Raw genomic sequence first — 71109 nt, 5'->3', positions numbered from 1 at the left:
CATCATCAAATGCCCAAATGTAAGACGATAGCCTGTGTGCAGCTTTTTATCGGTTTATGGGTCTCAGTGGGATTCCTGAGCCTTCCTATCAAGCCTTGCCTGGGTAAGCTGACATCTGGTGAGCTGACATGAGGCTTATCGGCCCACGCCTCTCAGAACCAGAACTCATGGCTTGAAGGTTGAACCAATCACAATCAGCTCCTGTACACTGCGGCCTGTACTCTGGCTGGGTTGCCTGTACAAATCCAAATTCGTATCTAAGTTGTAAGACCTGAGGGACTTGACTGAACTTTTGACATTTAGGATTATGAAGAACTGGGGTCATGACTGGCTCACTTGGCAGTGAAGGCAGAATCTTTTCCAAATGCAACTTGGGTGACCGGTTCAGGTGAGAACACCAGAAGCTAGCAGCACCACTCAGTGGTGTCGCTCCAGGCTCCAGCAGCTAGCCCAAACTGCCCCAGAGTGAGAGCCAGGGAGACTCCCCCGCCTCCTAGTGTGTCACAAATGCACAAACACAAGGTTCTCGGCCTGCCTGCTCCACATGTAGAGGAGGAGGAGGGGAAAATGTAGCAGCTAATTTCCAGGTGGGCCCTGGAGATCCCAGAATTACAACTATGGAGATAGATCAGGGCAGCCATGCTAATCTGTCTGTAGTCATTGAAATCTTAAAGACTAGCAAAACCTGTGGCAGGCACAGTCTCACGAAAGCTGCCACAGATTTCGTTAAAGGTGTTCCAGGATTGCAACTGACTGCCTGATGCCTGCGGTCCACTTCCCTGGAGAGAACGGCTGCGCTGAAAGATGGGCTCGCTGGCGATTCACCTCACAGGAGTCCCTCCCCTTCCCCAACCCCAGCGCTGCCAGAGTCCACCCACAAGTCTCCGAGCATTTCCCACCCTGGAGCAGGCATTTGCACTTAGATTCAGAACACGGGCAGCCAAACCGAGGGTGGTCACTGGTCCATGTTCTGAGACCCAGCTCTTGGTCTACTGAAATGGACGTCCCTCTTGGCCGGACTTTGCTGTCAGAAAGCTGAATTCTTCCGGCCCCGCCCGTCAAAACAGGTCCTCTTCCTAATAGCTTCCTAATCTCCCATTTATTATATAGGAAATAAGGGGAATGCATTTAGATCAACCTGTCTTTATATTTGCACTCTCAATGATGGTCAAAAGTACAATAAAAGTAATTATTATATGTAAACTGAAAATTCATAAAAATGGCTAATTATGTGCACATGGATTAGACATAGAGTGGCTGCGCATATATTTGTCTAAAACCTGTGGCAGGAGCCTTAGGTTAATATTGACTTAGGAATTCCTAATGTATTTTTACAGCATCTCATTTGGAGAGCAAAGTGTGTGCAGCAGAGAACGTTGGGTAGCAAAATAATTAATCTGATTTCTTTGCAAACAAACAGAACACTAGCCCATCGGTAAACATTTAAACAGCTTACAGCAAACACATTCGACATGTCGCCTAATTTATTATCAAGTGTCCCAGACTCCTAACTATTTAATTAAAACCAAGATCTAGGTTGTTCCTTGCTTCCATGGACACCACTCCATATTTGGGGTTGCTGCTATCAGGTGTGTGCACAGATGCCCGGCACAGAGAACCATTCGCCTTTCATGTATAAGCCTTTCAAATTAAAATGTGAAGAGTGGGCTGGAGGACAAAGTGGGTGACTTGATCCAAGTTACTCAGTCCCAACATAAAAATTTCACAGCAACAATGTTTGTGTACATGTGGGCTTCAGCCTCTAGCCACAGAACTGGCCCTTAAGTCCCACGGAAATCCCAGCCTCTTTGTTGTTAGGTTCCCTCAAGTCATTTCCGACTCATGGTGACTTTCTGAACAAAGTCCCACCATCCCACATCGCCTGAAGTCACTGCTTCAAGTTTGTGTAAGGTCTATCCCAGGGGTAGTCAAACTGCGGCCCTCCAGATGTCCATGGACTACAATTCCCAGGAGCCCCTGCCAGCATTCGCTGGCAGGGGCTCCTGGGAATTGTAGTCCATGGACATCTGGAGGGCCGCAGTTTGACTACCCCTGGTCTATCCATTTATGTCTTTGATTCTATCTACCCATCTTGTTTGTCAGCCTCTTCTGCTCCCTCCATCCTACCAAGCCTCTTTGTTCTTCCTGATACAGCATTGGTACGCATCATGTGATCAAAGTAGGAGAGCTTTTGTTTACAGATCATTGCTTCAAGAGAGCACAATAAAATGTTTATTCAGGGCGTGAGCTTTCGAGTGCAAGCACTCGAAAGCTCACGCCCTGAATAATTTTTTGTTGGTCTTAAAGGTGCTCCTGGACTCTGACTTTATTGTGCTACTTCAGAGAGCAGTTGGGTTGAATTTGGTTCCGAACAGATCAGGTGTAGCAGTAGAAAAGAGCCAGGGTCCAGTAGCGCCTTAAAGGTGAACAGAACTTCTGAAGGAGTGACCAGTGATTCACAGAAGTTCATACCTTGCCACAAATTTTGTTAGTCTTTAGGGCTGTCCCGGGCTCTTGACTTCGGGCTCAGAGTCAGATGCCTTCGGATTGAAAAACCTGAGCAAGGCCGTTGATGGTAGGGCGTTTTGAGGGGCATTAATTCATGGGGTCGCTGTAAGTCAGAAGTTATGAGACAGCACTTGACACCCACTGGCTGACTTCCGAAATCATACAAAGCCATGACTGAAGGGGTTGGTGTGAGTATCTTCATGCAAGCCGCTCTGCTAGTTATACCTAGCCAATGTCCCTCGAACTAGAATCTGAAGTCAGGATTGGTAGTCGGCTTGGTTTTAATTTTGGCTTTACATAATGTATGAACTTCCCAACCATATTCTGCACAGTCATGCCACTTCTGGGGCTTCCCGAGACCTGATGGGAACGGTCCAGATTTCCATCCAGGATTCAGAAGAGAAATCCACGGGAGCCAAAAGGAGGTCATGTCAAAGAGTGAACAAGAGCTCCACCGTCAGGCCTCTGAGGGAACTACCACTCTTCCAGAGCTCTGGGAACCGTTTCAGTGCCGGCAGTAAGAATCAAGCCTCGGAGGTGCCATTTCACTAGACAAATACAATCTAAGTGTTGTCAGGAGTAATTCCCAGCGCAGCAGACGTCGCTTTGGTGGCCAAGAGAATTGCAAGGTGAAAAGAGTCTCAGCGCACCGCTGCAACGTCCGTGGGAAAAATGACCAGCTGCCCCATTACGCTTTGTTCAAGCAGAACATCCACTGTTACTTCAAGGCAATGGCTGGGGGAGAGCTTCTTTTAAATGAAGATCCTAAGATGAGGAGATTTGGTTTGTTACAGCTCTAGGCCAAAGTAGATCTGATGGGAGATTCACGTGTAGTTTTTCTATAAACCCTTTTCTATCTCAAGTCCAAATTCTGCTGGAGAGGCAACCGGAGAAACCCTGGCCCCTGACCTTTCCAAATTACCTCACTCAATGTTTTTTTTTTGTTATGTGCGAAGTCGTGTCCGACCCATCGCGACCCCATGGACAATGATCCTCCAGGCCTTCCTGTCCTCTACAATTCCCCGGAGTCCATTTAAGTTTGCCCCGACTGCTTCAGTGACTCCATCCAGCCACCTCATTCTCTGTCGTCCCCTTCTTCTTTTGCCCTCAGTCGCTCCCAGCATTAGGCTCTTCTCCAGGGAGTCCTTCCTTCTCATGAGGTGGCCAAAGTGTTTGAGTTTCATCTTCAGGATCTGGCCTTCTAAGGAGCAGTCAGGGCTGATCTCCTCTAGGACTGACCGGTTTGTTCGCCTTGCAGTCCAAGGGACTCGCAAGAGTCTTCTCCAGTTCAAAAGCCTCAATTCTTTGACGCTCGGCCTTCCTTATGGTCCAACTTTCGCAGCCATACATTGCAACTGGGAAGACCATAGCCTTGACTAAACGCACTTTTGTTGGCAGGGTGATGTCTCTGCTTTTTAGGATGCTGTCTAGATTTGCCATAGCTTTCCTCCCCAGGAGCAAGCGTCTTTTAATTTATTTGCTGCAGTCCCCATCTGCAATGATCTTGGAGCCCTGGAAAATAAAATCTGTCACTATCTCCATTTCTTCCCCATCTATTTGCCATGAATTGAGAGGGCCGGATGCCATGATCTTTGTTTGTCACTCAATGTATGTGAGTGTAAAGAGCTGTCAAGTCACAGCCCTCTTATGGAGACTCTGTGCAGAAACCCCCGAAATATTCTTCATGCTTCAAGGAAGACATTTTCTGCCAGTGGGTTTCTGAGAAGCAATTCTGAGAGGGGGGGATGGGAGGAGCCAATGGGGGGGTTGCAGCAGGTGACGCTCTTCTCTCCTGTTCCTTTTCCGCTGTGTGTGGCTTCAACGAGGCTACCGCAGACCACACAGAGAAGCAGAAATCCTCTCTGTCCTGATTCCTCCCGGGACTAGTTTATTTTCAAATATATAGATTAAAATATTAAATCCTCCTCCCCACTGGGTCCAGAGTAACTCTGGGGCTACTAGTAACCCTAGTGGAGAATGACTGCCATAAGGCCTTCGAGCTAAAGAAAAAATGGAGGAGATTTCGCCTTGCCTGCCTCTATGTAGCAACCCATGTCTTTCTCTGGGGTCTCCCATCCAAGTACTAACCAGGTACTAACCTCCCATCCAAGTACTAACCTTCTGAGATCTGATGAGATTGAGTTGGCTTGAGCCAGAGGTGGACATCTGGAGAGCCACAGTTTGGCCACCCCTGGCCTAGGCCATCCAGGTTAGGGGTATATAATGTTGCTTCTAGTACTCTTCTAGTGGCTCCGATCCTGGGACTGGCTTGGAGGAAGAAGGTGTGTAGTGAGGTAAGGTAGGGGAGAGGCAAGCTTTAGTGCAGGGGTAGTCAAACTGCGGCCCTCCAGATGTCCATGGACTACAATTCCCAGGAGCCCCTGCCAGCATTCGCTTTAGTGCTTCTTGTTCGGATAGTCTGGATTTGTTAAAATACGGGTCTAGTCCCCTGGTTTAGACACAAACAAATGGATACAGGTAGAAAGAAATACATGAGAATTCCCTAGTCAGACCTAGTTTTGTGTTCCATCTCTTTCTAGACAACTAGCACTGTACTTTTGTTAGCGTGCATGACATGAAGCAGGAAGATCTAGGTTAAAGTCCATGCTCAAGCATGAAAATTACAGGATTGATGCACCATTTTCCCCAGCAAAAGTCACATCACAGGTTTGTTGTGGGATTCAAATGGAGTCCCAATAAGCTCTAAACTCAGTATTTTGCATTTCCCAGAGGAAGGGCAGGGTAAAACCACACGATTGATAATTTCCAGCAGTTATAATCCCACTTGACAAGCCCTTCTCCTTTTGTGTCTGGAGACTCTCTTGTTTCCTGTTAATTTCTCCATAAAGTGAGTACTAGCTGGATCCAAAGGTGCCCTCCCATTCCCAAGGGGGTCATCTGAATGCTGAAGATTCTCTGGGTGGAATCTTGCCTTGAGCATGCATGCATGCATACATACATACATAATACATACATACATCTACAACATGTTTTTAAAATGGAACTTGACCTCTGAAGCTTGACACACAAGTAGGCACAGCACAGAGGGACACCAGCCTCTATGATGACCACGATCCGTCACATTGGCAACACTAATATTTGCACTTCTTGTTTGCTTGGGTGCCAGGTTTGCTGATGATCTCGACGATGTTGGCATTTGGACTTCTCATAATCTCAATGCAGTGAATCAACAGTCCAATTTCCTGGGATCTCCGGAGTGTTAACACGAGGCCACGCCTGCGTTCCCATGATGTCACAGCCACCCGGGCAAAGGAAGAGGAAAATTTCCTGCTGCTGAATGCCAGCTGTGTTGTCAAAAGCCCCTTCGGAAGTGGAATGGTTGATTTCATCATTTTATTGAGAAGAAAACAAGGCCGCCTGGCCAGGAACCCACCTGAGGGCAGGGTTGAGTGGGTTAGGGTAGGGAGAAATAGTGCAGCTGGGTGGGAAATGGGTTAGTTAGTTAGTTAGTTAGTTAGTTAGTTAGCCAGCCAGCCAGCCAGCCAGCCAGCCAGCCAGCCAGCCAGCCAGCCAGCCAGCCAGCCAGCCAGCAAGCCAGCCAGCCAGCCAGCCAGCCAGCCAGCTAGCCAGGTGGCTCGGAGGTGCTTGTTCTTTTGGACCTGTCAGCCGCGTTTGATGTGGTCGACCATAAACTGCTGGCACACCACCCGCTGGGACGGGTATACGGGGCTCAGCTCTTAGCTGGATACACTCCTTCCTCCAGAACCGTATCCAGAGGGTGGGGTGGGGAGGATTTATCAGGCCCTTATCGGCTCCCTTGTGCCATCCCTCAGGGCTCGGTGCTCTTCCCCACATTATTTAACATCTTCATGTGCCCTCTGGCCCAGCTGGTGAGGGGTTTTGGGCTGGGTGGCAGCAGTATGCTGATGGCACCCAGCTCTATCTCCTCATGGACGGCCACCCTGACTCTCCCCTGAATCTGTTTGCCAGATGTTTGGAAGCCGTAGCTGAATGGCTTGAGCAGAGTCACCTGAAACTCAACCCCTTCAAGACTGAGGTCCTGTGGCTGGGATGTAGGGGGCCAGGCAAAGAAGCGCACTTCCCTCCCTGGCAGGGACACAACTTAAGATAGTGCCTCAAGCCAGGATTTTAGGGGTGAGCACTGATGCCTTCTTAACTCTCAAGGCACAGGTCAAGAAGGTAGCCAGCCAGGCTTTTTTCCATCTTCGCCAAGCTCGGCTACTCGGCTACTACCCTACCTGAACGCCTGGCCACAGTGATCCATGTGACAGTCACCTCCAGAATAGATTTCTGTAACTCGCTCTATGCTGGCCTACCCTCGTGCTTGATTCGGAAACTTCAGCTGGTGCAAAATGTGGCTGCGAGGGTCCTCATTGGTACATGGAGGGTCCATATCCAGCCTGTGCTGAGGCAGCTGCACTGGCTAGCAGTTATCTTCTTGATTCAGTTCAAGGTTTTGGTTCTGATCTTTAAGGGTCTGAGCCCAGCATATCTGAGGGACCGCCTGTCACCCTATACGCTTTGTTCTGCGGACACAGATTTATTGGTTGTTCCCAGCCCGAGGGAGGCCGCTTGGCCTCAACTAGGGCCAGGGCCTTTTCAGTCCTGGCCCTGACCTGGTGGAATGAGCTCCCAGAGGAGCTACAGGCCCTGCAGGATCTTCCATCTTTCTGCAGGGCCTGCAAAACGGAGCTCTTCCACTGGGCCGTTGGTTGAGGCCAGGGGACATGGAAAATCAGGGACCCCCATAGGATTGGAGTAGCAGTAGCGAATGTCAATAGTGCCCTCTTTCTCCCTCCCCTCCAGTACATTGGGTATTGTTTTTCTGCCACATCTTTCTTCTGTGTTGTTGTATTATGTATGGGGTTTTATAGGGGTTTTTATTGGGGTTATAGTGTAACTTGCCTCGAGCCTATGGGGAGAGGTGAGTAATAAATACAACAACAACAACAACAATGATAATGTCATCAGTTTTTTAAATCCAGTATTAAAAGCCTAGCGTAAAAACACAGACCATAAAAGCAGGACAATAATAGCTTTTTAAAAAGTTTCCAGACTAAAACCGTATTAAAAGATTGATCTTTTAATTCAAAGTCTGGGTGAACAGAAATATTTGGGTGACATCTAAAAGAAAACAATATAGGCGCCAGGTGGGCCTCAACCAGAAAAGCATTCCACAAGTGAGGTTAAAAGAAAAGAAAAAAACCTGTTTTTTTTTAAAGCTTATATTAAGGAGTGACTGTATCTAATAGATTTTGCCCATTCCACCATGTTTCTGATATACATTTGCCTTGGAAGTACCGTGCAGTATCCCCAATCTTCCAAGTTTCCAAATTAAAGGGAAAATACTGTTCAAAGGGCCTCTTGTGGCGCAGAGTGGTAAGGGAGCCGTCTGAAAGCTCTGCCCATGAGGCTGGGAGTTCAATCCCAGCAGCCGGCTCAAGGTCGACTCAGCCTTCCATCCTTCCCAGGTCGGTAAAATGAGTACCCAGCTTGCTGGGGGGTAAACGGTCATGACTGGGGAAGGCACTGGTATTGAGTCTGCCATGAAAACGCTGGAGGGCGTCACCCCAAGGGTCAAACATGACTCGGTGCTTGCACAGGGGATACCTTTACCTTTTTACTGTTCAAACAAATTACAAAGATGGCCTGATGGCCATGGTAAGAAGATAAAGATTCACGTAGGTACATTTAACTTCTTGTGAACAGATTAACTTCAAAAAAAGGTTAACTTACTACAGCCCCGTTAAGGTAGAGAAGAAGGAAAGTCCTATAAAAGAGGAAACAGAAGACAGCAGAAGACAATCAATGGCCAAAGAGGCTCAACATCTAACCACTGAGGGGGTGGGGCAACTGCCAAGTGTATCCAAGGGCGATAATTCTCTTAACGCTTTCCTTCCCAGATCTTATTGCAAGCAGAGTTATCATATCCGACAGTTTCAGGCTTCCCCTCCTGTTGCAACCCATGAAGCCTCCCCAAATTTTGCTCCTCGGAGTCAGCAGCCCATAAGGAACGCTGTAGAACGCAATGGGAATGGCCACCCAGCCTTCCACAAATGTGTCCCATCTTCAAAACAGAGAAGCCACAAGAACTTTTCAGGGGTTATCATTTCCCTTGTAATGCACACCCAGCTCACAAGCAGTACTGAAGCGCCTGAATTAAGTAATTGTTCCACAAGTAGGGCCAAGAAATACATGTAGAAAAATATCCTCCTCAGGTCTCATTTTTGTTGCTCTCTGATATTTTATTTTGAATCCCAGTTTCAAAAGTTTCCATTTATTGCGGGGAGGGGGGCCTTCCTAAGAACTTGAGTAAGATTATTTTTTCCAGCTCTTCTGAATCATTTACTTCTCTCCTATGGCAAGTGGTCAAAGAGCCTTTTTGAATTGAAGTGCTGAAGCGTCTGCGATGAAAAACGAGTGAAACTTTTCAGGTGATGGAAGATGTTCCACGGCATTCATATTCTTATTTGTACTGATTTCCCCAAATCTATCAAAGTGCAAATAGCAAAAATGGAAAGAATAGTGTCCCAGGACGAGTCAAGATCAAATCTCGAGGGACTTATGCAAGTGAATCAGCGCTTTTCCCAGCAGGGATGTCTTGAAAACACTGAGTTGAAGCTGCATTTGCCTTTGCTAAAAAATAGAGATACATAAAACAATCAATTAATACTCAAGTAAGGACTAAAAAGCACTTGAGTTAACTGCTGTACTTGACAATACCTTTGTTTTATCTGAAACAGCAGTGCTCTCCAGGCGTTAAAGCACAGAGTTTTCTCTTATCTCTGGTGCCTCCAATTTATGTCTTTTGTCGAACCAAATTCTCCAGATCAAGACGAATGCCATCCCTCCTCCTCCTGTGTCTGCCGAAATGCATCTACAGTGAGAGCCAGCTAGTGTAAGGTGACCAGATTTTAACATTGGTAAAGCTGGACACCATTGACCGGGGGGGGGGGTTCTTGATTAAAAATTTGGTCTCTATGGAGCAACAAAAAGTTTCATAGAACACATAGAATGCAAAAATAGTATTGTAATATATATATTTTTAATTTCAACATAAGTACAATTTGCCAGGTGCCCCCAGATGTCCCTCCAAAAGTGGGACAATCTGGTCACCTTAAGCTAGTGGTTAAGAATGGTGGCCTGTGATCTAGAGTAGCGATCCCCAACTTGTGAACTGCGGACCATATGTGGTCCGTCAACTAACTGGAGGTGGGCCGCAGAGGACGCCTTCTCCCCCCCTTTACTTCATCCCCCCCGGTGTCAGGATTGTTAGAAACCCTGCCATAAATTAGCCTGGGTTCCTCCATGACAGTTATATTGCTTGGTGCCTGGTTGCTCCAGGTCCTGTAATCATGCTAACAAGTAGAGAGCTAGAAATATGTTATTGTAGCTATTATCTCTTCCTGGGGCCTCTCGGCTGGTTTCACTATCAACCGTGGACAGTCAAGGCCATGAGAATGTAACACTGTTTTTAATTGCAAGTTTCTCTTCTCTCCCTCTCCCCTCCCTTGGGAACTTTCAAGTTTTGGGCGGGAGAATTGTATTGATAAGAAGAAGCAAATCTGCCTTCAAGTCAGATTTGACTTCGCCAGTCTAGATGTTTGTAGTGCTTCTCAATAAAAGCTTTCTTATTATTAAGAAGCTAGTTGTGAGTTCTTTCAACGTCTGACATTAAGTCAGTATCTGACGGCTTTCAACACCCCCTTGGGCCAATTTGAATACACAGTCATGCCGTTCGGCCTCGCCGGCGCTCCGGGCGTGTTCATGAACGTGATAAATGAAATTATGCATGATCAATTGTATCAGGGGGTGCTGGTCTACATTGATGATATTTTGGTGTATTCTGAAGACCTGGATAAACACACCAAATTGGTCCGCGAGGTGCTCAGCCGGCTGCGGAAGCACCAGCTGTTTGCAAAACTTTCAAAGTGCGAATTCCACCGGGAGGCGGTGGAGTTCCTGGGGTTCCGGGTTTCCAAAGATGGGATTGAAATGGACCCGGGCAAAGTGCGTGATTTGTTGGCCTGGGAGCCCCCCAGGACTAGGAGGCAGCTCCAGAGCTTCTTAGGCTTTGCGAACTTTTACAGAACGTTTATCCCCAGCTTTGCCAAGGTGGCATTGCTGCTGACTGACTTGCTGAAAACAAAAGAGGGGGGGAAGGCGGCAAATCGACCGGGCGCCCCACTTCAGTGGACCCCCCTGTGTCAGAAAGCCTTTGAGAATCTGAAGCTCCTTTTTACATCTGAACTGGTGTTGGCCCATGCTGACCCCACTAAGCAATTTACCGTGCAAGTAGATTCCTCGGATGTGGTAATGGGGGCCGTAATCCTACAAGAGGGGGAGGATGGGAAGCTGCACCCCTTAGCCTACCTGTCAAAGAAATTTTCTGGGGCTGAACGCAACTGGGCGATTTGGGAAAAGGAGGCAGCTGCAGTAAAATTAGCACTTGCCACTTGGAGACATTGGTTGGAAGGGTCTGCCGTCCCGTTTGTAGTTTGGACAGACCATAAAAATCTCCAAGCACTCAAACAGCCCCGCTCACTATCGGCCAAGCAAATGCGGTGGGCGGAGTTTTTCTCTCGTTTCAACTTTACTCTTAAGCATCTGCCAGGCAAAATGAACTTTTTGGCGGACGCCCTCTCCCGCTTGCCCCAGTACAACAGTAAGCACGACCCATTGGTGGATACGGTTTTCACCCCCGCCCAGTTGGGGATGGCAGCAGTGACGCGCAGTCAAACAAAGAAAGGAAACCTGATTCCCGGTGGGTGGGTTCAAAAGGAGGTGTTACATGACTCTGAGTTTGCTTCACTCCGCCCTGCCTTAGTCGACAAGGGGGGTTTGTTTTTCAAGGGGGAGCGCCTTTACGTTCCAGCGGCGGCGCGCGGAGATGTTTTAAAACTTTGTCACGATGCGAAAACCGCAGGACATTTTGGCTTTGTGAAAACTCTGCACCTGGTCAGAAGACATTATTGGTGGCCAACGTTAAGGCTCGATGTAGAGAAATACGTGCAGGGCTGCCCTACCTGCCTGGTTTCCAAACCCCCAGGAGGAAAGAAGCGAGGGCTGCTGCAGCCTCTGCCCACCCCTGCCCACCCCTGGTCCGATGTCACCATGGACTTTATCACAGACCTCCCTCCCAGCCAGGGCAAGACTGTAGTTTGGGTGGTTGTGGATGCGTTTTCAAAGTCAGATTTGACTTCGCCAGTCTAGATGTTTGTAGTGCTTCTCAATAAAAGCTTTCTTATTATTAAGAAGCTAGTTGTGAGTTCTTTCAATGTCTGACACCCGGCCCTTTACAACACACTTTGGGTGTCATTGTCTCCCATCACTCCCAGATGGGACTATCTCGTTGCAGAGAAACAAGCTCAGGGTTCCCATTGATTTGTCATTGTCATTAGTTAAAATTTCCATGAAAATAAAATGTTCCTTATGTTCATTGTTGTGGCGTGTCTGTATCTTATTCTGAATGGATGTTTAAACATTACGAGAGAGGGAGCATTAGGGCAGTGGTTGAGAGTAGAGGAGTAAACTACCCCCCCACACACTGGGCCTCAGTAAAATTGTCAAGCGTTGAGCGGTCCCCGGTAATAAAAAGGTTGGGGACCACTGATCTAGAGAACCAGGTTTGATTCCCCTCTCCTCCTGGGGCCAGCCAGATGACCTTGGGCCAGTCACAGAACTCAGAGCTCTCTCAGTCCCACTTACCTCACAAAATGTCTGTTGTGAGGAAAGGAATGGAAGGCGATTGATAGAATCCTAGACTCAGATAGTCGGAAGTGACTTCCAGGGTCATCTAGTCCAACCTCCTGAAGGAGGCAGGAAATTCACAATTATCCGCTCACTCACAGTGACCCCAATTCCATGCCCAGGTGATGCCCCCCCAACCCAGAATGCCCTACAGAAGAAGGATGGAGGCTGAAAGGACACTAGATGTGATACTTGAACGCTGCCTCGGCCAGCTGCTGCCAGGGAGCCCTCGCTTGATATTTACCTGGGTGCTGCGAAGAGAGATGCCCTGGTGGTTCCTTCTCGCATTATAGCTGGCAGACTGTGTTAGGAACAGGGAGGAAGCTGTAAGCAATCTCAGCATGGGTGTTAGCCAAACTGGCTGAATTATTCATTTGTGAATAAATTAACAGATAAATTTAGCTTCCCCTTCTCCGCACAAAGCATCCAGAAATGGATCTTGTTCCTAAGAATGGATCGATCCTCTAAGCGTTCGACTTTCGTTGCGTGACTGTTGGGATGGGGTGAGGAGTGTCTTGTGTGGTCCTGCCAGATGTCACCTCTTCTTTTGTTAATGTACACTGGAATTTTCAGCTGACTTGAGGCCATACTTCACAGGTTTTCTCATGTTTCAGAGAGGAGAATCTTACTACCTCAAAGGACTACCTACCGAGATAATTCAGACTGGAATACTACAAGGGTTTGGACCCTCGAATCCAAAAGGACTTGCCTCTGCTGGTTTTAGGCACAGAAGTGATGTCACACATAATTTTTCATCTGCTGAAGTCCACCTCTTAAATTCTCCTGTTTTCCAGGAACAGCTTGTTGGCTGTCAGTAGGGCAGGGGTGGCCAAACTGTGGCTCTCCAGACGTCCATAGACTACAATTCCCATAAGTCCCTGGGATATCTGGAGAGCCACAGTTTGGCCACCACTACACTAGGGGTGATTTTGAATGGGGGGAGATAGAATCATAGAATCACAGAATCACTGAGTTGGAAGGGACCTCATGGGTCATCTATGCAGGACACCCACAACCCCATCACTGACACTGTAGCATTTGTTAAAATTAGGTATTAGTGGAGATAGAATGGTATGGGTGAAAACTTGGGGTGTTTCTGCACAAGGACCAAGGTTGCCAATTGGTTCCACAAAGCGGAAACGCTATTTTAAATAGTGGAATCTCGGCGTTCCACATACCTTCATTTGTAGTGGAATCCAGTAGCGTTTCATTCGTTCCCCACAGGTTTCCGGTCTCGCAGGAATCGCTAGAAAGGAAGCAATTTTTTCTGTGCTTGGTCCCGCCCCTGGCCGTCAATCAAACGAACAGCCAATGGGCGGTTGTTATCATGCTCCGGAAAAGCCCCTTTCCCTTTAAGCACAGGTTTAAAAAAAAAAAAAAAAAACGTTGCAACGAATATGTGTTGATTCGTTGCAACGGAGAGACCCATCTAGCTGGCGTGAGAGCTGGCGATTCATCATTACCACACACACCCCCCTGAGTGAAAAAAAAAATGCCCCCGCACGGTGCGATTTTCAGCCGAATACTTGCAAACGGGGCTGTGTTGTGCTTGAGGACTTAGGGGAGCTTTAAAGCACTTCTGTGGAGGGACTGTAGCCGGAGAAGCCTCGCTGGGTGAATCAAGCCTCGCTGGTTCGTTGCTTTCCCCGCTCGCTCCGAGGGAAAAAAATGGTGATCGCTTTGCCGAAAGTTCGGAGGAGAGATCCTGGGAGAGGGAGGGACTTTGTTGGAACCGCAACAACGAGAACGCACAGGTCTTTTTCGCTAGTGTTCCAGATTGTTCGCAAGAGTGTAGCGCTTTTCGGAGGGTGAATCCACTTTTCCTGTTTTCCCTAGAAGCGCTACAACGAATCGCTTATCGCGGAACTGTTGCAGGAGTGTTGCAGATTGTGTGCGACGTCTTGCGGAACTGCAAATTAGTCGCGTTTACAATATGAAAGCCTTCTGCTACATTAAACTTGTGCGGAATGGCCCTTAGTCTGGAGAGATTCCTTTTGCTTTCAGGAAGGACAAAATAATAGCCCCGAAATTTTAGGACTACTAAAATATAATACAACTTTTTAGACACTGTAGCCTGCCACTCCCGTGAACCTTCACAGAATCATCCTCTCCGTCAGATGGCTCTCCAGCCTCTGTTTAAAAATCTCCAAAGCTGGAGAACCCACCACCTCCCGAGGAAGCCTGTTCCACTGAGAAACCACTCTTAACAGTCTGGATCTCAGTTTCATGACATTGTATTACATGACAGCCAGTGTGGTGTAGAGATTTCTGTAGCCAGGCAATCCAGATTTAACCCCCAGCACCATGAAAACCTGCTGGGTGACCTACCTCACAGGGTGTCTGTTGTGGGGAGAGGAAAGGAAAGATGTTTGTAAGCCACTTTGGAACCCCTTTGGGTAGTGGTAAGCGGGGTATAAAATACCAGTTCTTCTCCTCTGAGCCTGACTCACGACACCCTCTTAGGACATCTGCTCAATAGATCGTATAAGAACGCTTATCCAAACTCTTTTGTATTGGACTGTCTGTGCAAGGGGGTTGCTTTCTTTTAAAATATAAAATATCCAATGGATTTTATTTTCATGCATTCAGCTATAGTATCACTTCTAGTAAATACCTGATGAGATGTGTGATACGGGATATATAGACACAATGAACATAACAATATATTAGCAAACAAGATGGGTTATAATAACTGGCCATGAGGAAGAGGAGGAGGATGCTGAGGAGGGCCTCCCCACTCTGGTTTGCTTGTTTTATATATTATTTTACTATAAACTAAAGCAAATTTTGAATAATTATATGTCTAAACCCTTTTTCTTTTCTGCACCTCTTCTATATTTCTATTACAATTTATTTATTTCCTTTTTTAAAGCAAGTTCTTTTTTTAAAGAGGGGATTGGATAAATATATGGAGCACAGGCCCATTGGAAGCTATTAACCACATTATATGTGTTCCTGGTAAGAGCCTCTTGTGGCGCAGGGTGGTAAGGCAGCAGAAATGCAGTCTGAAGCTCTGCCCATGAGGCTGGGAGTTCAATCCCAGCAGCCGGCTCGAGGTTGACTCAGCCTTCCATCCTTCCGAGGTTGGTAAAATGAGTACCCAGCTTGTGTGTGTGTGTGTGTGGGGTAAACGGTAATGACTGGGGAAGGCACTGGCAAACCACCCCGTATTGAGTCTGCCATGAAAACGCTGGAGGGCGTCACCCCAAGGGTCAGACATGACTCGGTGCTTGCACAGGGGATACCTTCAGAGAGCATCTTGTGGCGCAGAGTGGTAAGGCAGCCGTCTGAAAGCTTTGCCCATGAGGCTGGGAGTTTGATTCCAGCAGCCGGCTCAAGGTTGACTCAGCCTTCCATCCTTCCGAGGTCGGTAAAATGAGTACCCAGCTTGCTGGGGGGTAAACGGTAATGACTGGGGAAGGCACTGGCAAACCACCCCGTATTGAGTCTGCCATGAAAACGCTGGAGGGCGTCACTCCAAGGGTCAGACATGACTCAGTGCTTGCACAGGGGATACCTTTACCTTTATGTGTTCCTGGTGCTGAGGGTGGGACAGGGTGTGTGTGTGTGTGTGTGTGTGTGTGTGTGTTGTGTTCAGTTTTGGCCTTGCTGGTAGACCTCCTGATGGCAGCTGGGCTTTGGTGGGACCCTGATCATTTGTCTGGGTGAGCCACTGGATCCAGCATGGCTTCTCTGAAGTTCTTATGAGGTTGAAAACTCTATTTGGGGGCCACTTTAACGGTATCGGTCTGCTTAGAATTGCTCTTGTGAGGCAATGTTACGTCCACATGCCACGTTCCAGTCATTGCCAGCAAGACAGAATAATTTGAGAGTCCCTACGGGGCAGTCGCTGACATTTTGTTTAATGAGCCAGCTTTGTACTCTTCTCCTTCACTTTTGGAGGCCACAGTCTCTGGCTGCTTTATGAGCTTTGTACATTTGGGGCCAAAGCCAAAAATGCCACGATGTGCAGGGGCACACAAAGAATGTTCTGTTCTGTTTCAAGAGGCACATGTGTGGTGAGCAAGGAAAGAATGCCTGGAGACAAGAAGCAGCTGAAGTCCAAAACTGGCCAAGAGGTAGGCTGGCCAAGCAGGGGGCGGGGGCTTGCATGGACTTGGCATGGGGAGGGCTTAGAAGGGGTGGGGTGGGGAGACAGACAAGTCGGAGGCGGCTGGGTCAAGGGCACCCTGGGATCAGAGACTCTGAGGATCTTCTCAGGATCAGGGAAACCAAACTTTCAGCCGTACCATTCCTCACAAAGTAGCTGTTGTGATTTCAGAGGCTGCTGCCATGGAAGTTGGCAGGAACCCACAAACTCAGCACCCTCTTTCCTACACAGCATCCAACAGGAAAAAGGCTGCAATAGCCCCAGTCCTTAGTCCAGCACCAATCTGGGGGGAAGGAAGGAAGGAAGGAAGGAAGGAAGGAAGGAAGGAAGGAAGGAAGGAAGGAAGGAAGGAAGGAAGGAAGACAAACTTTGAGGGGTATTTGACAGGGAAATGAAACTTGTGTGTCAAAAGCATGAACTGTTTATTATTGCCACCAGTTCTCTGTTTGGTATGAGGAGACAGCATCACGTCCAGTAGGAATGCAGTAGCTAGAAGAAGAGTTGGATTTATACCTTGCTTTTCACTACCCGAAGGAGTCTCAAAGTGGCTTGCAAACAACTTTCCCTTCCTCTCTCCACAACAGACTCCCTGTGGGGGAGGTAGTGCTGAAAGATCTCTGCTCTGTGGGTATAGCTCTAACAGGACTGTGACAAGCCCAAGCCCAAGGTCACCCAGCTGGCTACACGTGGAGGAGGAGTGGGGAATCAAATCCAGCTCTTTGGAGGCCCCCTGGTGTAAAGCTGCAACTTAAATTACTTCGTCTCTCCTGCCTCCTCCCTCTAGAGGTAGGGGTAGGGGTTTGGGGTAGGGGGGGGGGGGCTCTGCCATGTTGTTGGGTTGTTGGTGTATTTTTTGTCCATTTTAATAGGGTTTTGATGGGGGATTTAACTGGACATCTGTAACCCACCACGAACCCACCCTTCTTCAATCCAGGAGCACCTTAAAAAAGCGGCATATAAGAACCAACTCTTCTTCTTCTTCTTCGGAGTGGCGGGCAATAAATAAAATTATAATAATAATAATAAATTAAATAATTAGAGGTCACCACTCTTGACCACTACACCAAGCTGGCTAGAACTGGCAACCTTCGGGTGGACCTAAAGCATAGACTGCAGAGGTGAAAGAGGCTGCAAGACGAAGGCCTCATGGAGACCACCTCAAGGCTTGTGCTGCAGCTTGAAGCCGTTCAGCTCAGCTGGTGGTGTGCCAAACCTATCTATCAGTCATGGTACTCATGGTATGTTTGTCTGCCAAACTGATCACCGTGCACTTTACGGTTTTGAAGAGTCCATGTGTTGGTCTGCATGGACGAGTTCGATTTGAATCCAAAAGCACCTTAGGCACCAAGACCTGGGGGGGCTGTGAGCTCAGCTTTTGAAAGTCAAAGTTTCTTTGGTCAGAAATGTGTAGCCTCCCTAGATTACACCAAGGTGCCTGCTTTCAGACATCACAAGTATCCTCAGTAAAGGGTAAACCAAAGCCTGGTGTTAGATCCTGTCTGGAACGACCCTAACCGTAGTTAGCAAAGAACCCTGCATTGAGGCAATCACTCTAGCTCTAGTTAGTTTAAACAAGCTCTGGTTTGACATGTCTGAACTGAGCCATTGCCTAGATGGAGAGCCAGAGTAGTGTCAAGGTTAGAGTGTAAGAGGGGTCTATAGGTCAAGATGGGTCGTTGTGTTAGTCTGCCTGAAGAGCAAGAGTCCAGGAGCACCTCCAAGAATAACAGAACTCGTGGCAGGGGGGGAGCTTTTGAGAGTCACTGCTCCCTTCTTCAATCCGGGAGCACCTTAAAGACTAACAAAGCGATGTGGCGGGGAGGCCACATCAGTCACCGCTCAATTCCTCAGATACTTTAAGGTGCTACTAGACTAGGAAGTAGGAGAACCAGGTTCAGCTCCCCCAGGAAAGCTCACAGAGTGACCCTGGGCAGGGCACACTCTCTCAGTCTAACCTACAGCACAGGGTGGTTGTGAGGATAAAATGTAGGAGACAAGTGTGCTTATTAAATGTGTGCTTATTTTATAGAATTTAACACTGACCACTTGCAGTGGATGCAGAGTAGATAGGCAAGCAGGCCCTGCAGGGATCTCAGATTTTATTGTTCAAGCTACGCCGTCCACACCTGGTGTCAGTTTTGTAGTGCTCCTAAGCATGCCACCATTGGAAAAAAATACTGGAGATGTATTTTTGCTCTCTAAAAGTTGCAAAAAATTCACATCAGACATTTGCAGAAATAAGCATACTTATTCAACACACATGGGGCCTCCAGGGGGGAAATGGTTATTCAATTTAATAGTTTTAATTTACATTGGATATGTACAAGAGCATTTCTGTCAACCTCACGGGTTAGCACGCATGCGCATGCACACATGAACAAAAGCACCGCTAGAGGACCAGGAGAACTTCCAAAGCACTCCAGGGTCTGGATCCGAGCCAAGGCACTCACCTGTAAAACCTGGGATAGTCCTGAACGGAGCCTACAAAACAAGGCATATTTGCACACAGAGGGAAAAGAGTAGAGTCACCTGCTTGACATTTTTTTGCTGTTGAGATTTGTCAGTGATGGTGCTGCATGAATAAATTCAATAATTGAAATGTTGGGAGGGAATTCCATAGGCCACAAGCCAGAAAACCCCATTAACAAATATCTATGGAAGCCTGAAGGCTAAAGATTCCATGAAATCTTAACATGGGTCCTGGAATCCTGGAAGTGCAAGAACATAAGAGAAGACATGTTGGATCATTTTGTCCAATACTCTGTGTTGTGCAGTGGCCAAAACCCAGATGCACGAAGCAAAGTCTTTCAGAGATATTCCCCCCCCCCCAGGATATTTATTTCACAGAACGAGTTATGCCTGAGGGCATAGCGTCTGAACAGGAGGAGAACCCTCATTCTCTCACAAAAATGGTTTCCTTCCACCCCCTTCCAGGTTTTGTCCCCAGTGAAAGAGGACATCTAAACAGATGGATTCAGGTAGGGGAGATATGTTGCAACAGAATAAAGGTGAAGCCCAGAGGCACCTTTAAGGCCAGCAGAGGTTTATTCTCTGCTGCGTGCACATGAAAGCTTATACCCAGTATAAAACTTTTGTTGGTCTTAAAGGTGACTCTGGACTTGGGTTTTATTCTGTATTAATGGATTAATGGTGGTGCCTTTAGCTCATATGTTAAAATATTGGCACACTTCTTTAAATCCTATTGTGTTGGTATATACAATAAGTACAAAAATTCAAATTAAAAAAGGCACAATAAGATCAATGCAAGAAAAAAATTACTTTCTCCTGATATTTAATTATGGTATTATGTTTGCACATAAAGTCAGTACCCCCCAAAAGAGTGGTATTTTTCCTCAAATATTATCTACAAGTACCTGAAAATATTAGTTATAATTATAAGCCTGTTTCCCTGACACTATTAGCAATCTTGACTTTAAAAAAAACACCCCGTAACATGACAAATGACAGAATCCTATTCGACTGCTGGAGAACCAGATAATAGCTTGAGATTGGGCTTATTCTTTTGTAGCTGTTAGGAAGTTCATTTGGCATTTGACTGTATAATTTAATTTCCATATAAACAGCATGGTGGTTTTTGTTTGTTTGTTTAAGGAAAGATAAAACTCCTTGGGTGGTTTAAAGCTAACAAAAGATACAGGGACTTCAGGTTGACATTCAAAAAGTTCTTTTTTTTTTCTTAGCAAAATGACCAATGAAATCTTGACTTAATACAGTGCATATAAATTTTTTTTGTAAAGAACGAAAATATTTAAATATTATTTAAGTTAGCAAAACATGAGCAAGTTATACTTTTTTTAATATCAAAGTGCTAGATTGTACTGCCTTAAAAGTCACTGCAAAAGAAACTGTAAAGATAAAAGTTTGCTTGTGAAAGGACAGGGTCTTTTTTATATACAACTGGTTAATAAAAACACACGTAACGTGTGTGTGTGACAGAGAGCGAGAGAGACTATTCACACCCACACGCCCATTCTCTAACTGAGTCAGTGTGAAGTGAACACACTACCTTGTCACTCGGTGTAACATGGCTCCCAGGAGCTGGCAGTCATTAGCAATAAATACAGGCCAAGCTTTACAATATATCATGCATACAAATATTTATACAAAGTAAGGACACTATGCAACAAACCGTTTCATATTAATATGGCATCAACAGTATAAACATACAAAAGGGGAATAACATACACGGAATGTTTAAAATCCAGCCCACAAAAAAACCCTTTCCTGATTTACATTCAGACTATTTGTTATTCTTTTCTTCTCCTTTTACAAGACGGCTCTTCCCCATGGTCTTGTACCAGTTTACTAACCGATTTGCTAAATTCTAAAACCTGACGCTTACCCTGTCTGCTCCAGTCGCTTTCCTCAGTTGGCCCACAAAGGGTCAGCGGGTGACCCCCCCTGCCCCCCTCCGTTACAAATGGCTCCTGCCCCTCACTTTCCACAAATGGTTGTCAGTAAGTCATGCTACATTGATCCAAAGTTTGGGAAAAAACTTTGTCCTGGAAGTTAGTGCATGTAAAAAAACAACAACAACGTTATTCCCCCCCCTCACTTTTATTTCTTTTTGTTTTCATTTTCATATTAAAATAAATTATAGTTAATAAACGAGACTTCGTAAGACAGCACTTTTTAAAAAAATTGCACTTGACCACCGAGGGGGCTAACAGCCATTGTCGCTTTGCTATAATCTGATCCTGTGTGAAATCATGAACCAATGTTGTTAGAATGTTTTTTTAAAAAGGGGGGAGGGGTCAGAGAGCAAGGGGACGTTTTTAATTTGTGCCAGCATAAAAGTGCCCTTTGCCTGGGAAGTATGTTAAAAGGTATAAACTGTACGACAGACTACCCCTGATGAACAGTTTGTCGTTGTTCCTGGTTTCAAAACACACGGCCTCAACAACTGCAGAGGATGCAATAGATTTTAAACAGTCCTATTAACATATTTATTTATTTATTTTCCCTTGCTGGGGAAAGTGCCATATTAGCCATTAAAAAAAAAATCAGGACCCCACTCAGCTCCCCCTGCCCCAATTCCCTACCTCTGGAACCATAAATGCATTAGCAAAAATCCACTGTTTAGGGCAGGAAATCCTTGTTTTGTTTGTTTTGTTAAGTTCTTTCCTGTTAAGTGGGAGCAGCAGGGCTAGCAAGTCAGCCACCCCTTCTGCCTGCTCTGAGGGGCAGCCCGTTCCCCTCGTGGCCCCGGAAGCCCTCAGAACGGCAAGGTGTCCAGGAACAGCCTGTCGATGATGGACGGGGGCGGCACCAGATCCTCCAGCTTCAGGTAGAAGATCCGCTGCAGTCCTAACGTGCAGAGCGAACGCAGGTCGGCCAGCACCCCCAGGACCCTCGCCTCGTCTGCCGGCTCGAAAGGCGGCCCTTTGCTCCGGCAGCCGAAGGATAAGTGATCTTTCAAGCCACTCATGATCTTGTTGCATAGCTCATGCACTTTCTTTGGTTCTTTTAATCCATGTCGTTCTGCAAGGAAATGGGAGGGGAGAAGGAGAAGGAGGGAGAAGGAGGGAGAGAGAAGTGAGCTGCCGTATTCTAGGCAAACGTTTGCAAGCGATTCAAGAGGAACATCCTTGTGAATACAGAGTGTCAACAGTGTAATCCTAAGCCCTTTTGAACAGACCTGAGTAGGATCTGAGGAAATCTAATACAGATTATTCTCTAAGGTCCTACTCAGTCTTGTAAGAGTCCAGTGGCACCCTAATTATAATTACATTTGTTAACTGCTGTTCTCAGTCCGGCCATCTTGAAACAGTACAGTACCCTCATAGCACCCACAAAACCCCTGAATCTCTAACCATTCTCCCCACCCCCCTGCCAGACTCAAGGGACCCTCCAGCCCAATGCATCAGGGGGTGCTCAGAGGAGGGACCCAACAGACATTCCTTGTCCTGGCCTCAATCAAACGCCTGGCAGGAAAGCTCTGTCCTGCAGGCCCTGCAGAACTGTGATGGCTCCAACAGGGCCCTTAGCTCTTCGGGTAGTTAGGGACCAGGACCAAAAAGGCCCTGGTTGAGGCCAAACGCACTTCCCATGGGCTGGGGATCACGGACCTACTCAGTTTTGCAGTGTGGAGAGCTCTGCATGGAACTTAGACAAGACTCCCAGGGTATTCAGCTTACAAAAGTCAAAGCTCCCTTTGAGAGAAAGCTTATACCCTGGAAATCTTTTTGGGTTTTTTTTTTTGTTTTTGGAGGGGGGATGTCATATTTTGTTCTATTATACAAGCTATAATAATTGTACCAATTGAACAGTTATTCTCTCCCAAATTATATCCAACCAAGAAAAATCTTTGGGGATTTTTGTAATGCAGACAATTTAGCATGTAAATAAAAATATTTCATTTTATCTACCAATACACCAGGTAGGAATCCAGCATTTCTTGAGCGGTTCCACATCTTTCAATAAAAGTAACTCCAAAGAAGGTACAGACATGTACTCAAAGCCCCTTGTTGATAAGTTAGTCACATGTCCATAACTGCTTGTTAGACTTTCAGGTGCACCTGGATTTGAATCTTGCTCTTCTATTGCAGGCCAACACAACTACTTGCCTACTAAGTGGTTTGTGGGTGTGTGTCTTGTATAGAATCATAGAATGATAGAATCATAGAGTTGGAAGGGATCTCCTGGGTCATCTAGTCCAACCCCCTGCACTATGCAGGACACTCACAATCCTATTGCTCATCCACTGTCACCTGGCACCCCTTTCAGCCTTCACAGAATCAGCCTCTTCGTCTGTTTAAAAATTTCCAGAGGTGGAGAACCCACCACCTCCAGAGGAAGCCTGTTTCACTGAGAAACTGCTCTGTCAGGGACTTCTTCCTGATGTTTAGACGGAATTTCTTTTGAATTAATTTCATCCCATTCTTTCTGGTCCATCTCTATATGGACAGACAGGGGACATTCAAGGCCAGCTGACTTGGGTTCTTACAGGACACTGATGTTCCAGAATTGCTTTTTCCAAGCAGAAAGCAAAATGATTATATAACACCAGGTGAACAGAAAGGAACGTACTACTATGCAAACTGCATTTATGCCAATCTTTCATTGGATGATTTGACGACAGAATGGTCACAGAAGGTGCTTTGGAGATCTCCCAGCTTCCCTACCAGTTGTGAACGCTCAATAACTATGGCAACCATTATTTATTCAGTGAATTCAAGTGAAGATCAATATCCACTGATAGCTCCATCAGCACTAGGCCTGGAATTCCACTAGGAATTCATAGACACTCTTCTAAGAAACCAAAAGCACCTCAACCGACCTTTGCTATTTTCATTATCTTCTACTTTTTGCAGCTTATTTACCTCTAAGGGGTTAGGAGGAGATAAAAGTAATCTCAAAGTCAGGCTATTTTGGGCCTGGAAAAACTGATGTGTTATACAAAGTGCTGAAGAAAGATATGCTGCCACTCCAATGCTTTTTCTTTAAAATAACCTCTTTAAATCCCTAAAATAAAGCCTTTATCACATTCCGCTTTTACCATCATTGCAATCAAAGGGGGAAAGCTTATCTCCAGGGTAGGCTACAAACTCCCCTTCAGGGCATGTCAGTGGCAAAGGCCCAATATATATCATCCTCTCTGATATAGATTTTCAGGTTTCTGGTTCGATGAAATATGAAGGAATTGAGATGTGTTGGCGAGGTAAGTGAAAGTAAGTTCTGTGATCATGAACAATGCTGCCAGCTCTGGGTTGGGAAACACCTGGAGACTTTGGGGTGGAGCTGGGAAAGGGCAGGATATAGGGCTGGGAGGGACCTTGGTGGAGTCTAATGCCGGGGAGTCCCCCCTCCCAAGCAGCCTTTTTCTCCAGGGAAATGACCTCTTTAGTCTGGAGATGAGTTATCATTCCAGGGGATCCCCAGGGCCCATCTGAAGACGGGCATCCCTAACAATGAGGCATGTGATGCCAGAGCCATATTACTACTGCCCAGACAACCTGTATGCCAGTGGCAGCCTTTCTCAACCTTTTGACTGTTAAGAAACTCCTGAAACATTCTTCAGCCTTAAAGAAACCCCAGAAGGGGGGCGATGGTGCAGAATAGGATTGGGAAGAAATACCTGTGGACACACCTACCGGGGCCCCTCCCCTTCCCACCCCTGCCAGGCTTGTTATTGGCCATTTTGGGAGGGGGGGGGTCATGTCACCCAAATAACAAATTATATGTGTGTGCGCGTGTGTGCATGTATGTATATGTAGATAAAATTAATTCCATTCATTCAGAAAACCCTTCCAGGACAGTCAAGAAACCCTAAGATTTCATGAAACCTGGTTTATCAAAAGGAGGAAGGATTAACAGAGAATCTTGTCCTAGATTCATGGAAGGGACCTCCAGGGTCATCTAGTTCAACCTCCTGCAGAATGCAGGAAATTCACAACTACCTGTCCACCCACAGTAACCTCAATTCCATGCCCATATGATGCCCCCCCCAAAAAAACCCCCAGAATCTCTGGTCAGTCTGGCCTGGAGGAAATTCACCTCCCGATCCCAAAGTGGTGCTGGGCATTTTTCTGGGCATGCAAGGAAGGGCCACAAGAGCCAAGCACCGGCACCGTCCCTTCTGCCCATCCACTTACAATCTGCTTTGACCGAACTACAATCCCCAGGGTTCTTTTGGGAAGCCCAGTTTAACGGGTATAAAACTAATGAAGCCAAACATGATTGGTTCCTGTTGAAGTATAGGTTTCTAAGATCATTTCCCGCACCTCCTTTGTTGTTCCTGGAGAATGGCTATTATGCCTGGAACTGCATCAGTGTCTTCTGCCTGGTACTGCTACCAGCTGATGACAATCGCTCCCTTTTAGGAAGGCATTTCTGCAAGATCGTTAAGAAGCCGTAAGGTTGGATGTTGGGAAGGGGGGCTTTCTCTGGCAACTTCTCAAGGACCTGGATGGGTTTGGGACCTTGTGTCAGGAAAACATCACTAATTGTTCTTTCTTTTGCAAATCTGCAAATTGCAAATTCAGCCCAAGGAATCTGAGCATCCAAACTGAGAAGTCGATAAGCCCTCAAGGGATGTGCAAATGATACACCTTTAGCATTTCCCACATCCACATCCTCATATTGTGATTTTCTTAATACTTTATCCCTTGTGGGGCTCAACACCAAACTGCATATGCCAGAAGTCCCGAGACTTTTGTTGTGTCTTTTCTAAACGAAGAAGCCTCAGGCTCTATAGTCACTTGGTCCAAGCTTGATGTTCATGAAGCCAAAGCAGCACAGTGGTAGGAATATGAAAATAATACCTGGGAGTTTCAGATCCCAACACTGTCATGCAGCTAGCCTCCGGTAGACATTTCCTACCACCAGGGGTATTTCAAGTCATAGCCCCACCTACTGTGTCTAGTCCTGATCAGGTAGGTTCATTTTACAAAGGAAGTTGTTTAGATTTAGGGGACCAATGGCCTTGAGAAAGGAAGGGTTTCTATCCCACAGGAAGTCAGGGACTTGAGCTACCCGACCTTACAGGCACAAGAGCTTCTTATAGATCAACTACAAGTGAGGCCTGTTGTCTCCTATGGATTGCTAGCAAAAGGGGCAGGATGCAGCCCTAGTCCAAGCCCAATTAATTCCAGTGGGATCAGACTTGCAGGGTTGGCCCACTTCCACTCATTCGGGAAACCCTTCTGTCCATGGATGCTGCTGGGTTTTTTTAAACATACAGCAAAACAGAAACTTCTTGGATGGAAATTTTGAGTGATTAATTAAGCACTGAGAGATAGCATCATCTTTTTGGATTTGGGAGTGTTCAGAATTGCAGCTCTTGATTTTAACCTGACTGTTACAAGAATTAAAGAATGATGTATATTCCTTATGCAATTCAGTAAACACGGCTGGGTATTTGTTACTCAAATGTCTCATTGCACAATGTATTTTGCAAATTTATCACTCACAAAAATATGCATGGGACAGAGAAGGCATAGAAAGAAGTACTTGTCCTCCTTTCTCAGAGTACAAGAACCTGTGGGCACTCGGTGAAATTAATTATCCCAAGAGCAATTGACACATGGAATTCACTGCTGCAGGAAGTGGTGGCAGCAGTTACAAGCATCGACAGCTTCCAGAGGGGACACATGGAGCAGAGATCCATGAGTGGCTCTTAGCCACAAGGTAGAGACGGAACTCTCTGTCAGGGGCAGGGATACTCTGTACTCTTGGAGTTGGAGGCAATGGTGGGAAGGCTCCTGGAGATCTCGCCTGGATGGTGGACCTCCTGATGGCCCCTGGACTATGGCCTCTGTGATGCAGACTGTTGGACTGGAGGGGCCCCTGGCCTGACCCAGCATGGCTTCTCTTATCTTATGTCTGGGGCAGGGATGCTCTGTCTTCTTGCTGCTTGGGAGGCAACAGGGAGGACATCTGGATTTCTGGCCTTGCTGATGGGAGCTCTCCTGATGGCACCTCAGTTATGGTCACTGTGTGACACAGAGTGTTGGACTGGTTGGGCCATTGGCCTGACACAGTATAGGGGACCTTCTCTCATGCTCTTACTGGTAAAATCACACACAAGGCTTACCTGTGATCATACTTAGAGCTGATAAGCACGCTAAGGCTGGGATATCAAGGTTGAGGCTCTGTAAATTTAAGGAAAAGTCTTTAATGGAGTCGAGCCACTCCCCAAATCCACGAAGGCACTGAAGTCTATGAAGCACGAGTCCATTGCAGAAAACAAACTTATCTTCAGCGGTGTCAGACCTGGAATGAATTCAAAAAAGAAAGAAAGGATGCACGTCAGGGAGACATATTAAAGTTCACGTGCACTGACAACTGCTCATGATGTACAATCTAAATTCAAGGATACCCCAGTACACTTGTGCATCTATCTAAGCTCTTTTGAGGAATAACAAAAGCGAGTGTCTTGTGGCTATGGTCAGAGAGGACTTTTTGCATGTGACGAAAGAGAATTATTGAGGCAAGAATTGATCTGCAGCTCCAAGACACCAACAGCACAATCCTAAATAGAGTTATACCCCTCTAAGTACACTGACAAAGAGCCTCTTGTGGCGCAGAGCGGTAAGGCAGCAGACATGCTGTCTGAAGCTCTGCCCATGAGGCTAGGAGTTCAATCCCAGCAGTCGGCTCAAGGTTGACTCAGCCTTCCATCCTTCCGAGGTCGGTAAAATGAGTACCCAGCTTGCTGGGGGTAAAGGGTAATGACTGGGGAAGGCACTGGCAAACCACCCCGAATTGAGTCTGCCATGAAAACGCTGGAGGGCGTCACCCCAAGGGTCAGACATGACCCGGTGCGTGCACAGGGGATGCCTTTAACTTTTAAGTACACTGACATTAATGGAAGTAGAAGGGTGCAGATTTGGTTATAAACACACCACTGATACAGGCCATGGACCTCCATAGGGGATGCAGACGGTGCACTGCCTGTTTGGCAGTGCAGTGCTGTCAAGTGACAGCTGACTTACAGAGACCCTGTAGGACAAACTGTGACCAAACTGTGGCTCTCCAGATGTCCATGGACTACAATGACCATAAGCCCCTGCCAGTGGCAGTGGATCATGGGAAATGTAGTCCATGGACTTCTGGAGAGCCACAGTTTGCCTGCCCCTGCCATAGGGTTTAAAGGGCAAGAGAGGAACAGAGGGTGGCTTGTCATGGCCTGCCTCTGTGCAGTGACCCTGGACCTGGGCCGTTCAGGTCAGAGCCATAGTAGGTTCGGGGTTTGTTGATTGAAGGCTGTGACATCCAATGAGGAAAAAATATTTTGACTTTATATGAATCAGGAATCCAAGAGTGTCTAGCAGCCTGGTTCAATGCATGTTTATTTGGAAATAAATCCCACTGGCCTGGCCTCATCAGATCTTGGAAGCTAAGCAGGGTTGGCCCCGGTTAGGACTCGGAAGGGAGACCACCAAGGCAGTCCAGGGTTGCAATGCAGAGGCAGGCAAGGGCCAACCACCATCTCTTCCCTAGAAAACCCCAAGGGGTCTCCATAAGTCCACTGTGACTTGATGGTGCTTTCCATCGCCAGGCGTGCTGAGGACTGCAGTCCGAGGGGCTCCTTTATACCGACTGCAAATCACCCAGCCGAATGGGTTACAGACACCCTCGTTTCATAGGGTGAATGGCAGGGTCTCCACCTTCATTCCTGAAATCCAGTCCCTGTACGTAGAAAGCTAACTCACCAGGGAAAAGGAGAATTCCGGAGAATACAGAACGCTTCTCCTGGCCTCTAAATTTCAGTGTGTCGGAGGGACATGAAACAGACCGGGACCTCTCGGTCAGATCTCAGAAGCTAAGGAGGGTCAACCTGGGTTGGTTCTTGGATGGGAGAAGCCCAAGGATGCCCAGGGGTGCTGCACAGAGGCAGGCAAGGGCCAACCACCTCTGTTCGTCTCATGCCTTGGGAAGCCCACAAGGTCGCCATAAGGGACAGCACTGGCCGCCACCACCACCAAGTCTAGGGGGGAATTGTTTTCCTGACTCTTAATTTGTTTCAAACCCTAATTTGGTCCCTGATAAGGCTGCCAGTTTCCACAGCATCATGGTAAGAAACCAAGTAGCATTGGATATCCTTAGCTCCTTGTCAACTCTTGTTTTATGGCTGTGCGCCACCCCTGCAGCCCCCGGCGTTTGATTTCAGGTTCTCTTTCTGCAAACTGAATTGAATCTGAGACTCACCTGATGGACAATCTCAGTACAAAAAGCTCCAAAAAAGCTGATTCAATAAGTAATGTTTGATCTTCCTTTGGGAGGTCCGTAAATCCTGGGATTTTCTCCGCCCAGCTCTTGGAGATGTCGAGGGAGGCCGTGAGAAGGTTGTAGAATTGCTGGACATGTTCGGCATCGGTGCCAGCAGCAGCCTGCTCGGTAGAACAGTACTGGGAGGAAAGCCATTCCAAAGAGAGAGACAAATATATACATTTTAGGATGCTTCAACTTTTTGCTTCCTACATTTGTCCTCGAGTTGAGATGGAAATTTCATACAGACTGTGCTTGTAAATTGTTTGAGCTATTTTTTTAAAACATTAATTTTGAACTCGTAATTGTTCACTAATGTTGTACTACAATTCCAATTGTCATCTAGAAAAGCATTTTATAAATAAACCACAACGTTAGAAGAAATACGGGCATCTCTCTCCACATCAAAAGTGACATAAGTGTCTTTGACAGGTGCCCTACCAACTTTTTGGGGTGGAAATCCCGCCTCTCTTTGCCCTGAAACGCCTGCCCTCCATGGGCAGAAGTGACCCTTGAAGGGATGTGACCCCAAGAGGTTTTGAAGGGATCTTGATGAGACCCCTCTTGGGAAACCAGGGACCCTACAGGGCTGCAGCCCACGAGAAAGTTGCTCCATAGGCACCCAGTTACCTTTATAAAAAGATATTCTTATATTTATACCCCGCCTTCCCTGGAGGCTCAGGGCGGCTCCATTATACCTCCATTATTTACTATGGGAGGGCCATGATCAGAAGAGTTAGTGGGGCACAGTGGGAAGAGTGTCTAAATTTGAACTGGATAAATCTGGGTTTAAACCCCTTTTCTTCTGCAAGGGTATGCATGCTCACAAACAGTTCCGTGGGGCTTGAAAGATAGAGCTGTTCCATCAGGCCTATGGCTGAGACCCAGAGATCAACTATAAAATTGGGCTCCCTATGCAGAAATCCTATAGGAACAACCCCAATGCCAAATATTGAGAAACCCCAGAAATGGTGCGATTGTGCAGAATACGGTTGGGAAGAAATAGCTGTGGACACGCCCCCTCCAGGCCATTTTGGGAGGGGGGGCGTCCTATCACATAATAAATGTTTAACAAATTGTAAAAAAAAATATTAAAAGATTAACCCTTCCAGGGCCGTCAAGAAGCCCCAGGGTTTCACGCATACCACCACAGCACCAGGGTTTTTTTAAAACAAATGTTAATCATGTACTCAATATATATATTTTAATTTTTGTACCTAACAAATGTTATAAGCTGCCCTCAGTAAAACACAGGCTCAGTTCAGATGAAATCAGGGCTGGTTTGAACTACAGCAGAGGTGGCCAAACTGGCTCTCCAGAGGTCCATGGACTACAATTCCATGAGCCCCTGCCAGCCTCAGTACAAAGCATAGGGTAACCTGAAATGGCTAACTCCACTCCGTCCTTTATTTTCACTTAGATTTGTTTCGATTGTGTAGTGGTCAAAAATCGCTGAATGTTGTGTTGGAGGAGAGTTTTAAGGAACTACCAAATAGACCAAGGAGTTGGTTCTGTATTAAATCAAGCCTGAACTCTCCCTAGAACAGGCTTTCTCATCCAGGGTCTCGTGAAACTCTAGGGCAGGGGTAGTCAAACTGCGGCCCTTCAGATGTCCATGGACTACAATTCCCAGGAGCCCCTGCCATGGACTACCATTCCCATGAGCCCCTGCCAGCGAACGCTGGCAGGGGCTCCTGGGAATTGTAGTCCATGGACATCTCGAGGGCCGCAGTTTGACTACCCCTGCTCTAGGGTTTCTTGGCGGCCCTGGAAGGGTTTCCCAAATGGGTGGGAGTTAATTATTTTAAAAAAACATTTTAGGTTGTCAAACATTTATCAGTTGATACGACCACATGTGGTCATGTTGACCCGTTGCCGCCCCAATGGCCAATAACAGGCTTGGAGGGGGCGGGAAAGGGAAGGGCCCCAAATGGGCAGGTACATAACTCCGCTTCCCAACCCTGTTCTGCATGATTGTGCCACTTCTGGGGTTTCTGGAAGCCTGAAGAATGCTCCAGGGGCTGTCCTAGAAGCCTGAAAATGCAACTCTTCTGCCAGGTCTACAACTGAGGCTGTGCAGCCCCTCCTATAGAAACGGCAGTGGTGAATTCCATCTGTACTCTGCCTCTTTTCCCCTCTAGATAACATTGGGGCTATTGTTAGAGCTGGGGCAAGTTCGCCGCCGCGTCTTAAGGTTTTTATATATGTAATCTGATTTTATGTCTGCTTTAAGGGGATTTTATTCAGATGATTGTAACCCACCGCGAGCCTTCGGGGAGCGGCGGGCAATACATTCAATTAATTAATTAAATGAATAAAATGCCTTTACTGAAGTGAACATACTCTGGTCACATCATGAGAAGAAAGAGTCACTGGAAAATACAATAATACTCGGAATGGTGGAAGACTCAACATCAGGAAGCCATGGCCCTCAATACAGGAAGCCAGGCCCTCAGTTTGCAAGACCTGAACTAGGTAGTTAATGATAGGACATTTTGGAGGACACAGATTCATAGGGTCGCCATAAGTAGGAAATGACTTGACAACACTTCATGTACTTTTTGCACATCTCCCCCCCGCCTGCCCTTGCGCAAAATGGGAACTAGGCAAACTACAGCAAAGGCAGCCACAGAGGAGAGGGATGGAAACGCCACGAGACGTGGTAGCTGCAGTGGCTCTTGTTACTTTGAGGCCTCTTTGGGGATATGCAGCCTCCAGGTGGACACCTGGTCAACGAGCCTACCCCGCAATCAGTCCTACTTTGCGGTCATCCCCCTAAATCTGCATACATTTCCGTATGAATGTAAGGAGTTGTTCCACAGGAGAAAAGGACGCATACTTGGCTTTCAGATGGTGCATGCGCCACCACTCCTCGAGTGACTGTTGTGGAATCTGTCTTCTAAGACGGTCTCCACAAATCAGCATTTTTGTAAAGACTTGCAAAATAATAAGTACTTATGTAAGCAAGTACTTGCCATTGATTGCTGAACAATCTGATGCTCACTCTCCCATGGGGTCTTATTATGGGGCAAAATATTTTAACCCATTCATCTGGCCAATTAATTCAACACAGTCGCCATACTGACATACCCAACGCAGCTCCCTTTCCTCTGTGAGAATCTTGGGCAAAGGCCTTTCTGTCACTCCCTGATAGAAGATTCCCCCCCCCCCATCCTGTTCTCTTGGCAGGGTCTGGCTCATGCTCTTCCTGCCAATGCAGAGGGGGTGGAGAGAAGTACACAGTGCCATGGAAATAGGATGCGTGGCCACACTTCCTCCGGAGCAGACCTTCTGTGCGTGAACCCCTTACCACTTTGGTAATATATCTTAAACAAGTAATATATAATGATCTAAGCATCTGTCTCTGTGTAGCAGCCGAATACATAAATGGGTGGAAGTAAAGACTGCAAAATCTGATCAGAGTGTAGTCTGCACGGAGCTTTTATTCCAATCCCAGGTCGATTCAGTCCCTGCCATCTCCACTGAATATAATTTCCATTTTGATTTTGTCCAATTTAAATATTTCCTCTGCAACAAACATAATTGATCTTGATCGACCCTACCTTTATCCTGCAATATCCTGGAGTGGATATAACCCTCAATATTTGAAGAATCGGATTGAGAAAGCAGGAGAAAGCATGCAGAGCTCTGCCTGTTTCGAATTTGTTCCTGAACTCCGTGGTAGAGAAGCCCTGATTGGCCAGGGTGGCTTCCAGGCTTAAAGGGGAAGCACTAACTATTTTCAGCAGAAGCTCCAGAAGCCTAAACTTCTCTCAGTAGAGATTTGCCTCGTTTTTTTCTCCCTCCTCTGCTGTCTCCAATCCCCCCCCCCATTCAAGAAAAAAAAGAGGCTCCTGCTGTGCTTGGCTCCCCCCTCCCCTTCTGAGTTTCCCTAACCATGTGCAGAACACATGGGGGGAGAGGAAGACCCGAGTTCAAATCAATCTGGATTCAGCAGGATCCACAACTGAATAAACAAAATAAGAGCACATTCAGCGAGAGGATGTTTTAATGATGAATAGCCAGCATGCTTGGAGAAAAATGTCCTCCCCCCTTGGTGGTAGAGTGTGCAGTCAAATCACAACTGACTTACAGCCCTGTAGGGCTTTCAAGGAAAGAGACATTCAGAGGTGGGTTCACCATTACCCACCTCTGCATTGCAACCCTGAACTTCCTTGGTTTTCTTCAGATCCTGGGAAGCTAAGCAGGGTTGGCCTGGGTCAGTATTTGGGTGGGAAGCCACCAAAAATGTCCAGGCCTGCTATGCAGGGGCAGGCAACAGCAAACCACCTGCAACCATCCCTTGGCTTAAAAATCCTGTGGGAGGGGTGGCCAAACTGTGGCTCTCCAGATGTCCATTGTCTACAATTTCCCACAGGTTATCCGTAACTCAGCTGCGACTTGAAGGCACTTTCCACTGCCATATAATATGTTCAATGAATTCAGTGGCTGCCACAGAAATGTTGGGGATGGGCTGTGCTCATCTCATCATGCTAACAAGGAAACAGAGGACCAAGCACCACAAAAAGAGACCAGGACTCCCAACAGTAGTAGCCCAGGAAAAGGGACACTGCCGAGACTCATTTTGATGGTCTTCTGCTGGAGTGACTCTCTCAAGGAACACAACCTGGCCCTAGCAAGAAGCTAGAGGTGGCCTCCTCTGGATTGGGATCATGGCACAGTGAAAGGGACAGGGGTCAAACTCCTCCCCCTGTCTGACCTTTTAAAGGTCCAGTGGGGAAAGGATCTACATCAATGGTTCTCAGCCTGGGGGTTGGGACCCCTTTGGGGGTTGAACGACCCCCACAGGGGTCATGGCAGGACAAGCAGCTTGTGGGATAGAGCATTCGTCTGTCTGGAGCAGTGGAAAAGAGCAAGATCAGCATGGTGGGACAAGAGGCAGAGCTGAACTGAGAGACCCCAGAAAAAAACCAATTTATATACACTCATGAACAATGGATCTTCACACCATTGGTCAGTTTTGGCTTAATTTCTGTGAAAGAACACTTGCATAATTTTATGGTTGGGGGTCACCACAACATGAGGAACGGTATTAAAGGGTCGCAGCATTAGGAAGGTTGAGAACCACTGATCTACATGGTACACATATTATGCCTTCTTTTCCTAGCAGGGACTTAAAGCACCCCAGAAGGGCGATTTTCATGGCTCAGGGTTAACTCCCACCCTGCCCTTCCTTAGCACCAAGTCTCTAATCCTTGTTGGGAACTTCAACAATTTTCACATCAGGGGAACTTTGGCTCTGACAGAGGATACCTTCCGGGCCCCTCTGTTTGGGAGTTTATTTCATGATGATTTAAAGAGAAGTACTGATTGTCTTAAAATGAAAATAGGGGTGGCCAGCTTAGGCCTCAAGATGCTATGTTAGCCCATGTTTGAGAATAGTCCTTCATGAGGCACAAACCTTCTCTTGAGTCTCAGGGATATTTTGGTTGGGCTAAATAAACAAAGGGCATTTCATAAGAGTCAGCCAACATGATCTTTGCATATGTATCACATCACTCCTGAATTAGCCAATTCAGCTGGAATTACAAGCAATAGAACAGAATTAAAGAGAAGAAACCAAGCCCAGAAGGGAAGGCTTAACTCTTTTTCTACCTGCCAAATCTCTCCTGAAGAGGCCACCACCCCCACCCCCCATCTCACTGGAGGGGCAGAGATTAATAAGAGGATTAAACACCCCTTGCTCCCTGACTCTGCACAGCTAAGGTCCTGCCAGAAAACAGGGTTGGAATTCGACGTGTCCCCTAGAACATCTTATTTGGTCCCAAAGAGAGCTTTATTGTTTGCCTGAGTTTTGTTTCACCGCACCTGACAACCCACAGCACTGAACAAGGCAGAATTCTCCCTGAGGGATCCGGGATTTGCCCAAACAGAGAATTTTAATGTTTCAGGATCTACTCACATGTCCCTTGCCCGGCTTGCGCCTGGAGAGGAATTGCACCAGCACAAAAACAGGTGGGAGACCCAAATTAGGCCAATGGCCTTTAAAGAGTCTCCTCCTAGCAACAGCTTTTTGAAAGCAGGTTTCTAAATATACAGTTACTATGGGCTCGTAAATTAACACCGGCTCTAAAACAGAGAGTAGCAACACACTGAAATAATCCAAACAGGACTTGATGCTCCTGAGGTGTTGTGCCATCCCTAAAGGCAGCTCTGGTTAGTATTTTCAGACTGTGACAGACTAGGTTTGTATGTGATTTAGGCGGCCTTGGATCCTGCGCCACAGTTGGTATGGGAGCCACACACCTGCCTGCGAAACACACGGCAAGACTTGGCTCGCACCCAGGAAACCCACATTTCCCTAGCACAGCCACAGAATTAGCTGAAGCGCGCCACATTTGGCCTAAGGGAAATTGTGAAATTCCTTCCTCAATTATTTGCAATATATCTACAGATCAAACTGTAATGCTACTAAAGAAATGCTTCTTACTAAAGGTTGTAAACTAAGGTCAACCTTAGATCCTGCCCCTCCACAATCAGCAAGCCAACCTGGAACTGCGCAAGACTGCTTTGAGCCTAAAATAATTTGACCAACCACTTCATTTTTTCCATTGCTTCCCTCTCTGTACCTTTACGATTAAAATCCATAATTTTGGTATAACAATAATCCAAGCAGGACTTAGATTACCTAGTTATAACACAGGGTTGTTTTTTTAACCATTAAAGAACCCACAACAAGATTTTTTTTACACCAAAATCGCTGTCCATAAAAATCTATGGATTTTTTATTTTACTATTAAAAACCTAAGCACATATGGTATCCTTACCCATTTCCCTGGATACACTGCCATGCAAATGGGTTAATTTCCCTGGCAACATACATGGACAGAATTAGGCAGAAATCAACAAGCGCCACTTTTACAGGGCCAACATAACTCCTACCCCAGTGGAATCATAAAATGCTAAATCCTGAATTACTCTGCACTAAGAATGGGATTGACCAAGAACCTTTGCATACATTTCTTTGGAACAGGAATGGGCAACAACAGGTGAAATAAGTCGCGGTAAGTTAACGGACCCCAAAATATATCTGGTGCATTTGCGATTACTGATAATAGGTCCTACTGATTTTACTTCTACTTAGAGGAGACAGAATAAACCCTTTTCTTCCTTCCCCCCATGCAGTTTTAATAAATAATACTGTAATTTTTGGAATTCAGTGTTCCATAATACAAAATACTCTCTCTGTACCACCCCAAGACAGTTTTACTGACAGGGGTGGTATATAAATGCATTAACACAAACCCGAACAAACAAAAATAACCCAAACAGAGTTCCAATAAAAATGTGTGGCTTGCCAAGTAAATAAATAGCTTGCAATCTGGAGGATGGGGGCTTTGGTTGACCTCACCAGAATCTCTAACAACACCTCAACTTCTGTCAGCAAACCTGGGCTTCCAAAAAAGGGCCTTGTGATTTTGAGGAAGATTGAAAGTCAAACTCCATACACTTCATTCCTTAGCTTTATTTCTACTTGAGAAGGCAGACAACCAGAACCTCTGCATGTCTACTCAGAAGTAATTCCCACTGAAGAGAATTGCAGCATGCAACTAAATTTACAAAACACAACCTAAAAGATCATGGAATCTTCCTGCTGCCACTTTCTCCACAAAACGGAACGAAACACCACAGGACTCCGCACTACATCTAGTGAGAGGCAACGCATAAGGGCTAAGCCAACATCACGAGAAAGAAAAACGGATCGGTTTCTCCGCCTGCAGTCCCTACGGTTTCCAACTCCAGCCTGGGAAATTCCTGGAGATTTGAATGTATTGCCCAGCAGGATTTAATGCCCCTGGAGGCCATTTTCTCCTGAAATCCGGAGACCAGTTATAGCTCCAGGAGGTCTCCAAGCTCTACTTGGCAACCCTAAGCAGCTTAAAGAGACAAACTGAAAAGGCGCCACTCATTCAGACATTTTGAGCCAGGAATGCCACACCCACCCAAGGGGCTACCTGAAACTCCAGTGCCCTGTGGAGATGGGCTTTTGCTTATGTTAACCTTGGAGCAGCTTTAAATACTAGGAATCTGCTTGTGCAGGAAAATCACAGACACCTACCCTGGCGTAGTCCAGCTCTCTGGGCGCTGAATCGGATAACGCTCGCACGAGGGCATTCAGCATGCTGGCGGGAGGAGACGGCGGCGAGGGCTGAGGTGGTTCCTGCTGCAGTGGGCTCTTTGGTTTGGAAGGCAGCCGGCCTCGTCTCCCTTTCAAGCTGTCGGTGCGGACAACTAGGGGAGGAAGGCAAGAGGTAGAGAGGCCGTCAGACTTCTGGGGCTCCCGTGGCCAATTCCTACACGGTGCTGACCGGCATGGGAGGCTCGCCATCTCAACCGGGCCAGAAATGCAGACATGACAGCTGTATTTTTCTAAAGCAGGGGTAGTCAAACTGCGGCCCTCCAGATGTCCATGGACTACAATTCCCAGGAGCCCCCTGCCAGCGTTCGCTGGCAGGGGGCTCCTGGGAATTGTAGTCCATGGACCTCTGGAGGGCCGCAGTTTGACCACCCCTGTTCTAAAGCATGTCACTGCCCGAAACGTTCCCCACACGAGGAAGCCATATCCTTCATGCTTTTTGGCAGCCTTGGCGGAAGGCCTGCGATCCATATAATGACGTTTCATTTTCCCGTTCAGCGGAAGCGTCTCCTAGAGGTGGGCTTCCCACCATTTGGGCTTCTGCATGTTTGTATCTTACCCATCCATATCTGGATCTGCTCAAATAAAACTCTTTTGCAATTTGCACGTATATAGAACAGACATGCATGCATAAAAGTGAAATTGGAATATTTGTGGAGGCCGGCCAAACAGTCTGGAGTGGCATCAGTAGGGCATCAGTAGATTTGCTGGAAAACATGGATGAGCATCGCGGGGGGGGGGGGGGCTCCCTTAGAATTTAAGCGCAATACTCACATTCATTTGAAAAATTCAATAATTAAAATTAATTAACAGCACAACCCTATGAAGCCAAAGCTAATTGATTTCAACAGACTGACCGAAATAACTCTACCTATAAATTGGTTGACCTATACATGCAGTTAATCATTTGTTTTTTTAACTGTTTCAGTAATAAATTACAGCTAAATAAATGTGTGTATTAACAAACCTTCAGTTTAGTTTCTGAGATAATGAATGAAGCATGCAGTAAGATACAATGTAGAAAAAAAAACTCAGTTATTACTTATGGTCAAATGGTCAAATATCATTAATATTTTCTTTGCTATTCTCCATTGCAATTAAACATCGAGGTCCAAATACTCTTAAAAAACAACAGCTTAAAAACAAAACACAAGAACGCTGGCCCTGTGGATGACTTGTTGGCTGTTCTATGTATTAAAACAGTTGAAAGCTGACAAGCCGTAACAAATCACAAGCATCCCCATTTATTTGCCGAAACGTGTGCTTCGTGCTTTTTAGGGAGGAATGAGTGGCAGCATTGACCGGCGGTTGGTAGGACGGGACCTGGGCAGACAAGATACCTCGCGATTCAGCCCCCCCCCCTCTCCCCAAGACATAATATGCAAAGCTTTCCCTTAAAATAAAACTGGCTTCCTGGTTTGATGCTCTGCAGAATCACGTTGCTGTTTTGAATAAAGAGGCCCTGTCTTCACGAGAAAGGCCCTGCCACACTGAGAATCATCTAAAGATGAGGAAACGCGTTTCTAAGAGGCGGCATCTGAACGAAGCTAATAATAACGGAGCTCGGTACCTTCTTTCACCATGCCGACGCTGAGACACTTCTGAAATCGGCAGTATTGACATCTGTTTCGACGACGCTTGTCCACGGGGCAGTTCTTATTAGCTAGGCAAACATATTTTGCATTTTTCTGAACTGTCCTCTGAAAGAAACAACAGCGCAAGAACAGAGTCAGCGCGAGGAAGCAGGGTCCTGACAAGTTGCATTTAATTACCACGTGAGAAGCGACAGTGCAATTCGAATAATTAGATAAAATTAATTTCCTAACACGCTCGCCTCCAGGAAAAAAAGCACAATTTTATTAGTGTTAGCGACTGACAATGCGAATCAGCGGGGATGGTTCCACGGCCACGCTGGGCAGACAGCCGGCCTCCTCCCTGATCCAAATCGTAGCTGAAATTGCCAGGCCATCGCGTCGTACCTTTGGGGATTAGATTAGCTCGGCTTCTAATATTCCTTTGGGAACAATTTTCGACTTGGTTCATTCCCCTGATTATTGCTGACCTTATTAAAATAAAATCAAAATCCCGGAGATTGATTGTTTGGCTATCGTTATTGCTGGATATCAAAATAAATTAGGTTCTCTCATAGTTAGGATCAGCAAAAAGAAAATTAAAAAAATATCAAGGAAACCAAACCATTGAGACGATAATGAAAAGCAGCTTAAAAAATGACATGGGAATAAATGTACGTCTTTGTGTACACACACACAAATATACACATACAGCATGATACAAGATGTCAACATACTTTTTGAGTCTGTAAAAATATTTCGTTCAGCCATTTTTTAAGGACCACAGGGAACACCCCTCAGCAAGTCTACTCAAAACTTAGCCTCAGACTATTCACTGGGGTTCATCCCTAGGAAACTAGTCCTAGGAGCGCAGCCACGATCCACAAGGACACAGAAGCTCAGGGGACACAATCCGCCGCAAGTTATGCTCTTTTCAGGTCAGGTTTGTTGCAATTAAGGACCTGCTCTAATCATTCCCATCAAAATCAACTGGAGTTGAAGCTGACCGACAGTGGCTGAAATGTGGCCAGATTTGGGTTATTGTAAAGTTTATGGAATGTTTTGCATGCTGTCACTTTGAAATTTAACTCACAAAGCAAATTTGGTAACGATTAGCACAACAGATACAGTTGTGTGTTGAAACATCAAAAATCAAAAGCTTTTCTGTGATAAAAAAGGCATACGTACAAATACTGGTTTTAAAAATATGTAAAATAACATTATACTGTATAACCTGAAAACTGCATGTAAGATCTGGGAAACCTTTTTAAAAATATAATACAGGTTCAGATCCTAACCCCAGAAAACTATAACAGATTTTTTGAGGAAAAGTATTTTTTGAGGAAAATTTAGCCAGTGAATTTGTAAACTTTGATAAATGCACTGGGGTTGTGTTCCTGCCTCACATAAAGATCACACCTGTACTCCAAGCAACAGCCAATACTATTAAATGCTACCAAAGGCCATAGCTCAAGAGGTTCGTCTGTCTTCAGCAGGAACCATTCCTTTCGGTGGAAGCAGAAGCGTAGGCACATGTCATCCAGAAGTCCACTTGTGAAGGCCCTACTGAGATGAATGGCAGCATGCCCAGCTCTTTCTCTTAATCATAGCAACAGGGCATGCGCAAGAGAACTCCTGGAGAATCGTACTCTTTCCTCATTTCACAGTGACAGTGCAAACAACTGTGTTACCTCCCTCCTGACAAATATATAATTAGGACAATAACTGCCCCTGTTTCATCTCCTGCCCTGCTTGCAAGGAGCTCAGAGTGGAATACGTGGCTCTCCTTTCTTCAGTCTATTTCCACAACGATCCTACGTGGTAGGCCAGGTTGAGAGAGAGGTCCCCATAAGCTGGGACTCCCTGGTCCAGTACTCAGACAGCGCACCTTACTGGCTCAATTTCCTCTCTCGCTTGAGAACCAGAAAGGAGCACTGTGCATGCCCACCACTCAAAACACTTCCTAAAATTGATCTCAGCAGCCTTTACAATCTTACGAAGGCTGATGGGTCTTATTATCCCCATATTGGAGATGATGGTGGGTGAAGCTTAAAGCTGCTTGGCATAGTGGTTTGAGCATCAGGTGACCTGTGTTCAAATCCCCACTCCACTACAGAGAGACCATGGGCTAGTCCCATTCTCTTTGCCTGCATTACCTCGCAGGGACCAAATAATGTCTGGATGTTTGAAGCAGAGGGGCATAAAAGGCAAGCAGCACAGCAAGCTGTCCACAGAACTCAAACAGGGGGGCGGCTTGATTCCTGCAGAGACTCCCATGCCCCTCAACAAGGGAGTTGTATTTCGCGCGAGAGGCATTTTCAAGGGCTAAGAGCTCGGAGTTGCCAGACACAAAGCTAGGCTAGGCTTCTTGTGACTTGGGAGTTCTAAACAGCCGTCCGTCCCCCAGGGGCTCTTTCTCACCTCTTTCATTCGGTCCCAAGACTCCTCCCGCCAGAACACCTTTCTGCAGCCAACCTCTGCTTGTCCTTTTCTCTTTATCCACAGAAGTCACAAAGTGGCTGCTGGGGAGGGAAGAATTTCACGCTTTCTCCTGACCCACCGTTTTCGTTGGCAAAAAAGGGGAAGAAAAATCTGCTGATTTGTTCCTGGACAGCCAGCAAGGGTTCCTGGCTAGCGTGTCGGACCAGGCTCTGGGAAGCCCAAATCGCCATGAGAAGCTCGCTGGGTGACCTGGGACCAGTCACACACACATACTCACCCTAACCTACCTCACAGGGTTGTTGTTGTAAAGGAAGAGAGGAGAATGATGGAAGCCAGGGAGAAAGGGACATAGAAACAAAGAAAGTAAAAAAATAAGGTCCTGGCAGAGATGGACAGGCCAGACCCAGGTCTGGTCTCTCTTATCACTGGTGCCTTTGATTAAGTTGGGGGTCCCGAAATGCATACTTGGACATGTTGAATCAGACTGGCAACGATTTTAGGCAGACATCTTTCCCATCACTTCCTGCCTGGCCCTTTAAGCTAAATGTGCTGGGGGATTGAACTGGTAATCCTGAGCTACAGCCCCTCCCTAGAGCAGAGATGGCCTATAAAGCTCCTATTTCACACCTTCCCCAGAACTCTGGCTCGGCTACCTCTGAGAAACTACGGAATGGGGGGCGTTAGACAGAAGCTATCCCTCCCTCAAAACAAGGGGTCTTGGGTAGTGACACATATGCAGGATCGGTTCCAAGTTTGCCCTGCCCCCCCCCCCCCGCCAGACACAGAGACGGGGAGAGACAGGGGGCTCCCTGTCTCTCCCCACAGCCAACCCCCTCAGTCATGCCTCCTTTCCCATGTGACCCCCCCAAAAACCCTGGGTGTCCCCCACCTACCCGCACGCCACACGTCCAGTTGCAGTCTTAATCCTTGCTGCCACACATGGCCTACTTCCCTCGGGGCTGCCCGCCCAGGAGCACGGCTAGCAGAGCACTGAACAAGGACGAGGGTCCGAGAAAGGAGGCGGCCGGGGTGGGGGTGGGGGTGGGGGTGGGGGGGAGTCAGGGGCTGTGAGCCCCTTCTGAAGCCCCAGGACGTGGCAGCGGCCCCAACTCAACAAATGCTGATGCAGATGGGTTGCTGTCCATTCGGTCCCAGTCAACTGGCCCGGAGTTCCAAAATCCCAGGAGAGACGGTGGGACAAGAGGGAGAGCCCGAGAGAACGCCTGCAACTCTTACCTTGAAGAACCCCTTGCAGCCCTCGCAGGTGCGGACCCCGTAGTGCTGGCAGGCCGCGTTGTCCCCGCACACGGCACAGGTGCCCTCCCCTGAGGAGGAACTCCTGCTGGGGGGCGAGGGGAGCCCACTGCCCCCACCGCTGCTCTCGCCCAGGAGCCCAGAGGGGGGCGGGGTAAGGCCCAGCGGCGAGAAGGCCAAAGCGGCTGCCCTCTTGGCCAAGGGCAACCCGAAGGGGTGGCTCTCCATCCCAGCCTGCCCGGCAGGAGGCCTTTCTGGAGCCATCGGCAGGCCTAAGGCAGCCGCATCGTAGCACATGGGGGGGCCAGCTGGGGGGGTGTGGGGGGGTGAGTGCTTGAAGTGGAAGAGGGGGAAGCGGCCTGGTGCGGTTTTCAGGGGGGCAGCGTCCATCAAATGACTCGGGGCCATGCAGGTCTGTGTGGGCGGAAGGGGGGGCGGCTCATCCCAGGGAGCCTGGTGGGGGGGGAACCCCGGGGTAGTCGGGGTGGAGGGAGGAGACTGCTTGAAGTACAGGGACGGGTTGGCCAGGCCCTCCTCCGCTGGTGGGGGCAGAGGCGAGTGGTAGGCATGCAGCCGGCTGTCTTCCATCTTGACGAGGGGCCGCTGGCTGGTCGAGGAGGAGGAGGAGGGCGAGGAAGAGGAGGCCGAGGGCATCTGGTACAGGCAGGAGGGCTTGAGCTCGTAGCTGCCGGAGTAGCCCTCCATGAAAGTGCTGAAGCTGGGCAGGGAGGTGGTGGCTGCAGCACTGATCTCCCCGCTGCTCAGCTCCATGGTCAGCTTGGCGTAGTCGGGGTTCATGATCTCGGGGCTGTAGTCGGAGCCGTAGGCAAAGGTCTGAGCCGCATAACTGGAGCCGGGGGGCGAAGGGCTGTACTGGGCCTGGACGCAGGGCATATCTGGAAGGACAAAAGGGGGGGGGGTTAGCAAGGGCGCCCGCCTGCGGCTCCCCCCATCCAACAAGCCATTGACCAATAGCCTGAGGAATCAGGAGAGAGAGAGAGAGACTTTTTCAGCTCCCAAACAGGACAGACTCTCAGCCTAGCCAAACATTTCCATACTGGTCAGCGAAAGAGACCCAAGGGAGGGCGATATCTTGACGTGACCAGTCCTTCCTCTCTCTCCAGGTTCATGCTGCACCATGTGCCCATGCAGGGGAAGACATGCATGTGCTTATTTGACACACAGTCTTCTCCATGTGACCGGCATGCTCCTTAGGATGCTGGAGACACTGTTACTTGCAAAGAATACGGGGAATTGTTGCAGGCCGGCCAATCCCGAATGGCCAGCAGCAGTGAGGCTCTTCGGATTTTCCGGCTGACGGAGGCAGCTTCCCCTGCCCGTGGCTACGTCGCCTCGATCTGCTGCCTACTCTACAAATCAGTCATTGAAAGTCAAAGGAGAAGTACAAGACGGACTCCTTTCCCTTTCTGCAATTATGGGCCAGCGGCTTGACTGGGTGAGTGACAGTCAGGCTCCGGCAGGCATCGGCGAAGGAGAAACCCAAACGCTGCTTGTTTGCAAGAGACCCCAAAGGAGGAGCAGAAATGCCCGGCTCTTTCCATCAAGATGAATGGGTCCGCATTTGTTCTCATTGGAGAAAACAAAGCAAGTTTTAACCCCACGAGAGTTAGTTGAATTAACTGGACTGGCTAATATTGCAAGGGCCAGTTTGAGAATGGGGTCACAGAATAAATAGGTAATGATGAAATAAGATTTAAAAAAAACACTCTTTATATTTTTCTCTTCTTTCCCTTGATCCCTAGAATGGAACTGGCCATGAAAAAAGATTGCATTAAATGTCTAAAGAAAATCACAGAGTTTCATTTTCAGATTGTACCCAGTAAACTGATCTTTTAAAAAAGGTTTGGGGGAAAGTTATCACAGAAGAATTGTCACAGCTATTAAGACTTTTCCTTGGAAAATTCAAATTTCCATACATTCTGTTGTCTTCCCAACAGTAACGCTATTCATTGGGGGGGGGATGATTTACTTCCACCTCTCTTTTGATTTTTTTTTTATCAACCTACAAAACTGGGCTTCACACAGATATTTGAATGCTCTCTAGCATTTGTGGCTACTCTAAAATATCGGGCTATTCCAAAGAAAGAGTTTTCTGTCCTTTACAAGGAAGAAAACCAGCTTTCTGAACCGGGATCTTGTTTTTAAATTTGATGTTAAAGAACCGCCCCCAACAGCCTCACACTGTCTCTTCTCCAAGCCTTCCCTTGGGAAAAATTCCCAGTTAACTATCCAGAGGAGAGCCTCATGGTCAGTGTGGTCCTTGGGACCTTGAAGGCAGAAAAGCCTCTTCTGTGAAAGACCTCCAGGCACCCTCCCACGCACCCACCCAGGGCACCCAGCGGGTTTCCCCAGGAATTTTTAAATGTCACTGCTTGACATTTGGACACCGAAACCAGCACCCAAGACGCCTTTTCTCAGGAGGCCCGAAAAGGGAACCCGGACCCCTGGGAGTCCCCCCCCCTGTCTTCCCCCAACCCAGGGCCATTCCGGGAAGGTGGAGTGGCTGTACCTGTTGGGTGGCCGGCTCGCTGAATGGTGGGGGTGGCGCTGGCGGCTGGCGGGCTAAGCGGGCGTGGCGAGGGGTCCTCGGCGGGGTCGGGCGGGGAGCCGGGGCTCACTAGCGAGGGCTCTTCCGACCTGGCTGCTGCGGCAGACAGAGAGAGAAAGCGAGAGGGGAGTCGGGCGGGGCCGCCGGCCGGGGAGGGCAGCCTGACATCCGGAGCTCCCGGCTGCATTCACACGATTGCACGGCCACGCCTCCCAGCTGCAGGAGTCGGAGGGCTGGGGGGTTGCCAACTCTGGGATCAGACAGACCTGGAGCTCTGAAGGAGGCGCTTGGGGGGCAGTGGCCAGGTGACCTCCCCCCCCCCCGCTGCTGCCACTGGCAGAGGATGGGGGGTGGGCGAGGTTGCCAGGAGATGTGCGGGTGGAGCCCGGGGAAGCAAGGACCTCGCTGGGGACGGTGACAGAATTCAGCCTGCACAGCGGCCACTCTCTCCAGGGCAGCTGGAGGTGAGCTGGAATTCCGGGTCCCCCCTGGAGGTTGGCACCCCTAGGGGCTCCGAGGAGGGGGTCTGTAGCCAGGGAGGTCCCCTTGCCCAGGGCCCATTTTCTCCTGGAAAAGTTTGCAAGAAATCCACGACAGACGCTTGAGCTAGTCTGGAGAAAACCTGTCATGCCAAATCTCCAGCCCGCCGCCCGGAGGTTGGCAACCCAGCATTTCCTGCAACTTTCTATGGCGGGGGGGGGGGGTTGAAAGCGCCGCGTCTCCGCGCGAGGAGTCCGCCTGCTCCGCCGGGCTCCCCGCACCTTCGCCGGGGCCCCGCGCCTCTCCCGGCCGCGCCTCTCCCGCAGGCAGCCGCCAGCGCCCGGACCCCTGGCCAGGAGGGCGCCCCGAGAGCCCCCGGGTAGACCCCCCTCCGACGCGGCCGTTTCCTCCGCGGGACCTCAAGTCGGTGGTCTGGAGAGCCGTCGCAAGGGCGGGAGATTTCTAGTTCCCACCGGGAGGTTGGCAGCCCTGCTCCAGATTCGCCCCCCCAAGAATTTCCAGCGACAGATCTGCCCCCCCCCCATCCTCCCCCGGGAGCGTCGCCCGCCCGGCAGCCCTCGGCGCGCCCTCTCCCCAGTGCCCGGCCCGCGGACCACCCCGCACCTGCTCCCGCGCCGGCCCGCCAGCCCCTCCGCCCGAGCCCCGGCCCCGGCCCCCCCTCCCCGGCCGCCCGGGAGCTGACCGGCGGGCCCGTCGCGCCCTCTCGCCGCCGCCTACCCCGCAGGGCTGTTGTGCAGCTCCCCTGGAGAAAGTGCCCCCCCCCCGACAAGTTCTGCCGGCCGCCGCCTGCCTCCTCCTCCCCGCCCCGACCCTTCGCCCCGCACCTGCCCGCCCCGGAGGCCGCCCGAGCGCCGGGGAGCCGCATCCCGGGCGGGCAGCCGCGGCCGTGCCAAGCGAGGGGCGCGGGGCTCCGAGGCGGGCGGCGAGGGGGCGCGGCGGGCACGCCGGAGCGGCGCTCAAACTTTGTGCAAGTCTCCCTCCCCGCCCGCCCTCCCGGCCGGCCGGCGGGCTACCTACTGGGCGGCTGCGGCGGTTCCGTCTTTACATGCGGCGCGGGGCTGGCTTCATGGCGCGGCCGAGGGCAGCAGGCGGGCGCTCTCCCGGGGCTCCGAGGCGGCAGGTCGCGTGCGGGCAGGCGCGCCGTCCCGAGGCATGGGCAGAGCGCGGCCGAGAAGGGAGCAGCGCCGGCGGCGGCCGCGGGAGCAGGAGCGCAGCGGAGCGGAGTCTGGAGCCGCCGCCGCCGCCTCCCGTGCCCTCCTCCTCCGCCTCCTCCGGGCGGCGAGCTGGCGCCGAGCGCGGCGCAATGTGCCTTTGTTGATATCCGCCCGCCGGCCGGCCGAGAGAGCGAGCGAGCGAGCGCGTGAGTGGTGCGTGGCCGGCTGGGTGTCGGGGTGGCTGGCGATCCCGCGCCCTGCCCTGCCCTGCCTTGCCTTGCCTTGCCTTGCCTTGCCTTGCCTGCCTGCCTGCCTGCCTGCCCCGGCTGCCTTGCGCGCCTGTTGTCACCGAGGGCGGCGGGAGGCTGTGCGGAGTGCGCGCCGCTGCCGCTGCCTCTCCCGCTCGCCGCACGTCATTTATGCGAGAGGAGCCCTCGCGGCCTCTTCATACGGCGGCTGGAATGCGAGACGTCAATCGTGACGCCATGGGAGCCTGACGCCGCTGACCCCCGCCCCCCCCGCCCGCCCCCCCGCCCGCCTGTCTGGGCCGCCTGGGCTCGCCTCGCCGGGCGGGCGTGACACCCGCGCGCGCGCCCTCGCCCTCACGTGCACCCGCGCAGCCCTGGCACAGCGCTTGACCCGCCAGGACCCCGTTGGCAAGGCGGCGCCCGCGGGCCGGCCCGGGAAGGGAAGCCCAGCAGCAGCAGCGGCGGCGGCGGCGGCGGCAGCAGGAGAAGCGGCGGCGCGGGAGGAGCGGCTCGGGGCACTGCCCGTCGCCCGTGGATGGTCGCCGCGCCGGGGGCAGAGGAGCCGGCGCGCAGCCCCGGGAGCGAGGGGCCTCGGAGTTGCATGGCGGCTGGACGCGGCTCGAGCGCGAAGGGACTGTCCCTGCCTGCCGGGCGCGCCCGCTCCCCGCTCAGCGCCGGCGGAACTCCCGCGGAGTAGCTGGAAGGGACCCCCCCCCCGCCGCCCAAGGAGGCCAGAGGACGCGCCGACGCGGCTGGACAGCTGGGCAGGTGGCAGGGCGCCGCCCGGGGGGAGAGGCGCTTTGGGACGCCCCCGCCGCGGCCCCCCCCCCCGCGAAGAGCAAGAAGGGCGCCGGAGTGACCCTCCCCAGCCCCGGGGCCGGCCGGCCTGCTCGCTGCAGGGCGGGCGCTGGCGTGTGGCGGCCCGGAGCGCCTCTGGGGCCCAGCGGACAGGTGCGTAGTCCTCCCTGGGGTCACTCTACACGACCCTTCCAAGCGGGACTTCGTGCCTGGGCTCGGGCTGTCTGTCGACACGTGTGTGTTTCTCGGGAGTGGATCTGCTTGCACGCAGCCCTTTCCCAGCCCGGGACACGCAGCCCAGCCTCGCCCGCCACCCGCGTGTCTCACGTCGGAACGGCCGGCTCGCGCGACCCGCTCCCCCCCCCCCCCCGCCCCGCTGGGCGTCTTCTCCGACATCGAGGGAGCCCCCTTGGCAGAGCCAATCGGAGCAGGGCCGTCACCGCCCCGGCGCCTCCCCTCGTGACACGGCGGCCAATCCGAGCACGGGACCCCGCCGGGCTCCGTTCCAAGGGGGCGGGGCCAAGGGAGGCTTGACGCAAGGAAGGCGCGTGATTGACGCAATCGGGCTTGCTAAATTTAGACCCCCGCGGACCTCTCTTCCGCGGCTTCCTTTTTTCTTGTCCCCCTTCGGGTGACGGAGGCGCGCGAGGCGGGGCCCGAGAAGCCCATTGAGGAGCTCGCATGGGACGGGCGCGCGCGGGGGGGGGGGGAGGCGGTGCGGGGCGCGCGTGCGCCAGAACATTTTTTTAAAGGACGGGAGTTATTTCGGGCGAGGAGCGCGGCCGGACGAGCCAAATATAGCACGGGCGGAAACTATTTATAGCGCCGCGCATCCGCTGCGGGGGGAGAGGAGAGCGCCTCTTCTTGCAGCCGAGGGGGCGGCTGGGCTGGGCTGGGCTGGGGGGCGCGGGCGAAGGGCCGGCCGGCGGCGCGTCGGGGCGGGGATTCCCCGGGCGGCGGAGGGCAGGGTGGGGACGGCCGGGGCTGTCCCGGGCCGCCCTTGACGCAATGGAGCCGAGTCGGGGATGCCCCTGGCCGGGCGGGGCGGGGCGGGGCGTGGGGAGCAGCCGCAGCAGCAGCCCGGCTTGCCCGGTGGGGGCCGCTGCCCTCTCGCGAACGGCCGCATGTCGGGCCCGGCCCGCAGCCCCCTGGCCGGACGGACGGACGGAGGGCGGCCCGAGTGGGGAGCCGCGCGCCGAGTGCGGGGGGGGGGGGCGAGTCGGCGGAGCTGAGCCCTTCGCGATCCCGGGCAGAGTGAGCCCCGGCGAGCCACGCTGGGTCAGGCCAGGGAGAGGGGCCAGCAAGAGGGCCGGCAAGGCCGGGCCTTAAGAGCCTCAGAGGAGCCTTGCTGGATCTGACCAGTCCAAAGCAAAAGAAGCCAACAGGCCAAAGGTTGTGTCTCCTGGGGATGAGGCATCCTGCCTGACCCTCACGCGGCTACCCGGTCCTCTCGACAGCCTGCAGCAGGGCAGAGGGGCCAAGGCCTCCCCCTGCTTCTTATATTAGTCTCAATAGAACATCACCACTATTACAGGTACATAAGCAATAGCTCACATAAGCCATAGCTTTTCAGTAAAATTATTTAGGATTTAATAAATCTCAAGAAGACACCGCCTTTTGCCTATTGGTTTCGTTTGTTTGGGGTGTATTTCTACAAGAAACCAACGGTGTTTCTTCATTTGGATCTGACCAGTCCAGCATCCTGCCTAACACAGAGGCCGCCCGGGTCCTCTCAACAGCCTGTAACTGGGCAGAGAGGCCAAGGCCTTCCCCTGGTAAGGACCCACAAAGAGCCCTGATTGATCAGACCAGCAATCCATCGAGTGCAGCCTCCTGTCTCACACAGACAGGCTGAGGCCTTCCCCTGATGTTGCATCCTGGCTCTGGGATTCAGAGGTTTAACATTTCTAAATGTGGGGTTCCCCTAAGCCACCACGGCTAGCAGCCTCTGATAGACTTATCCTGCATGAATCTAGCTGATCCTGTACTTATTGTATAGTGTGTGTAGCCAGGCAAGGGATGTTCAGATGTGGTCTGCCACTGCCTGCCTCTCCTCACCACCTCCAGTGTTCCTTGGAGGAACTGCTGTCCAAATCCTTGGAGGTTTCCCATCCCAATACTAGCCAGGGTCACTTAGCCCAGGAGAGCCCGATCCCTTCACATCTAGTCCACTTTCGAAATTGTCTATTCCTGTGGCCATCACTATATCCCCCGGCAACAAATTCCATTACTCTTAATGTGAGAGGACTTTACCCACTACATCTCAGTCCAGTTTGGAAACTTCTCAGGACCTCTGTAGTTTGATAGTTTTGATAGTTAATGATCATAGAGTCATAGAACCAGGTTTCAAGAGTTGGAAGGGGCCATACAGGCCATCTAGTCCAACCCCCTGCTCATCGCAGGATCAGCCCTAAGCATTCTAAAGCATCCAAGAAAAGTGTGTCTCCAACCTTTGCTTGAAGACTGCCAGTGAGGGGGAGCTCACCACCTCCTTAGGCAGCCTATTCCACTGCTGAACTACTCTGACTGTGAAACTTATTTTCCTGATATCTAGCCTAAATCGTTGTACTTGAAGTTTAAACCCATTACTGCGTGTCCTCTTCCTCTGCAGCCAGCAGAAACAGCATCCTGCCCTCCGCCAAGTGACAACCTTTCAAATACTTAAAGAGGGCTATCATGTCCCCTCTCAACCTCCTTTTCTCCAGGCTGAACATTCCCAAGTCCCTCAACCTATCTTCATAGGGCTTGGTCCCTTGGCCCCAGATCATCCTCGTCACTCTCCTCTGTACCCTTTCAATTTTATCTACGTCCTTCTTGAAGTGAGGCCTCCAGAACTGCACACAGTACTCCAGGTGTGGTCTGACCAGTGCCGTATACAATGGGACTATGCCATCTTGTGATTTTGATGTGATGCCCCTGTTGATACAGCCCAAAATGGCATTTGCCTTTTTTATCGCTGCATCACACTGCCTGCTCATGTTTAGTTTACAATCCACAAGTACCCCAAGGTCTCGTTCACACACAGTGTGACCTAGAAGTGTGTCCCCCATCCAGTAGGCATGCTTTTCATTTTTCTGACCCAGATGCAGAACTTTACACTTATCTTTATTAAATTGCATCTTCTTCTCATTTGCCCATTTTTCCATTGTGTTCAGATCTCATTCAACTCTGTCTCTATCTTCCGGAGTATTTGCCAGTCCTCCCAATTTGGTGTCATCTGCAAACTTGATGAGTAGTCCCTCCACCCCCTCATCTAGATCATTAATAAATATGTTAAAAATTACCGGACCGAGCAATGAGCCCTGAGGTACCCCGCTACTCACCTCCCTCCAGTCTGGTGAAACACCATTGACAACAACTCTTTGAGTGCGGTTCTCTAACCCAGTGGTCCCCAACCTTTTTATCACCGGGGACCACTCAATGCCTTTTACTGAGGCCCGGTGGGGGGGGTATTTTACTCCTCTACTCTCAAACACTGCCCTAACGCTCTCTGATCGCTATGGTAATGTTTAAACATCCCTTCAAAATAAGATACAGACACGCCACAACAATGAAGTGTGTTGTAAAGGTCTGGGGGGGGATGAAGTAAAGGGCTGGGGGGGGGGGGAGAAGGCGTCCTTCGGGGCCCACCTCCAATTAGTCGAAGGACCACATGTGGTCCGTAGCCCACAGGTTGGGGGTCGCTACTCTAACCAATTCCCTATCCCTATCTCTAACCAATTCCCCAGTCCCAATCTATCCATGGATAGTTGGTGGGGTTCTAAAGATGGTAGCCCTTCCACCCCTACTCATGATAGATAGATTTGATAGTTAATGTTGTCACCCCAAATCTATTTTCTGAAATGAAAAGCTGGAGGCCTGAATCCAGTAGAGAATTGTTTGAGGGCTGCAGGCCAAAGTTCCCTGCAGGTCAGCATGCATAGTTTGGCTGCACACTTGTGAACAGCCTCTTGGTGGATATTCCTTATTTTACTTAACTTTCTCCCCAATGGGAACCCAAAGCAGCTTGTACCATTCTCTTCTCCTCTGTTATATCATCACAACAACCCCGTTAGGCTGAGTGTGTGGCCGGCCCAGGGTGACCACAAAATTCCATGGCACGAATGGGGATACTGCTTTAACTCGGCCTTTCTCAACTTTTCTTTTACTGTTGAGAAACCCCTGGAGCTTTCTTCAGGTTTCAAGAAACCCCAGAAGTGGCGCAATCATGTAGAATATGCTTGGGAAGTATATATCTGTGCATGCTCACCTGGGACCCCTCTCCTTCCCACCCCCTACAGGCCCATCATTGGCCATGGGGAAAGGTCAATATGACCATATATGGTGATATCACCCAATAAATGTTTTGTTGTTGTTGTTGTTAGGTGCAAAGTTGTGTCTGACCCATCACGACCCCCTGGACAATGATCCTCCAGGCCTTCCTGTCCTCTACCATTCCCCAGAGTCCATTTAAGCTCACACCGCTTCAGTGACTCCATCCAGCCACCTCATTCTCTGTCATCCCCTTCTTCTTTTACCCCCAGGGAGGTCCTTCCTTCTCATGAGATGGCCAAAGTATTTGAGTTTCAGATAAATATTTAACAATTTTAAAAATATATATTAAAATTAATTAACTTCCACTCATTTTGGAAACTCCTGCAGGCTTCGCGCGGCTCGCAGTTGCTTCCTTGAGCGGCGGCTTGACGCGGCGAGAGGCGCTTTGCGCCTCTCGCCACGCCAAGCCGCCGGCCAGGGAGCCCCCGGCAGCCGCGCTTCGCAACTTGCTTCCTTGTGAGTGGGGTGGGAATCGCGCCTGCCGATTGGCTCGGCCGATGGTCCGTCAAGAGGAAGGGGCCAATCGGCACCCTTCCTCATCCCGGACCGAGCCCGCCCTAACTCCTCCTACACAGCCCTTACGGCTTTATTTAGTCCGTGGCGCCCGTGGCGCCACGGGCGGTGTAAAGATACTGCCCTCCCTTACGGCTCAGGATGGTTTACAATGTTTCTCCCTTTCACCCAGGGCACGAAGCATCAATGCCAATAATATTAATAATATTGTTATGTCTGTTCAATAATGCCTCCAATTTCATTCCAAAATTGTTTATTGAGGTGTGAGCCAAATAGCACTTAAAACACATTCTTACTGCTGCCCTCACTCCCACGTTTTACATCCTCTATCGCTTTCCATCCCAACAGTTTTCTTAAATAAGCATACACACACCTACACCATAGTTCCCCACTTTCTTAACCCATAACATAGTCCTTTGGCCATGCAGGAGGTTGTCTTGGTTTTCTTTTTTTTCTCAACTGCTTCCACAGCTGGCATATTTTGAGATTATGATGAGGATGGTAACATCTCTTGAGACCTATCTAAAGGTGCCTCCTAGAAGACCTGGACCGAAACTTCATTTTGGATTGCTGGGTCCCCCTAAAAGAGTCATCTGGCTCAGAACCAATTTCACTCCCGCTAGAATACATGGGTACCAAATGGGAAGCATTCCATACCTGGCTATTCGACAATCTGTAGGTATACTGCCTTCTCCACAATCTTAATTTTTATTTATTATATTTTAATACCATCTTCCCCTGCAGTGGTTTACATGAGCATGGGAGACCATGGAACAATACAGTATAAGTAACAATGTCGAATAATAACTGATAACAGAATAACTGGTTCTAATATGTTCAGTACTGGCTAGACAGCAACATTAACATGTTAGCAATTTCATGGTTGGTCAGCTCAGGAAGTTTACTTCATGAGGAGGGGTTCTGGAGGGCTCAGCAGATGTTGGTTCTGTTGACCTCAACCAAATGCCTGGTGGAAAAGCTCCCTTTTGCAGGTTCTGAGGAACTGTTTTAACTTTAGCAGGCCCGTGATCTACTCTGGGAGCTAATTCCACCAGGTTGGGGCCAGAAGGCAGGGTAAATGTGTTTACTAAGGTTTGTTGGGATCAGGCTAGCCTGGTCCATTCAGATCGGGGCAAATTTCTCTTCATGGGTTGCATGTTGTCCCTGTGCTGTAATTTTCCCCCAAAGGGTTCAACTTCTCAAACATGAATCAGGAGCCACAAGGGAGAACGGAGCAGTTGGGATGCAGGTGCATTGGAACAGCATCTCTTCCTCCTTCACTTTTACTACAGAAAACTGGATTTAATACATGTATTTGCATATGACATGAAATTTAGCTTATCATTATTTTAAATGGATGAAACATACATGTCAACAAAATGGGGAGAGGTAGTTTAAGAGTTTATTTAATTTTGAAATTTGCCACCAGTATAATAAATAGAATCGTATCATATATCAATATAATGTTAATTGTATGAATTACCAGAGTGAGCCAACTGGGAAGGGTGGACTATTAAAATAAAATAATCTGAAGGAACTGGGCAATGGTAGAAGAGTTTTTAGACCGGAACAGAGAAGATTGTTTAAAACAAAAAGAGTATTGATTATAAATTGTACTGCAACTTAAAAAAAAGTTTACTTGCAGTGGGAGCTGCATATCTACTTGAAATTAAGTCCTATTGTATTCAACAGGGCTTTGTCCGAGGTAACTGTTCTTAGGATTGCAGCTGCTGGCATCGTAAACAGAGTTGCATCTCCTTTAAGCCCATTAAGTGGACTGTGACGTGTGTAACTACTTAGGATCTCACCAAATGTAACATGGTGGAAGTCTCCCTAATTTCAAAACAGGATACCATTAGGGCTAATATGATTAATGGAATTGAAATATTCCTTCTATCATCAGATTGCATAAACGTAAAGAACTGATTAGCCAACTAAAATAACTTATTATTAATAACTTACACCAAACTGAGAGCCAGTTTGGTGTAGTGGTTAGGAGTGCGGACTTCTAATCTGGCATGCCAGGTTCGATTCTGCGCTCCCCCACATGCAGCCAGCTGGGTGACCTTGGGCTCGCCACGGCGCTGATAAAACTGTTCTGACCGGGCAGTGATATCAGCACTCTCTCAGCCTCACCCACCTCACAGGGTGTCTGTTGTGGGGAGAGGAAAGGGAAGGCGAATGTAAGCTGCTTGGAGACTTCTTTGGGTAGAGAAAAGCGGCACAGAAGAACCAACTCTTCTTCTTCTTCATTAATCTCAGGGCTCTCTCAGCCTCACCCACCCCACAGGATGTCTGTTGTGGGGAGAGGAAAGGGAAGGCGAATAGAAGCCACTTTGAGCCTCCTTCAGGTAGAGAAAAGCGGCATATAAGAACCAACTCTTCTTCTTCTTCAGTAATCTCAGGGCTCTCTCAGCCTCACCCACCCCACAGGATGTCTGTTGTGGGGAGAGGAAGGGAAGGTGATTGGAAGCCGCTTTGAGACTCCTTCGGGTAGAGAAAAGCAGCATCTAAGAACCAACTCTTCTTCTTCAGTAATCTCAGGGCTCTCTTAGCCTCACCTGCCTCACAGGGTGTCTGTTGTGGGGAGAGGAAGGGAAGGCGAATGGAAGCCGCTTTGAGACTCCTTCGGGTAGAGAAAAGCGGCATCTAAGAACCAACTCTTCTTCTTCTTCTTCAGTAATCTCAGGGCTCTCTTAGCCTCACCCACCCCACAGGATGTCTGTTGTGGGGAGAGGAAGGGAAGGTGATTGGAAGCCGCTTTGAGACTCCTTCGGGTAGAGAAAAGCAGCATCTAAGAACCAACTCTTCTTCTTCAGTAATCTCAGGGCTCTCTCAGCCTCACCCACCCCACAGGGTGTCTGTTGTGGGGAGAGGAAAGGGAAGCCCATTGGAAGCCGCTTTGAGACTCCTTCGGGTAGAGAAAAGCGGCATCTAAGAACCAACTCTTCTTCTTCAGTAATCTCAGGGGTCTCTCATCCTCACCCACCCCACAGGGTGTCTGTTGTGGGGAGAGGAAAGGGAAGGCGATTGGAAGCCGCTTTGAGACTCCTTCGGGTAGAGAAAAGTGGCATATAAGAACCAACTCTTCTTCTTCTTCAGTAATCTCAGGGCTCTCTCAGCCTCCCTTCCCTCACAGGGTGTCTGTTGTGGGGAGAGGAAGGGAAGGCGATTGGAAGCCGCTTTGAGACTCCTTCGGTAGAGAAAAGCGGCATATAAGAACCAACTCTTCTTCTTCTAAGGATTGCGGATGGCAGGCATCCTTTCAGCACATGAATCCCGCCTGCTCTCTCGGGAGCGTGGGGATAGCGCTGCTACCTGGATGCGTCACCCGTTATTTTCCTCGTATTCAAATTCACGCAGCTTCAGTTAGCAGACTGGTGAAATGAGGAAGACTAATAAATTTAGGCTCTGGAGACTCGAGCCGTGGCGCCCTCAGTTGTGATGGAGACAGACGCAGCGGCCAGGTGTGTGCGGAGAGACCCAATACAGCAAAGGATGCTGGGAAAGCGAGTCTCTTCCAATGGGAGGCCGAGATGGCCTCAGCACCACCTCAGCCACCTGGTAGCCATGACAACTGACCCCCCCTCACAAAACCAGGAGCAGCCCCGCTTTCCGGAAGGGCTTTGCAGGCACTTCCGGACCACGCTGGAAACCTCCGCTGAAGTCCCGCCCTCTGTCGCTTCCCTTGGTCGGTTAAAAATAGTGCTCCGCCGTGCGTGTGTCACGTTCCCATTACGTACACGCACGCTGACGCGCGGTGGCGCGCTCCGTGACGCAAGCGCGTATCCGGCCGAGCTATAAATAGGCTTCCGGCGGCGGACGGCGGCGGTTTAGTTGGCTGAGGGGGCTGGTGTCGTGGGGGCGGTTCTCCCTGCGGTCGGTTTCCGCGTCCTGGTCGCCATGGCAACTGGGGCAGGGGGTTCATGGGCAAGTCGGCCTTGCCCCCCCGGGTCTCCCCCTTTCAAAGTGACCTAAAGCCCCCCTCCCCCCCCCCGCCGCCTTCCTGAATGGGACCAGCCACGAACGCCCCGGGCAGAGCCAGGGAGGGCCCAGGAGCCCCGCAAAGACGACCCTGGCAGAGGAAGGAAGGAAGGAAGGAAGGAAGGGCTCTCCGGGGCCGCTGCTCACCCGACCTTGAGGGGCACGAGCCCAAGTGCGCCCGTGAGGCTTAGTAAAATGTGTGGCAGGGGACGAGCTTTTGTGAGTGGCTGCTCACTTCTCCAGATACCAAAAAGCAAGAGCTCAGGTGCTTCTTTACGACTAACACGATCGGTGGTACATGAATGGGAGACTTCCAAGGAATGCCAGCACTGTAATGCAGCAGCATCTCTGTTAGTCTCTTGCCTTGAAAACCCTACGGAGTCACCATAAGTGAGCTGTCACTTGAAAGGAAAAAATGGTGCTTTCTCAGAAAGTAAAAGAGGGTTTCAGGAGGGCTGTTGTGTGAGTTGGTGTTATAAGTGCTAGATTTGAGCCAAGGCCAGCGAGAGTTCCAGGGTATAAGCTTTTGAAAAATAAAGCTCCCAACCTGATAAAAAACACAAACCACTTTTAGGAGGACATCATGATGTTTAAAATGCTCTCTTCATGCCTGGGTTACTTGGAATTCCTGGCAGGCTAAATAGAGTCAGGTTTCAGGCTGCCGTTGGCCAGGGAGGATAAAAGGAAGAGACAATAAAACAGTTAAATTCCTTAGCAACCATTCCCCTCACACCCAGTGAGGCTTGCCTCTGTTCAGAAAAGAAAGAAGCAGAAATCGCTTGAAAGCCATTGAATTCAGGAGATGAGTTTGGAAATGTAATAAGGTGTATATATAGTCTATGGGAGCCCAAATAAACATATTGTTTCATGCTGAATTTTCATGATCGTGCTCCAGTATTTATTTATATTTTTATACCGCCCTCCCTATTGTATTCCTCAGCGTGGTGAGGGGGTGAACTGTGGAGGTCACAGCCCTGAGGTCACAGCCCACAGGCCAATTACAGAGGCAATTACCTGGCAACACACCCCGTCTTTCTTGCCAAGAAAATTCTATGGAAAGTACGTCAACTATGGTATGGTGTGGTAGACCCCACAAGCCACGAAGTACTGAACAAGACACTGGGAAGGGCGACAGTTCTCTACCAGTAACCTGGACATTTATGATGCAGCTGGGAGAAACCCTCCGAGAAACCTAGCTGCCGATGTAGCCCACAGAAGGCAGAGGCCTGAGCCAAAAGAAAACCAGAAAGATTGCAACATGAAATGTCACAAGAAAAATTGGATATTGTGAAATCAGAAATGACCCGACTCAACATTAGTCTGCTTGGTGTCAATGAACTACACTGGACCGACAATGGCCACTTCCCATCCAAAGTTTTCACAGGCTACGATTCTGGTCACAACAGTATTAGAAGAAATGGTGTGGCCTTTATTGCAGATAAGATGACAGCTCTTGCAGTGGAAAGTTACACAGCACTAAATGATCAAATTATGTCCACTCAAATTCGGGAAAAACCAATAACACAACTGTTGTACAAATGTATGCACCAACCACACCTGCTGATGAAAATGAAATTGAAGATTTCTATGTGAAAGTGCATGAAACAATAAAACGCACTGCAGATTTGCACTGGATTCTTGAAAAAAACCATGAATATCAAAAGGCCATCTATCTATGCTTTATTGATTATTCTAAAGGGTTTGGCTGTGTTGATCACAAGAAGCTATGGGATGCCTTACATGAACTGGGAGTGTCGTCCCATTTAACCCACCTTGTCAGTTCATTGTATACCAACCAGGAGGCCACAGTATGAACAATCTATGGAGACACTGATTGGTTCAAGGTCAGCCAAGGACTGAGACTAGGGTGTATCTTATCATCCTTTCTTTTTAATCTATATGCAGAGGTAATTATGCGGAAGCTTAATCTGGAAGAATCTATGATCAGAGTCAAAATTGGAGGTCGTAACATCAATAATCTCTGCTGTGCAGATGATACAACACTCCTTGCTGAATCGGAGCAAGATCTGAAGACCCTGATAAAGAGACTAAAAGAAGAAAGTGAAAAGATGGGACTATGACTAAATATCAAAGAGATCGTGACAATTACTGGCAGTAGCACCAAAGTCATGATTGACAATGAGAACATTGAATGTATTGATGATTTCATCTTTCTTGGCTCTGTGATCACTCAAAGTGGTGGATACAGCTGTGAAGTCAACTGGCCTGCTGAGAAAGTCAGGAAGGCTCCCGCCCTCTTGGCTTTCTGCAAGCTGCACACTTGAATTATTCTAGGTAGTAGGGCTGCCCTGTACAAAATAATTTACAAAGTAACTTGGATAAATGAGTAGGGCCTGTGGGGCATGCAACTATGTGTAGCTTGCTTCAAGTCAAATCCTAATATGTAGTTTTTGTATCGCTTCACATATTTCCTGCTTCAAATTGATGTTTCTTCAGATTTCTGGTTGCTTCTATGATCCCAATCCTTGCTGAATCGGAGCAAGATCTGAAGACCCTGATAAAGAGACTAAAAGAAGAAAGTGAAAAGATGGGACTATGACTAAATATCAAAGAGATCGTGACAATTACTGGCAGTAGCACCAAAGTCATGATTGACAATGAGAACATTGAATGTATTGATGATTTCATCTTTCTTGGCTCTGTGATCACTCAAAGTGGTGGATACAGCTGTGAAGTCAACTGGCCTGCTGAGAAAGTCAGGAAGGCTCCCGCCCTCTTGGCTTTCTGCAAGCTGCACACTTGAATTATTCTAGGTAGTAGGGCTGCCCTGTACAAAATAATTTACAAAGTAACTTGGATAAATGAGTAGGGCCTGTGGGGCATGCAACTATGTGTAGCTTGCTTCAAGTCAAATCCTAATATGTAGTTTTTGCATCGCTTCACGTATTTCCTGCTTCAAATTGATGTTTCTTCAGATTTCTGGTTGCTTCTATGATCCCAATCCTCTTTCATTGTTGATTGAATGCCCCTCCTGTTGGTTGTGTTGACTCACCTTGTGTAAACTGGCTTGAGTGCCAGTGAGAAAGGCGGACTATAAATAAAACAACTTAAATAAATAAAGGACTAACTAAAACACGAATTCTGCTCTGAGGGCTATTCTCAGCTGTGCTTACATAACAGCATGCTGAGGACGGCCTGTGTTATTAATCCCATATTGAAGTGGGGCGTCTGTAAGGCTTACACACGGAGTTCATGGCAGAAGAGAGATTTGCATGCGAGATTTCCTGTTCCAGACTCGAGTTGCATAGCTTATGGGTAGTGTTAGTTGCTAGGGAGCCACTCCTATGTCTCAAAAGATTAACATGTTGAGAGGGAGTATGTGGGAGTGGGTCGGAAGCAGAAACTGGCAAAGTGTGTCTCCAGGATCATCTTGTCAGCGCTCTGACCATGTATCACGACAACCTGCGGAGACACATTTCCCTGCAGAATAACAACTGGGGAAGTGGCATCTGGTTTGCCACCTTATGTACCGAAATATCACCTTGGCAACATGTGCAGCTTTTGCGGAACAGGTGATGATGTAACGTTTCTTATATGGACACACACCTAGGATCTGTTTAATCATTTCCTTTGGTGCAGAAGCCAGTGGCTTGGTTCAACTTGCACCACTTGTGGGGGTTGTATGGAAGGTTTTCTTTGGTGAGGCATGGGCAGAGAGCAATTGTGAGAAGGTCTGCTCAGAATCCTCATTTTTATTCAGCGGGGAAAGTTCTTAGGGCTGGACTGTGTTTAATTTATGTCAGCGCTTGAGCAATTAATTGGTAGAACTAAACTCGGCCTCTGATTTGGGATCCTAGAAGTACATTTCAGCACTTTGCCTCCTGACTAAGGAGTCTGTGTTGCGCCTCGGTCTGACAGTTTTTCCTAGAATCATAGAAGAATTAAGTTGGAAGGGATCCCTTGCAGAATGCAGGAAATTCACAACTACTTGCATGTACAGATGATACCTCCCCCCAGCCCCCCCCCCCCCGAATCCCTGGCCAGTGTGCCCCCTGACCCCAAAGTGGCAATTGGCATTTCCCTGGGCATACAGGAGAGGCCACAAGAGCCAAGAGCCAACACAGTCCCTTCTGCCCGCCCACTCACAATCTGCCTAAGTTCACAGAATCAGCATTTCTGCAAGGTGGCTATCTAGCCTCTGCTTACAAACTTCCAAGGAAGGAGAACCCACCGCCTCCCAAGGAAGCCTGTTCCACTGAGGAACCACTCCAACTGTCAGGAATTTCTTTCAGGTGTTAAGCTGAAAATTCTTTTGAATTAACTTCATCCCATTGGTTCTGGCAGGACTCTCTGGGGCAACAGAAAACAACTCTGCTCCATCCTCTATGTCAGCGGTCTGCAACCTTTTGGCTGCCGCGGACCGCTGCTCCGGAGTGGGGGGAGAGGGCGGCCCGGGGGCCTGCGCATGCACGGCAGCCCCAGCGCAAATGCACGTGCGCGGACTGCTGCGCACGCGCGTTTGCGCCTGGCAGGGGCGCAAACACGCGTGCGCGGCAGTCCGTGCATGCGCGTTTGCGCCGCCGCCATGCCAGCGGCCGCGGCTCCCCCTCCCCATCCCTCCTCGACAAGCTTCTCTTCCCACCCCCCTCCCGAAACAAGAAGCTTGCCGGGCCGCGAGCTAATCGGGCGCTTTGGCGGGCGATTTGCTCGCAGCCTGGCGAGCTTCTCGCTTCGGGGGGGGGAGGGAAGAAGGAGCCACGGCTTGGCGCCAAGGTGGGCCGCGGCTCGCGGGTTGGGGACCACTGCTCTATGTGACAGCTTTTCAAGGACTTGAAGATTTCTATCTTTGCAGCATGTCCGCATGTCATATTGCAGTAAGCATTATGAGAGGTTGCCTGCCTATATTCATTGGGGGCTTCCCCTTCCCTCCTGCTGCCAACATCAGCCTCTGCATTGCAAACCTCCTTCTGAAACTCCCTTGAGCAGTCAATGTAGGTTTGGGCACACTGCATTAAGGTGGAGGCTGGGGGAAGACTCCAGTGGGAGCTCATGAAATAGCAGCACAGTTCTCTGGCTGTCTGACAAAATCTCTCTTGGATTAAGATGATGTTTTGGGCCCTGTTGCTTTGACTGCGGTGGGCCTCTGCTTCACAGAAGACAAGCACGACTTCTCTGGGGGTTCTCAGCTGATGAAGGGAGGCTGTCCCTACGAGAGCTTTCTAATCTTCCCCAACAACTAACTGCCTTTCCTTTGAGAGAGGACCACTCCTGTTCCTTAGCTGCTTTCTCTTGAAAGGATGTTTGCCTCTGCCTTGAGTGATTTGCTGGAGTGCATGCATGCATGGGGGCTCAGTTTTCACAAGCACCAAAACAAGGGTGAAGCGAATGCTATAGGATTTGTCTCTGGCAACCATCTCCCGCAAATCTCCCTCAGTCTGCCAGTACCCAAATGGCTTTTCTGATGGAAGCTGCAGTCAGATGTCCAGTCATTGTTTTGGCTACTGAATCCACCTCTGCTCCAATATCGGCCCCTCTGCCTTTATGTGGAAACATGCTGTGAAGATGATGGGTCAGAAAAGGAATTTTCTCCATCGTCCGAATGGCTTTTGCACAGGAGGTTTTCGATTTCTGCCTGCTCCACAGATGGCGGGCTTGTTTTGCAACAGTGGTGAGGAACGAGGTCATGTGGGTGAGCTCAAAGGTCTCGGCTACCCCTCGTGGGCTTTCATGCACCACCTGAGAAATTCATCATAGTCTCACCATCAGGTGGGGAGCCGTGTGGGTCAGAAGCAACGGAACAAAGTTTGAATCCAAGTTTGTGTTTTAAATGCATTTTTAGTCTTACAGTGCTGTGGGACATGCTGGATGCGACTTTTCGGTTTCACACTATTTATTTATTTACGATTGGGTTTTTATACTACCCTACTCTCATATGGGTTCAAGGTGGTTTATGTCATGGATGAAAATACAGCAAAACAATCAGTTTGTAAATCAAATTAAATGCTAAATATTATTTAAAATGGCATCAGCTCACTAACAATTACAATTTTGCCTAACTACCCCCCCTCCCGCGTCCCAGCCATTATAGTTTACCTGCCTGATGTCTATGGCAGGTAGCATCCTATCCCTGCCACGGGGAACAGAGGGGGGAAGGAACTTGAAAGGAGAATGCAGGGAGGCCCATTTTTATTAATCGCTTTGGCCTCAACCCAAGGCCTGGTGGAAGAGCGCTATCTTACTGTGATAGATCCGTCAGGGCCCTCATCTTGACTGGCAATTCATCTACCAGGCTGGATCCAGGGCTGCATATGTGATCTAAAAATTGCGTGCCCCACATCCAGCGTGACTTCTGGTAACCGCATGGGGTTTTCAACACAGGAGATATTCAGAGGTGGACTTCTGTTGCCTACCTCTGCATAGGGAGCCTGGGATTCTTTGGGGATCTCCCATCCAAGTAGGGTCATCTCTGTTTAGCTTCTGAGCTCTGATGAGATAGCTAGCCTTGGCCATCCATGTCTATGTCAGAGCTCCCATACTGTTGGCAGATAAGGAATTTTGAGAAAAAGGCGATGGCTACCAACGCAGAATGGTTGTTATGGAGATGGAAGCCAGGCACAAAAGGTTGGGCAGTTCCAAGCCAAGCACCCTACAATGGAGGCAGCTGTTTTCCAATGGCTCCTCCACGCAGACTTAAAGATGGTGCCTCTGGGCTCTTCTGAAGAATGTCCTGCTCCAGCAAGTTGGAGAAGTAGCAGAAAGGACTCTTGGCTTTGCAGTGAGAAACAGGCAAACTTGATGTTGGGCATCAAAGCACTGTCTCATTGTTGCATCTCAAAATATTTTCTCCCTAAGGCAGTGGTCCCCAACCTGCGGCCCGCGGCCCGGTGCCGGGCCGCAAAGGCCATGGCGCCGGGCCGCGGCTCCCTCTCCCCGCCCCGCCCCGCCCCCGCAGTAAAAAACTTCCCAGGCCCCAAGCTTGCGGCCCGGGAAGCTTCTTACTGCGGGAGGCGGGGAGAGGGAATCAGGGCCGGGCCGCGCCTGTGCGGGCCACGCCCGCTCGGCCCGATCCGCGGGCGCGGCCCGATCCGTGGGCGCGGCCCGCGGGCGCGGCTCGGGTGCGGCCCGATCCGCGGGCGCGGCGTGGGCGCGGCCCGATCAGTGGGCGCGGCCCGATCCATGGGCGCGGCCCGCGGGCGCGGCCCGATCCGCGGGCGCGGCCCGATCCGCGGGCGTGGCCCGCACGGGCGCGGTCCGCGGGGGCGCGGCCCGATGCCCTGCCGGTCCCCAGCCTCGGAAAGGTTGGGGACCACTGACCTAAGGAATCTGGGGTTGCTACACACTATATTTCAGCCAGGGCACCTAAAATTAAGGGAGGGGCGGTGGCGTGGGGTAGGCTGATATCCTCAGATCTTAGAAGCTGAACAGGGTCACTTCTTGGATGGGAGACCAGCAAGGAAGTCTCTGCAGAGGAAGGCGATGGCCAGCTACCTCTGCTTAGTGACCTGTCTCGAAAACCCCTCAACGGGGTCACCATAAATTGGGTACGACTTGACATACCTGAAGCTTGTTGGATTTCTATAGTTTTGTGCATCAGACTTACTGTTTTGTCAGTTGTTACAGTTGTTACAGTTGTTCTTTTTTGAGGTTTATTGCGGGGATTGTATTTGTGAGAAGGAAACATTGAACTAAGTGCCAAAGGAGGCCCTGGCAGTTTGTGCAAAAGCTGAAGATCCGAAGTCTCACAATGCCCCTGGAGGGAGCACGCTGGAAACAGGACACTTCAGGTGCTGCGCAATGAACTGGCCTCTCTCTGCCGTGATGCCCACTTGATGGAACAGCTTCCCTACAGCTGCCCACCATGCGCCGCCTTCTCTGACATCTTTCCTTGCCCCTTTTGCCCTGGACAGTTCGCTTTGTGTTCTTCCTTACTGTTCCCTGTGACCTTCAAAGGCTTAGTCGTTGATATAGGCCAAACATTTGCAAAATGGGAAAAAATTAAGTGGTCTGCCTGAAGACAATTAGTGCAACATTAATACAAGACCGACAGGCACATGTTTTTTTTTAAGGAGTCCCAGTGTTTTGCAGCTGAGGCACGCCCGATACAAGAGCCCGTGGAAGGGTTTCGCAGCAGGCAGGACTGCTGGCTTCTTCGCAGCCACGGATGTCCATCAGGGAAATGGGGCAGGCAGGAGGGAGCAGTGTACCGTGGTATCCTGGAAGAGCGCCCTCCGCTGGTCTTCCATCCCCAGTCAAAGCAGTCTGAACTTTTGGGGCTGGATGTTCCTAGGCTGGCTCCTTGTTTTGCTAGCCTTGCTTATTTATTTTTTAAAAAACAGCTCCTTGCCTGCTAGTTAGGATTTTAATAAAGAATGACACCAACAAGCTGTTCGTGCTGCGGAAGGAGCACTGTTGCAATCCACAGCTGCTGATTTAATGTTTAAAGCATCCTCGGCATGTTGCGTCTCCCCCGCCCCCACTCCCCTTCCTGCAGTCTGCTTCTTGAAGGCGTTCCGGTCTGCATTTGGTTTTCATTACGCCCCCTTTTGCTATTGATTTCGCATGGCCCGGGACCGACTCGGGGGATGAATGGAGACAAGCAAATGAACAACTACGTGCATCCATGTGCTTGGCCATCATCACAGAGCTATTTCTATGGAGGGCTGTCGAGGCGGAGTTTGTCCTCAGCTTTTTCCCACCTGAAGGCAGCCCTAGCAGACACCTGAAGACCTATCTGTACAGCATTGGATGGCGATGAATGAACTTCACCGGAGTCACCCTGGTTTCTTATGCCGGCACAAGCTTTTTAGTCACATGGATGCACCCCTTTATCCCAGGGGTGGCCAGACTGTGGCTCTCCAGATGTCTGCTGACTACAATTCCCATGAGCTCCTGCCAGCTGGGCTCATGGGAATTGGACATCTGGAGAGCCACACTTTGATCACCCCTGCTTTATCCAGTCCATAGCTGACTTTTAGAATGGATGGATGCATTCGATGAACATAAACCTGTGCCTGATTGAATTGCTTTGGAAAAATACAAAGGCAGGAAAATAATAATAATAAGAGCCAAAGGAGGCACAAAGCAGTCGCCTTCCCTTTCCTCTCCCCACAACAGACACCCTGTGAGGTGGGTGAGGCTGAGAGAGCCCTGATATCACTGCCCGGTCAGAAGAGCTTTATCAGTGCCGTGGCGAGCCCAAGGTCACCCAGCTGGTGGCATGTGGGAAAGTGCAGAATCAAACATGGCATGCCAGATTAGAAGTCCGCACCCCTAACCACGACACCAAACTGGCGCTCATGGATCCCAGATCTTTGGAAAGAAATTCCACCTTATCATACATACTTTTCCTCAGTTTTTCTTGAGTCCTCTCAGCATGCCCACACTCATTACGTGTGTAGAGTTGGTGCAGTCGGACGGCCTGATTGTTTTAGGAACTCCTCTGCTATTCTCACACAACCTCATGGATTTTCTCATGCAACCTCATAGGGCCCTCGAGAGTGAGTGACGTGTGGTCTCTTCCCATCATTCTCAAGTGTATGGCTTTCTTTTTGCTCATACGAGTGACTATTTGCTTGGTCCCATTGGGTGGAGGTTAAACTTGTCCCCAGCCCACTAGTTGCACACAAGCAGTGTGGATTTTCCTTGCCGCATACTTTTGTCCTCTGTACAAAGCATCAAGAGCAATTCCTGCCACTAGCCGCCTTCTTCGTCAGTGCTGCAGTGTGATGCAATCCTGGGAATGAAAGCAAGGGTGCCCAGGCCCACCTGGGACCCTATTTTTGGACCTGCAGCTTCAGGGAGGAGGGCAACACAGGGGCCTTCTGGCTGCTGAAGGCAATTGCATGGCTGGGCAGCGTTTGGGAGGACCTCTGTCTCTGTGTGGTTCCTAGATGGCAATCTTTCCTGACCTGACCAATCAGGTGAGGCCTGCTGGGACTTGTGTGGGCCATGGGAAAGACATCTTCCCTCTGGTCTGCTTGGCCAGGTTAAAACAGGCCCTGCTGTGCCGGCTGACTCAGGAAGAGAGCTGTTGTAGCTTGAAACTGTCCTTGTGCTATTCTTTTTTTCTTGGCATCGCTTTTGACATTCTTAGCAGCAACCTTTGCAATATTCTGGTCTGGTGGGGAGCCCAGGAAGCTCCCATTGAGGTCTGGGGAAACAGCCAGGGGGGGGGGGGGGGAGCGAGAGAGAAGCAGACTGAGCAGGTTTTCCCCAGCAGAGATGCGGCTTCGCGTAGCCAGGCAAATTCAGGACCTGGGATAGTTCACAGGGGTTGCAGGAATCTGACTGCAGTCCACAAGACAGACAGTCCTGGGGAGGTACATGGCAGAGGTGTAGGAAATTGGAGAGGGCTCCTGTGCTGCAGCTTTGAGCTGTATGTGTCCCACTGTTTCAGGCAATGCCCTCTGCCTTCTCCAGGAGGGTCTTCAGAAAACCTAACTGACTGGGGTGGGGGAATGATGGACCAGTGCAGGTTCTTGCCCAGCAAGGTCTGAGCTGCCTGATCCATTTTCGATCCAGAGTGACAGGTCCATAGGCATCCCTCCGCTCACAGGAGAAGAAGCGCATCTTCCATAAGGTGGGCAGTTGCTTTCAGGAGAAGAAAGGTAACACTGGATCCAAATCCATTGTTCAGATATTTCTACAAATGAGAACCCAGTTTGAGGCCGGGGGCACATTTAAGACCAACAAAGTTTTATTCAAGGTACTAGCAAGATAGCCCATTGCAACCAGGAATGCAATAGGTGCTAGGACCCAGGGGACATTGGGAGGTGCAGATCTCTTTCCGTGTCTCTCTCTCCCCCACTCGCTGCGTGTCTGTAGGTAGGCCTTGCAGCAGGAGGCATAGCAGGTAATTAGGGCTCGTTCTTAGGAGGGAAGCAGGGCTGGTGTGCAGTTTGGGGTAGCTCTCTGTCTGTGTCTCTCTCTCTCCCTCCGTCGCAGCAGGAGCGGCTCTCTGTGTGTCTCTCTCTCCCTGGCAGCAGGAGCCATAGCAGGTAATTAGGGCTTGTTCTTAGGAGGGAAGCAGGGCTTGTCAGCAGCTTGGGGCAGCTCTCTCTGACCGGGGATGAAGTGAGATTTTTGGACCTTAAATAATTTAGTGGTGTAGGTAGGATTTTTTACCTTGGGCCAGTCACAATTCTCTCAGAGCTCTCTTAGCCCTCACAGGGTGTCTGTTGTAGGGAGAGGAAGGGTAGGCAATTGTAAGCCATTTTGAGACTCCTTCGGTTAGTAAAAAGCAGGGTACTAAAAAGCTTCTTTCTTTCTTTCTTTCTTTCTTTCTTTCTTTCTTTCTTTCTTTCTTTCTTTCTTTCTTTCTTTCTTTCTTTCTTTCTTTCTTTCTTTCTTTCTTTCTTTCTTTCTTTCTTTCTTTCTTTCTTTCTTTCTGTGATTCACCATGACACATAAAACCTTTTTTGCCTTTAGGAAACCTTTATGGTGAGGGAAATAGCATAAACGCATTGCATAAAGAGTGTCAAATGGCTGCAGGGGCAGTGTGGAATTTCAGTGTCATGCTGAATGAGGAACAGTTCTGGGATTTACCATCTCTGGTTTTATGAGGACCGTAGGCAATATCCCAGGGTGCGTGTCTGCATTATTTGTGTACGTGGTGGGTGGGGTGGAACAGGCTCACCTTCACAAACATGTTATATAACAAGCCCAGATATTACGAGGGGCTTATAGTTTGGATTTTTGTACGGTACTTATAAAGAATGGGAAAGCTTCAAGGTTAAGCATCTTTAGGCCCCTTTAAGGTCAAGGGAGAGAGTGCTAAATCCGTTGGTGTTCAGTGCTGAATGTTAGCTGGTTTGCATATTATCCTTATAAAATAATGTTTTGTAAACCATGGGCAGAACATGCAGGTGGCATCTGGATTGGTCTGCCTACCTTTATGTGGCATGTAGAGATCTCCTGCTGTCAATCTCCAGATGAACAAGACCAGTTCCCCTGGAGAAAAAGGCTGCTTTGGAGGGTGGAGTCTATATCCTTGTACGCTGCTGAGGTCAATATTTCATACAGCTTTGGCAGCGCTCTGGGTTTTGTGGCTCTACAAAAGAGCATCTGGTTAACATGGAGAAAGCCCCAAGAACAGTCCTGGACATCTTAAAGGATTGTGTAGTAGTATCCCTTGACTTTTCCACACTTGGGTGCAGCATTCTCACGAATGTGTGAAAGAACAGGTTTGGGAAATACTGCATTTGAGGTGGCAGGAAAGTCTTTCCCGTTTAGAGTTCCCAACTTTTGTGCTCCTTCTGAGTTTGGTCTGACCAAAATGCACAGCGTCTACCGTCTTCATTGCCTGCCATTGCAGTATAGAATATTATCCTCACTCCAGTTCTTGCCGCTCCAGTCTGTCTGAGCCTATCACAGGGCTCCTTCTATAAACAAAATTGTTTTCCTATTTCCTGTGAAAGCTGTTCTTCGAACCCAGCCCTTCCATGGAGTCTGCGTCAAGCAACAGCACGTTTCTGATCTGCCGCGTCACAAAGAGCCATTCTGTCTACTAGGAACAATCGCTTGGAAGGAGGTTTTCGGTTGTAAAATGGAGAACCCAAATTGGGAGGAATAACAATTTTTAGAAAAGTGATAAGCGCTGAAGAACGCATCTTGGCCCCAGATCATCCTCATCGCTCTCCTCTGTACCCTTTCAATTTTGAAGTGAGGCCTTCTTGAAGTGAGGCCTCCAGAACTGCACACAGTACTCCAGGTGTGGTCTGACCAGTGCCGTATACAATGGGTCTATGACATCTTGTGATTTTTATATGATGCCCCCAGAATGGCATTTGCCTTTTTTACCGCTGCATCACACTGCCTGCTCATGTTTAGTTTACAATCCACAAGTACCCCAAGGTCTCGTTCACACACAGTGCTACCTAGAAGCGTATCCCCCATCCAGTAGGCATGCTTTTCATTTTTCTGACCCAGATGCAGAACTTTACACTTATCTTTATTAAATTGCATCTTGTTCTCATTTGCCCATTTTTCCATTGTGTTCAGATCTTGTTGAACTCTGTCTCTATCTTCCGGAGTATTTGCCAGTCCTCCCAACTTGGTGTCATCTGCAGACTTGATGAGAGGGTCCTTGGACTACAATGTGGTTGGTTTAGGACATCTGGACAGCCACAGTTTGGCCACCCTTGTATCACTGGACTCAGATCAAGTTCTTAAAATGCAGAGACCCTCCTGGGGCTTTTCTGTGGGGACACCCCCAATTGACTACTAGACACCTCTGGGTGCAAATCCAGTAGCTCAGTCTCCCCTCTTCTTCTCCCTCTCTATCAATTCCAGGCCTCCCAACAGCCGCATAATCTATTTAGCTATCTGTTCCGCCCCCTCCCCCATCTCTGTGCTCCAAACAAATGCAACAGCAGAACACTGAGTCACAGGAAATGATTCAGCTGACTTTTCTAAACCTTAAATACATGTTTTATGTGAGAATATTTATATAAATGGTTCGACAGTTACAGTTCTTTTGCAAATAAAATATTGCAGCTTTATTGATGTTGGGGCCTTCCCTACTGGTATGTGATACATAGCTGTTAAGCTGTAAAGACCGCACCAAAATAATTTATCATCCTCTGCCTATTTATTATACTCTGTTTTTAACTTTCATTAGAAAGAAGCCAAGTAATTGGAATCAGGCTGATCTGCACTTCTGTGATGCAAGCAGACCCTTGGGAGGAGGTTCTTCCGTCTTCTAGGGGCCTGGACCATTTCCCCATCAACCTCAGTCAGTGTCAGTGTTGTCTGCTCAGGCTGGCAGTTGCTCTCCAAGGTCGCAAGGAGAAGTTTTCCACGTCACCTACTACCTGGTCCTTTTAACGGGAAGTGCCGGGGATTGAACCTGGGATGTTCTGCGTGCCAGCCAAGGAGATACTCCAGCACTGGCACATCCTGCCATTCTAGAAATTTGCCCAGAGCTTCTTAAGGACTTTTTGCACCCGTCTGCTGATAGTCAAGAAACCTACAGAAAGTGCGGTTTGGGGAGGGGAGAGACCTCAGCTGGGTCCAATGCCACAGAGTCCATCCTCCAAAGCAGCCGTTTTCACACGATGCTTTGTCATTTGCAGAGGTAATTCCAGGAGATTTCCAGGGCCCACCTGCAGTCTGGCCACCCTATTTCGGCTCGGAGGTGTCTGTTTCCCAGTTGGTGCTCCCTACAGACACAAAGATGTTTCCTGTGTTTTTTGGAAGCCACCCCTACTCAAGGGAGCTGGAGGCAAGTCAGGATTGCTTTCGGAAGAAGGACATGGGCACCATGAAGCACATCAATAGGTGTCACATTGAGGATCGCTGGCCTAAAGTGCGTTTCTGCTCCACGCAGGAGGAGAAGGGATTCCATCCTGCAGGGCTGGCTCCTTAGGGAGCGTTTAGCATTTCAATTAACAGTGCCAGCTTAGTTCCTAACAGCCAGCCTGCTGTTTCTTTATTATCACCAGCCTCATTTTTTAATATTTCAGGGGGACGGAAGTCTTTGCATCAGCTGGGAAGAATGTCTGTCCCCCACCCCACCCCCCCAGCCTGTGAGAGAATGAGCTGAGAGAGTCAGTCACAGGG

The 71109-nt window shown here is 49.3% G+C and overlaps 1 protein-coding gene across 1 annotated transcript; it reads right to left on the bottom strand.

The window, feature by feature from the left end:
• Positions 1-19495: 19495 nt before the first annotated feature.
• NR4A3 (nuclear receptor subfamily 4 group A member 3) lies at positions 19496-47145 on the bottom strand. The gene is made up of 8 exons (XM_077303501.1): positions 46596-47145; positions 45039-45173; positions 42491-43404; positions 38812-38941; positions 37164-37336; positions 29024-29223; positions 26907-27085; positions 19496-21853 (listed from the first exon to the last, which is right to left on the bottom strand). Exons 3-8 carry the CDS (start codon positions 43400-43402, stop codon positions 21588-21590), a joined length of 1860 nt encoding a protein of 619 aa, XP_077159616.1. The 5' UTR covers positions 43403-43404; positions 45039-45173; positions 46596-47145; the 3' UTR covers positions 19496-21587.
• Positions 47146-71109: the final 23964 nt, after the last annotated feature.

Source organism: Paroedura picta, chromosome 11 (assembly GCF_049243985.1).
Source record: "Paroedura picta isolate Pp20150507F chromosome 11, Ppicta_v3.0, whole genome shotgun sequence".
Classification (NCBI taxonomy): Eukaryota; Metazoa; Chordata; class Lepidosauria; order Squamata; family Gekkonidae; genus Paroedura; species Paroedura picta.
The sequence above is the reverse complement of the archived record's forward strand: the minus strand, read 5'-3'. Positions and strand labels throughout refer to the sequence as shown.

Excerpts from the sequence above, each read along its gene's own strand:
- NR4A3 (XM_077303501.1), bottom strand. The coding sequence starts at position 43,402 with ATGCCCTGCGTCCAGGCCCAGTACAGCCCTTCGCCCCCCGGCTCCAGT. Across the intron at positions 27,086-29,023 it reads GTACTGAGATTGTCCATCAG|GTCTGACACCGCTGAAGATA; the intron begins GTGAGTCTCAGA and ends AATTCATTCCAG. Across the intron at positions 21,854-26,906 it reads AGCTCTAAGTATGATCACAG|AACGACATGGATTAAAAGAA; the intron begins GTAAGCCTTGTG and ends ATTTCCTTGCAG.